Source organism: Ornithorhynchus anatinus, chromosome X1, assembly GCF_004115215.2.
Source record: "Ornithorhynchus anatinus isolate Pmale09 chromosome X1, mOrnAna1.pri.v4, whole genome shotgun sequence".
NCBI lineage: Eukaryota > Metazoa > Chordata > Mammalia > Monotremata > Ornithorhynchidae > Ornithorhynchus > Ornithorhynchus anatinus.
In genome coordinates, this window is record NC_041749.1 from 111,348,209 (window position 1) to 111,419,936 (window position 71,728).

Sequence of the window (71,728 nt, forward strand, 5' to 3'; positions counted from 1 at the left end):
ATGTAATTTAAAGATATGTACGTAAGTGCTGTGGGGTTGAGGGTGGGGCAATTATCAGATGTCCAAAGCTCTCAGATACAAGTGCATAGACAACGCAGAAGGGAGAAGGAGCCGGGGAAAAGAGGGCTAAACCGGGGAAGGCCTCTTGGAGGAGATGTGACCTTAATAATGCTTTGAAGGTGGGGAGAGCGGTGGTCTGGCATTTATGGAGGGGGAGGGAGTTCCAGACTAGTGGGAGGACATGGGGAAGGGATCAGTTACGTGATAGATGGGATCGGGGCACAGTGAGTAAGCTGGCAGTAGAGGAGTAGAGTATGTGGAATGGGCTGTAGTGGGAAATCAGTGAGTTAAGGAAAGATGGGTCATGCTGATTGAGTGCTTTAAAACCAATGGTAAGGAGTTGCTGAATCTACCCCAGTGCTTAGCACAGTACTTGAGACAGGGTACGGTATGACAAATCTAACGTGACTTTATGGACAGCGATCCTCATATTTGGTGAATTCCTCCAAGATTTACCATTTTCTGGGTAGCTTTGTCAAAGTGACTTATTCCCTTTTTCAAGAGTATGATTTCAGCATTACTTAGTTATGAGGGGGTGGGTGTGGAAGAACAGGTTGGATCAGAGTCCTGGCTGGGTTTTTGGAGGACATTTGCAGGGAAGGAGGAGAAAATGACACTCCTGCCCCTGGAAGGCCATCACCTCTTCACCATCAAAGAGGATAAAGAGGAGGAGGATGTAGCGAAGACAGTGGAGCCAAGTGCCCCCAGCCTGATGTGTCCAGCAGGCTGCACTCCTTCTGATGCTCTGAAATTTCACCCAGAAGCTTTCACTGATCATAGTGCTGTAGTCCAAAGCCTTGTCAAGTGCCAGGGACCAGTAGTGGTGGGACAGAGGACCTGGGGAGTGGATGGACCAGGCAGTGCCAGTGACAAACATGCCAGGAGAGTTGGGGGAGGAGAGGCAGGAGGGCCCGGGAAGGGAACCCAGGGCTGCCGGTTTCTCCCTGGCCTCCTTGCCAAATTATTTTGGGCTTGACTCCATATCACTCTTCCCAGAACATCCCTAAAACTCCCCCATGTGGGCTTTTTACAGGAAAGAGTGGCAAGAGAAATATTGATCGATCGATCGCATACATCGCCACCAAAATCCACACTATGTGTGTCTACCTTCAAAATTCCCACTCACCGAAAGGGAATACTGGGCTTTTAACCTTCTGCCCTGTACTTTTGGTTCTGTAATGGAATCTACCACTGCTAAGGTCCCACAGTGATTACCCCAAGATAATGATTATTCTCAGATTAACTTTGGATGACAGCTTCCACCGAGCAAGTTTTTGGGTCTGAAGATGCTCGTGCAGAATTCCCTCCATAAAACTTTCAAATTTTCCATCAGTGGCATTTATTGAACACTTTCTGTGTACAGAAATACCTTTACCAAGCTCTTGGGGGAGTTCAATAGAGTCGGTAGTCATGATCCCAGCTCTCAAGGATATTACAATCTAGCGGCAGCCACGATCCCTGTCCTCAAGGAGCATACAGTCAAGCTTGTTGTGGACACTGGAGGGAAATGTTCTGCTTATAGACACATCTCTTTCAGAGCAATCACCTGGCAATGACAGTCCTTGGTATTTCTTATTTGCCACCCTCCACCTACCAGCTCCTGCTCCTGGCTATTTTTGATCATTTTATGTTTCTGGCTTGCGGCTCGTCTTTTCATGAGACTTGGCCACCTTGACACATGTGCACAGGTGCTGAGGAAGGAGCTAAATAAATACGTAAGGAAATGCAAGGGAGGACTGGAAGGTTGATAAGAATTGGGGTGCTGCTAATCCATCTGATAAATAATGGTGATAATTTGTTGGGGAAGGCTTGTTGGAGAAGGAGAGAGTTTTCAGAAGAGGGGAAGGCTGAGATCTGGCGGATTTGGCCGGGAAGGAGTTCCTGGCCCTGGGGTCAACATGAGCATGGGGTAAGAGGAGAGCTGGGTAAGGTTAGGAGGTGAGCTTGACAGAAGTGAAAAGTGCTGTCAGGGGAGGAGGGATGAGCACAGATATTTAGGCTGGAGAGCCATAAAGTCTGTGGTAAAGCATCTTTAATTAGTTTCTCTCTAAGCTCATGGCCTAGAGGAAAGACCATGGGCTTGGGAGTCAGAGGACCTGGGTTGTGATGCCAGCTCCGCCACTTGTCTGCTGAGGGACTTTGGGCAAGTCACTTAACTTCTCTATGCCTCAGTTTCCTTATATGTAAAATGGGGATTACATCCTATTCCCTCCTACCTAGACTGTGAGGCCCCTGTGGGGCAAATGTGTCCAACCGGATAACCGTGAATCTGCCCCAGTGCTCGGAAACAGTGCAGGAAGAAATGTGAGACTACAAAGGACCAAAGAATAGAGGTCAAGGGCTTTGGTAAATTCAAATGGGCCACCTTCAGTCAGGTGCTCTTCCAGGGAAAGGATGGAGGAACTCCAATAACACCTCCTTCATTAATTCAATCGTATTTACTGTGAGCTTACTGTTTGCAGAGCACTGTACTAAGCGCTTGGAAAGTATAATTCAGCAATGAAGAGCGGCAATCCCTGTCCACACAGGGCTTACAGTCTAGAAGAGGGGAGACAGACGTCAAAATAAGTAAACAGGCATCGACATAAATACGTAGAATTATAGATATATACATAAGTGCTGTGGGGCGGGGATGGGGGGAAAAGCAAAGGAAGTGAGTCGAGGTGATGCAGAAGGGAGGGGGAGCTGAGGAAAAGGGGAGCTTAGTCTAGGAAGGCCTCTTGAAAGAGGTGAGCCTTCAGTAGGACTTTGAAGGGAGGAAGAGTGGATTGTTTGCAGATTTTAAGAGAGGGCTTTCCAGGTCAAAAGTAGGACGTGGGCTGGTGTTGACGGCAGGACAGGCAAAATCGAGGCTCAGTGAGAAGGTTAGCACCAGAGGAACTGAGTGTGCGGGCTGGGCTGTAGAAAGAGAGAAAAGAGGTGAGGTAAGAAGGGGCAAGGTGACAGAGAGCTTTGAAGCCAATAGTGAGGAGTTCTTGTTTGATATGGAAGTAAAAGAACTGTGCCCACTGTGGGGCTCGAACTCACAATGCTGAAGTTAAGAGTCTCAGGTGCTACTGACTGAATTAACCTCCTGATTGGCTGCTTGACTTTATCCTGCCTACATGCTCCAGCCATAGGAGAAGGAAGCTTTTTTCATCCTTGGCTTCGGGTAGGTGATATAATGCCAAGGCAAGGGTGAAGGCCATATTAACGCGGGGGAGCACGGTGACCTAGTCGATAGAGTATGGGCCTCAGAGTCAGAGGACCTGGCTTCTAATCCCAGCCCTGACAGTTGACTGCTGTTTGAACTTTGGCCAGTCACTTTGCTTCTCTGTGCCTCAGTTTCCTCATTTGTAAATAGGGATCAATGCCTGTTCTCCCTCCTACTTAGACTGTGACCCCATATGGGGTGGAGACCATGTCCTACCTGATTAGCTTGTAGAAAATGATAAAAGTAACAATAATCATCATCATCATCATCACGATTAGTGGTTTGACTTTATCCTGTCGCTTTATTGCTCAGGCAACAGAGGAAGGAAGCTTTTTCATCCTTGGCCTAGAGAGGGAGGCAGAGCTCCAAGGCTGGAGTTGACTGCTGGCTGCCTGCTCTGGAAAATTCATTTACTCCTCAGCTCGGTGAAGCAGCGTGCCCTAGTGGGAAAAGCACAGGCCCGAGAGTCAGAGGACCTGGGTTCTAATACCTGGTCTGCCTTTTGTCTGCTGTGTGACCTTGGGCAAGTCACTTCACTTCTCTACACCTCAGTTTCCTCATCTGTAAAATGGGGATTAAATCCTATTCCCTCCTAGCTAGACTGTGAGCCCCACGTGGAACAAATGTGTCCAACCTGATAACCGCGTATCTGCCCCAGTGCTCGGAACAGTGCTCGGTACACAGTAAGTGCTTAACAAATACAATTTTTTAAAAAAGCTCAGAATGCAGAAGCACCTGCTTGCTGGGTGTGGAGCCAAAGGTGGGCTCCCTGCTCCGCCACTTGTCTGCTGTGTGACATTGGGTAAGTCACTTCACTTCTCTGTGCCTCAGTTACTTCACCCATAAAATAGGGATGGAGACTGTGAGCCCCACGTGGGACTGGGACTGTGTCCAACCCGATCTGCTTGTACTCACCCCAGCACTTAGTACAGCGCCTGGCACATAGTAAGCGCTTAACACATACCACAATAGGTATTATTATTATTATGACAGATGCAAATGGGGAGGGCAGAACAACGGCTTGCAAGACACAGGGCAGCTGGCTGAGGTTGAAGGTCAGCCATGAGGGAAGAAAGAAAGCCTGAGGGCCGCCAGAAATCGTTCCAGTGAAATGTTCACAGACAGTCAGCCATTGTACTCTAATGTGCAAAAGAAAGAAATGGAGGGTGACTTTTGGAGCCTGTTGGAAGTGGTGTGAGGGGAAATGCCTCCTCTCAACTGCCACCATGACGGGAAGCTGTCCGCCCTGCCCCCGCCCCCTCCTGAGGAGGCGCTGCAGTGACCTTTGGGCGGGAAATGGCTGCCGGGAGGAGGGGCCGCTCCTAGCTTGCCGGAAAATTGGTGTTAAGGGAAGCTGGAACATGAAGGGATTGACTGGGATCACTCCTTTCCAGGCCGGCTGTCAAAAGGATTATCATTTTATGTCGTGTTTAGTGTAATCTATTAAAAAAAAAAGGAGTGTTAGGAAGCGACAAGGAACTTCAATAGTGACAGGAACTGTTTGCCAAACAGTTACTATGACTGGAAAGTTGGGGGCAATTTTCCTGATGAAACAAAATATCGACGTGAAAAAAAGGTTATAGTGAAAGGAAGGTGAATGACAAAATGCTTGAAAGTTGAAAATGCTGAAAATGAAACTAATTCTTCAGTCTCCAGGCCGCTTAATACTCGAAACATCCACAGGGATGTTTGTAAACTCCTCCCAAAGTATAAACATAAAAAGTCACTGAACTGAGAGGAGAATAGATTTTTAAAATATTTGAAAATAAAAACGATGAAAAGGAAACTCATTCTTAGGCTTCCAGTTCACTTAACACTCGAGCGACCCTCGGAGATATTTACAAAGTCCACACAAAATATCAACATTAAAAAAAAAAAACACTGTTCCAAGAGGAGAATAAATTTTTAAATGTTTAAAATTGAAAATGATGAAAAGGAAACTAATTCTTAAGCGTTCGGTTCATTTAACACTCAAGCCGTCCATGGGGAATTTATAAACTACACGCAAAATAGCAACACTAAAAGTCACAGTAATGAAATTAAAATTAAATTTTAAAATGTTTTAAAAAATGATGAAAGGGCAACTCTAATACTTAAACAACCAGGCCACACTCGAGGCATCCACTAGGATATTTCTATGCCAAACATTAAAGTAAGAAAATTAACCCATGCAACGAGAGGAGAATGAATAATAAAAATAATGAAGAATTGAAAAAAGAATAATTTCCAGTGAAAAATATAGGTTCCTATCATTAATTTCTCAGGCATTCTAGAAATTGTTTGCCTTCAGTATCCTTCAACTTTCAAGAGATGGTTATAGATATATGTTTTTATCCATACCTATTTAAATTAAGGGTAAATTATCATAATAAAAACATGTTGATATTTAAAGAGGACATGGCATATATATATTCTTGCATTGAAATGCATTTGAAATCCACTGTTTAAAGTGAACCACCTGTCTTTTGACAAGGGAAGGGGGTTGGGGAAGAGGTTGGGAGTGGAATGAGAACTAATTGGGAGCCAAGGTGGAAATGCATTCTTATGTAAAACGCATATGGTAAGTCTTTCATTTAAAAGGAAGTTATTTCCTTTGAAAGCCAAGCAGCTGCCCAGTACCTAGGCAACATTCTCCAGCTACTCTTTACTCATTCTCATTTTCTTCAGTTGCATGGTTTTTTTCTTTATTGGGCTCTTCCTCAGCCCCACAGCACTTATGTACATATCCACAATTAATTTCTTTGTATTAATGTTTGCCTTCCCATCTAGACGGTAAGCTCGTTGTGGGCAGGGGATGTGTCTCTCAACTCTTTTACACTGTACTCTCCCAAGCGCTTAGTGCAGTGCTCTACACAGAGTACTGCGTATCTGCCTCCTCACATCTAGAGAGCGAAGACCCAAACTGACCCCGTGTTTACCATGCACTGTGTCCAGTCCTCCAGACTTTAAGCTCATTGTGGACAGGGAATGTGTCTTCCAACTGTGTTGTACTACACTCTCCCAAGTGCTTAGTACAAGACTCAGCACACAGTTACCACTCAACAAATACTATTGATTGATTGAGCTTGTTCTTATGTCTGCTCAGTTCGTTTGAAAGAGCTGAAATGGGTAACAAGGATGGTAGAAGAAATCCTGGAAAAATTCAGCGAGGCCAATTCTGGAAATAGGGGGCAAAGCCGTGGGAAAGTGGGAGGCAGCAGCTCGTCCCCTGGCTTCCATAAGGGCATATCGTCATACTGAGCTGACCAACTTTGGCCCTGGTAGGCAAGACACCAGGTGGAACACTCAGATGACACAAGTCCAGCTGTCAAAATGCCAAACGAGCACATTGCCTGCTATTTGACTGTACACTCAATGTGGGCAGAGAATGTGTCTACCAACTCTGTTATATTATTCTCTCCCAAGCGCTTAGTAATAATAATAATGATGGTATTTGTTAAGCACTTACTATGTGCAAAGCACTGAACAGTGCTCTGCACACAGCACTCAATAAGTGATTGATTGATTGATTATTCCCGCCACCTACATGAAGGGACCCTTCCTGGGAGGGAAACCTGGGGTACATCTACTCACCTTATTGCAGATATCTGAGTGACAGTTTCACCCCTTCCCCAATCACCTGATCAACCTCGGCCCTGCCGGCCCCTCTTCTGCTAGGGCCAACCTGCAACACAGTTTGGACATAGCAAGCGGTCATCTGTGCATGGGGTCAAGAGGGGTGTGTTGACTGCCAGCTCCCACTGAGCATGGACTTTCCCAAGGGTTTGGACAGGATGCTGGAAGGGTGGCAGGGCATGTTTAGGACTGAAGGATGAGACTTTGGGTACTTGCCAGCTCCACCGCTTGCCAGCTGTGTGACTTTGGGCAAGTCACTTCACTTCTCTGTGCCTCAGTTACCTCTTCTGTAAAATGGGGATTAAAACTGTGAGCCCCATGTGGGACAACCTGATCACCTTGTATCCCCCAGCGCTTAGAACAGTGCTTTGCACACGGTTAGCGCTTAACAAATACCAACATTTATTATTATTATTACTATTAATAGACACATTCCCTGCCCACAAGGAGTTCGCCACTGGCTGCCCGAGGAAAGTCCCGTAGAACTGCACGCGGAGTCTCGGATGGAGATTCGAGTGTCCTGGCCCAGTGTGCTTTCCGCACACCGTATCAGGTTCTCCTTAGTCTGTATATTTAATGACTTAGTCTAGGATCTGATCTGTAATTACCGGGATCACCTTTTCTCCCCTTTAAAGACATCCTTCTCCAAGAAGCAGCGTGACCCAGTGGATGGAACCTACGCCTGGGAGCGTGGCCCGGGAGTTGGAAGGACCTGGGTTCTAATCCCGGCTCCACCACCTCCTCTGCTCCGTGACCTCGGGCAAGCCGCTTCACTTCACTGTGCCTCAGTTACCTCATCTGAAAAATGAAGACTATGATTAAAAATTAAGATTCAGACTGAGCCCCACCTCTGACGGGGATTGGGTCCAACTTGATAAGCTTGTATCTACCCCAGTTCTTAGCAGTAATAATAATAATTGTGGTAATCATGACCTGATTACTATGTGCCAGGCACCGAACTAAGCGCTGGGGCGGATACAAGTATATTGGGTTTGTACTGAGTCCCGGCCCCTCAAGGGTCTCACGGTCTTTAATCCCCATTTGACAGATGAGGTAACTGAGGCTCAGAGAAGTGAAGTGACTTGCAGCAGACAAGTGGCAAAGCTGGGATTGGAACCCAAGTCCTTCCGACTCCCAGGCCCGTGCTCTACCCACTAGGCCGCGGTGCTTCTCTAGTACAGAGCCTGGCACACAGAGAGTGATTAAGAGATACCATTAAAAAGAAAACTGTCATCAAAAACTGATCACAGCAGCGTGATCGAGAAGCAGCGTGGCTCAGTGGAAAGAGCACGGGCTTTGGAGTCAGGGCTCATGAGGGCTCATGAGTTCGAATCCCAGCTCCGCCACTTGTCGGCTGTGTGACTGTGGGCGAGTCACTTAACTTCTCTGTGCCTCAGTTCCCTCATCTGTAAAATGGGGATTAAGACTGTGAGCCCCACGTGGGACGACCTGATTCCCCTATGTCTACCCCAGCGCTTAGAACAGTGCTCGGCACATAGTAAGCGCTTAACAAATACCAACATTATTACTTGGTATTCACCCCACGCCCAGTCCCACAGCACTTATGAACATATCGGTAATTCATTATATCAATGTTTGTCTCCCCCTCTAGACTGTAAGCTTTTGTGGGCAGGGAATGTGTCTACCAACTCTGTGGTAGTGTACTCTCCCAAGTGCTTAGGACAGTGTTCTGCACATAATAAGCACTCAATAAATACGATTGATTGACTGACTGAGAGGCCATTTAGTTGCTTTTGTTCCAGGGCAGATTTCAGGCTCAGAGTTGTCCCAAGCTGGCTTGAGTCTGTGGAGTTCTGGTGGGCTGAGGGGTTGGGGAAAGGAGAGTCCCATGGTGAGGCCAGCAGGCCTGTGGCAGACTGAAGAGAAACAGTTATTAACAATTATTATTTTGATAATGATACTTATTATAATAATTATAATTGTAGTTATTAAAACCATAGTAGAGAAGTAGAGGCAAAAGTAGAGAAGCAGCGTGGAGTAGGGAAGCAGCATGGCTCAGTAGAAAGAGCACGGGCTGGGGACTCAGAGGTCATGGGTTCAAATCCCAGCTCTGCTGCTTGTCAGCTGTGTGACTTTGGGCCAGTCACTTAACTTCTCTGTGCCTCAGTTCCCTCAACTGTAAAATGGGGATGAAGACTGTGAGGCCCATATGGGACAACCTGATGACCTTGTATCCTCCCCAGCGCTTAGAACAGTGCTTGCACATAGTAAGTGTTTAACAAATGCCATTATTATTATTATTAATAAAAATAACAATTATTCCTAGGGTCCAATGGGAATAATTAGGAGAATGTTGCTTAGGAAGAAGGGAAAGAAAAATCCTTCCTGGAGATATTTGGGACAGTGGAAGTGAGAGCCCAGGGAGAGCACATAGGCCTGGGAGTCAGGATACCTGGGCTGTGACCTCAGCTGTGCCACTGGCTTTCAGTGTGAGCTTTGGCAGGTCACTTAACCACTACTGACTTCAGGTCCCTCATCAATAAATTGGGGGTGAGTTGCCTCAACTCCCTTTCTCTTATGTTGTGATCCCCATGTGGTAAAGAGTCTTGCTGGATCCTTGATGTGCTACCAGTCCCCTGGAACCAGCTTTGCTCTCCTTCCCAATGGAGATCCAGCTGACACCTGGACATGAAAGTAGAAAGCTGACAGCAGTTTACAGTATGCAGTTGGAGAGCATTAGATGTCAGATCCCACAGAGTGTGAGTTGCAGAGGTGATTGACCAAGGGATGGGGATGGTGGGATGAGAGGGCAGGCTATGTTGTAGACTGGAAATGAGCCTCTGAGCTGTTAGACAACTTCTGCATTTTGAAACTTTTCGCCAAGCTGAAAGTCAGTTCCCTCTTGTTGCCAGTGCTCAGTTAACCTCACTCTTTGTACCCCCTCCTTTAACATTCCCACCAGTGCCAAAGATTTTGGTGTCCTCACCACCTGTTTCCTGAAGATCTCCAGTTTATGCTCTAATCCCTCACTTTGGAACCAGCACTTGGGGCAAGGTTACCCCCCTTAGACCTAGACTTGGGGGGGTGGGCAATGAGGAGTCCTGGGGTTGATTGATTCATTCATTCAATAGTATTTATTGAGCCCTTACTATGTGCAGAGCACTGTACTAAGAGCTTGGAATGTACAATTCGGCAACCAATAGAGACAATCCCTGCCCACTGACAGGATTACAGTCTAATCGGGGAGGAGGTTGAGAGGCGGAGGGGTCCTCAGAAGGCTGATAAGGCAGTGGCTCCATGGGTGCAACTGAGAATCTCAGGCTTCCTGGTGTGCCCCCTTTGCCACTGGAGCTGGCCCTGCTGCTCTTTCCCTTTAGGGAGCCTCCTACGCACAGGCTACAAGGTGGAAAGGTGATATCAGTTCACAGTGTCCAGTTGGCAAGCATTAAATGCCTGATCCCTCTGAGCGAGAGTTGGAGAATCGAATGTCCAAGTGCTGGTTTTGGTGGGATGGAAGAAGGGCAGACTGTGGTGAAGATGGGCAGCCAAGGGTCTAGACTATCTTCTCTGACAGGGGACCTATTTCAGCCTTAAAGTAAAGGCCGGATTACTGCAGGGGCCCTTGCGACCCACGCCCCAGTTCCCGGGGTAAAGGGCTTTTCTGTAAGGTTCTGGGCCGCTGCTGCTATTGCCAGAGGGACTCAAAATGGCTACTGTCCTGGGCACAACACTTAGAGGGTGTGGGCAGGGGATGGGACTGCCAGCTACATACATCCAATCCACCCCTACTCAACGTATCCCAGAAAACACAGCCCTCCCAAGATACTTGGGCAATCCCTGATATTAAAGTAACTGGGGCCGTGGAGGAGGTGTGGAAGTGTGAGTTTATGGGTGTTTAATTTTTTCTGAATAGATATGAAGATGTGGACATCTGTGTACAAAGGGATATCAAGGGAGAAGGAGTTACAGTTTGGGTGGAAAGATGCTTCGGTGAAAAGAAGAAATCATAACATACCACATGTAATGTTCCCAGGCGGTGATGCTTATGATGTCATTGGTAACCCAAGTAACACTTGGGATGGCTAGGTGAAACCTGCAAGCCCCAGACCCCCTTTTTCCCAAATTTGGCCTTGTCCAGACTGGGTCTTGGCCAAAGTCCAAAACCTGGATGCCCACTGTCACTTTGCCACTTGTCTCTCTCTTGCTCCTCCCAGAACTCAGAGGCACACCTGCATCCACCAGTATCTCCCAAGGTGCAAATATCTTCTCCCTAGAATCCTGGACCTCAAAGGATGTGACAAGACTCTTTTCCTTTCACCTAGAACACGGGATCGAGGTAGTGAAGTGACACACTTCTGGCCTTGTTTCTCCAGCATGAACCCGAAGAAGCAAGAGCCTGGGTTCTGAGAAATGGGAGGTGAAAATGGGAGGGATGGGGATAAAGTGGGAGAGAATGGTCCTTTTTAAAGTATGGTGGAATCCTGAATGGTGGAGAGAGAAGGGGAGAGTTGCGTGTTTGAACAGGGTTGGGATCAGGGTCCAGATTGGGGGAATGGCGACGATGTTGCATAGCGATGGGGCAAATTTAGGGAGCATTTTGGGGGGTTTGGGGGGGGCAGGCTTCTTATGGTGACCCTTTTCAGCCTAGAGGCAACTCTGTATTGCTATTGTGGGAGCTTGACCACACCTGGACCTCAGGTTGAAAAGGTAATGGCAATCTTTCATGTCCGATTGGTGGCATTAGATGTCGAATCCCACTGAATGTGGGTTTTAGAAGGGAATGAGCAAATGCTTGTGTTGGTGGGATGGGAAGACAGGTTATGTGGAGACTGGAAAAGTAGAGGTCAAATAGTGATGGGACATATTTCAGCCCCAGAGTCAGGGCCAAAATACTGCATGGACTCATGGGGAGTAAGCCCCAGAACCAGTATTCAAGAGGGCTTGTAGGGAGCAGCATGGCCTAGTGGATAGAGTATGGGCCTGGGAATCAAAAGTACATGGGTTCTCATCCTGTCTCCGCCACTTGTCTGCTTTTTGACCTTGGGCAAATCGCTTCACTTCTCTGGGTCTCAGTTACCTCATCTGTAAAATGGCAATTAAGACTGGGAGCCCCATGCGGGACATGGACTGTGTCCAACCTGATTATCTTGTATCTACCCTAGTGCTTAGAACAGTGCCTGACATACAGTAAGCGCTATAAATAAAGCCCCAGCACTGCCATTATCTTACCCTTCGAAAGACGTCTTGCTAAAGCACCGCCATGGATGGTTGCCAGTACCATGCAGGCTTCCACCGCCACTTCCCTCCACCCACCTTCTCCCCAACCCCAGCTCCCACCCCCATAGCACTTATGTACATATACTCAATTGCTTCCTTTAGATATAATTCATTTTAATGTCTGTCTCCACCATTAGACTCCCCCTTGAGAGCAAGGATCATGTCAACCAACTCCATTGTACTCTTCCAAGTGCTTAATGCATGTTCTGTACACAATAAACGCTAAATAAATACCATTAAGTTACTGATCGATGCTACCACTGCCAAGAATGAAATACAATAGAAATAATGCACAAAGCCACATCCATTCATTTAAGTATTTGCCCCCCAGAAATTTACAGCCCCCTACATGGTTGGATGGCCCAGGGGTAGGCCCAGGCAGCAACATGAGCTGCATGCCAGAAATCCTGGAGGCCTGGATTGGGATGTAAGGATGGTGGGAATTGGTCTTAGAAGGCCTGTGGCTTCCTCCCGGTGGACTGTCAGCTGAGGTCTCTGCGCCGTTCCTCGGCATCTCTGCTCTGGAAATACCAGCGGATTGGGGGAGCACATGTGGGGCATCTACATATTTGCTCTTCCCTCTGGCCATTCTTGTGCCTTCCCTGTCCACTCAGCACTCAATCGGATCATCCCCTCCTACCTTACCTTGCTGGTTTCCTACTACAACCCAGCCCACACACTCCGCTCCTCTAATGCCAACCTACTCGCTGTACTTCAATTTGATCTATCTCGCCACTGATCCCTTGCCCACGTCTTCCCTCTGGCTTGGAACACCCTCCCCCTCACATATGACAGACCACTGCTCTCCCCACCTTCAAAGCCTTCCTCAACTCACATTTCCTCAAGATGCCTTCCCCATTAAACCCTCATTTCACCTACTCCCTTTCCCTTCTGTATTACCCTTGCAGTTGGATTCATACCCTTTAAGCACTTGATATTCACCCCACCCTCAACCCCACAGCATTTTCCACAACCCTGGGGTCATCCTTGACTCAGCTCCCTCATTCACCCCACCCATCCAATCCATCACCAAAACCTGCCGGTCTCACCTTCACAACATCGTCAAGATCCACCCTTTCCTCTCCATCCAAACTGCTACCTTGCTGGAACAATCTCTCATCATATTCCGACTGGATTACTGATGCAGTCCTTTCTGATCTCCCATCCTCCTGCCTCTCCCCGCTTCAGTCTATACTTCACTCTGCTGCCCGGATTATCTTTCTACAGAAACGCTCTGGGCATGTCACTCCCCTCCTCCAAAATCTCCAGTGGTTGCCTTCAAGCTTCGCATGAAGCAAAAACTCCTCGCTATTGACTTCAAAGCTCTCCATCACCTTACCCCTTCCTACCTCACCTCCCTTCTCTCCGTCTACAGCCCAACCAGAACACTCTGCTCCTCTGAGACCTCCTCACTATGTCTCGTTCTCGCCTGTCCCACCATCGACCCCTGGCCCACATCCTACCTCTGGCCTGGAATGCCCTCCCACCTCACATCCACCAAACTAGCTCTCTTCCCCTCTTCAAAGCTCTACTGAGAGCTCACCTCCTCCAGGAGGCCTTCCCAGATTGAGCCCTCCTTTTTCCTCTGCTCCTCCTCCCCTTCCCATTGCCCTTACTCCCTCCCTCTGCTCTACCCTCTTCCCTTCCCCGTAGCACTTGTGCATATTTGTACATATTTATTACTCTATTTTATTAATGATGTGTATATATCTATCATTCTATTTATCTATTTTGATGGTATTGATGCCTGTCTACTTGTTTTGTTTTGTTGTCTGTCTCCCCCTTCTAGACTGTTAGCCCGTTATTGGGTAGGGATTGTCACTATCTGTTGCCAAACTGTACTTTCCAAGCACTTAGTACAGTTCTCTGCACACAGTAAGCACTCAATAAATATGATTGAATGAATGAATGACCCATAATTTATTTTGATGTCTGTCTCCCGCTCTTGACAATGAGCTCCTCATGGGCAGAGAACATGTCTGCCAACTCTGTTATATTGTACTCTCCCCAGTACTTAGTACAGTGCTCTGCAAACGGTAAGCGCTCAAGAAATACCACTGATTGACCAATCAGCACAGCCTTCATTCTTAGAGCCTTCAAATCCAGACCTCCTTCTCTGACCTTTGAGCAGCACCCACTCTCACCAACCCCCCAGTCCAATCTGGGACTTGGTCCTCCCCCTGGACTCATTCACTTTTGTTCCTGCTGGAGCTATAGGAACATCTGGGTACTGACTGCCTGGGGGTGTATCTTGTTTCTCCTTTTAGCACGCAAGCTTCCTGAGGGCATGGCCCAGCACTGTTCTCTAATGGATCAGAAGCACCCAATAGAACACTCTTCCAATAATAATAATTATAGTACCAGGCACTCACTAATTACTAAGGAAAGACACAAGATAATAAGATCTAACAGCCCCTATCCCCTAAGGGGATCACAACCTCTAGTTGGCTCATTGAATTCTTCATGATTTTGTTTTTTAATGATATTTGTGCCTGGCACTAAGCGCTGGGGTAGATACAAGATAATCAGGTTGGACACGGTCCGTCACACACTGGGCTCACAGTCTTATTCCCCATTTTACAGGTGAGGTAACTGAGGCCCAGACAAGTGAAGTGACTTGTCTCAGGTCACCCAGCAGACAAGTGGCAGAGCTGGGATTAGAACCCAGGTTCTTCTGACTCCCAGGCCCAGCTCTATCCACTGGATCATGCTGTTTCTCATGCTGCTCCTCAAGGTGAAGATGATCAGTCAGTGGTATTTACTGAGTGTTTACTGTGTGCAGAGCACTGTTCAAAGAGCTTAGGAAAGTACAGTGTAACAGAGTTGGCAGACACGTTCCCTGCCCACAAGGAGCTCATAGTCTATAGGGGGAGACAGACATTAAAATAAATTAGGGATATGGACATAAGCACTGAGGGTCTGTGAGTGGGGTGAATAAAGGGTACAAATTCAAATACAAAGGTGATGCAGATGATGATGAGAGTGATAATGACTAAATTGATGAAGAGCCAATCAATCCCTAGTTCTTGTTGAGGATCTACTTTGTGCAGAGTATTACACTCAGCTCTGGAGAGAATACAATAGAATTGGTAGACATTATTCATGCCCTCAAGGAGTTTACAATCTAGCAAGGATACAAAACAAAAATACTACAGATAGAAGGAAATAATAGCATATATAAGATAAGTACATAAAAGCTTCAGAGAGTTGTGAGTACTCAAGTCCTTACATGGCACAAAAGTGTTGAAGGGGCAGTGGGATGGGGGCGCTATAAAGTGGGGAGACACGTAATTAATCGGGGAAGGCCTCCTGAAAGAGTTGTGATTCAGGAGGGGCTTTGAAAATGGGGAGAGAGGGTGGTGGTGTGGGCATGAAGGCAGGTGGGGTGGGCGGGGAGGGGGCTGAGCAAGAGGCTAGCGGTGAGAGAGAAGAGACTGAGACACAGTGAGTAGGTTGGTATTAGAGAAGCAAAGTGGGCCGGCTGTGAACGATGTTTTAGAAAAATGATCCGAGCAGCAGAGTCAAGTCTGGACTGGAAAGGGAAAAGACTTGGGGCAGGGAGGTCAGCGAGGAGGCCAATGCAGTACTCAAGCCAGGATATGACAAGTGCCTGAGCCAGTCTGATGGCTGTTTGGATGAAGAGGAAGGGGCAGATCCTGCTCTGATGCAGTTCCCAGACGTGACTAAGATTGTTTCCCTACTACTCCCTTAGGAGTACAAGGTCCGTTACGGGGGGGGATGTGAGGATCACCAGACCCCACTCCCCCTACTCCCAGTCTTTCAGCCAGCAGGAAGTAGCTTCCAGCCCAGCTCGGATTCCTGTGTGATTCCCATCATACTCACCTGCCCTCTTCCTGCCCCAGCAATGCCAGATTTTATCGGAATGAACCCTGCCCCCTATTCCGTGAAGAGAAGATTTTTACTTGCAGCCCTTGAGGGGAGGGAGATAGGAAAAAGTGTTTTGTGAGGATGTGCTTAGGGCTGGCCTCAGGATTGGGGCTACCTCAAGCACGATTTTGGGGGCCCTGCCTTCATATGACTAATGATGTTTATTCCCTCAGCTCTACATACGACATCAGTAGATTCTACACTGTAAGCTGATTGTGGGCAGGGAACGTGTCTACCAGCTCTGCTATATTGTACTAATCCAAGTGCTTACTACAGTGGTCTACACATACTAAGCACTCAATAAATATGATCAATCAATTAGTAGGCTGCACTGGCTTCCTTCATCCCCCCTCCCCATCTCCTGCTGTCCAGCTGCAGTCTTTCTCAATCAATTGAATTTATTGAGCACTTACTGTGTGCAGAGCACTGTACTAAGCACTTGGGAGAGTACAACGCTTTCCTATTCACAATGAACTTACAGTCTCCTAGGGCCCAGGCATCCTTCAGCTCCCAGCCTCCCGGAGACAGCCTGACTGGCTCTATGCCACTGCTGCTCATCCTCCGCAGCCCCACGGCATTACTCTTCCCCACTTGACTGCCAGTGCCCTTCAGGGCCTAAGCAAGTGGGAGAGGAGGGGGACTGAAGGGAAGAAAATTGATCTTGCATCTCCCTGGTATGTAAGAGTTATTCTCTGACGTTTTTATTTGGGGAGACAACGCAAGGGAGGATTTTAGGGACCAGAAGGGGGAGCAGAGGGTCGCTGCCAAAGAGAACTGAAACTTTCCTAAGATGGTGGCCACACATGGTGTCAGTGTCAGAGTGCATGACAGCTCCAGTGCCATCTTCGTGTTCCTCTATCGTTGCACATATGTGGTTGTCATTTTGCATAGGTCTGGTTCGGCTGCCAACTTGGCAATGTCCTGAGCAGATGCCCTCTTAGGAGGATCAAGAGGCACATGGCCATCCCTGCCCTGGGCTGTCCTGAGGCAACCCCTTACCCACTTACCATCTGAAGACAGTCCTGAATGCACTGGGGAAGGGTGGAGGGGAAGGTAGCTCCGTTCCTGGGACATGTTTGCTCACTCACAGAAACAACTGCTCTAGAAGAAGCAGCAGGCCCTAGTGGAAAGAGCATGGACCCGAGAGCCAAAGTTCTAATCCCAGCTCTGCCACTTACCTGCTATGTGAATCGTGGACAAGTCCTCTAACTTCTCTAGGCCTCAGTTGTCTCATCAGAAAATACTTGTTCTCTCTCCCCCTTGGACTGTGAACCCCATGTGCTACAGGAGCTGTGCCCAACCAAATTATCTTGTAACTATCCCAATCCTTGGTACAGTGTTTGGCATGTAGTAGGCACTTAAATACTATTATCATCATCATTTCCTGTTCCTGGCCTTGGTGCCATTAATTTATCTGGTTCTGGAAATGTCTCTTACAACTCAACACTCTAATCAGCCAGGAGACAGTGGAACCAAGCCCTTACCTCACATACTTCAAGTAAGCCCAAAGAAAACAATCATCTCCCACTGGGGGAGTTGATTGACCAGAATTTAGGCCACTTCCTCCTGTCAGTCAGTCAGTAGGATTTAATGAGCAACTACTGTATGCAGAACACTGTACTAAGAGCTTGGAAGAGAAAAATAGGAGTAGTAGACATGATCCCTGCCCTCAAGGAGTTTACATTCCCAGTTGGGAAAACAGACACTAAAATTAGATAGGAATACTTTCATATCAGTCATCTCATTTTTATCCTCATAACAGGGAGAAAGATATTTTCCCCCCTTATACAGAAAACAGACACAGATAGGGTAAGTTACTTACCCAAGGTCACATAGCAGGTCAGTAGCAGAAGTGGGACTAGAATCTGTGCCTCCTGACTCCCAGCTTCATGCTCTTTTCACTAACCCCTCTGGACTGTGAGCTCATTGTGGGCAGGGATTGTCTCTCTTTATTGCTGTATTGTACTTTCCCAAGCGCTTAGCACAGTGCCCTGCACACAGTAAGCGCTCAATAAATATGACTGAATTAATTGAACGAATGAATATAACGCAGTGCCTTGTTTCTATGGGAGCAATATAGAATGGAGGGCCACCATCTTCCCCTCTCCTGTCTGACAATTATGAAGGACAACATTTCCCAGAATCCTTGAAAAATTTGAATCTTCAAAGCAAAATGAGACCAGCCAATAAGAGCTAAGGAGGAGCTCTGCCAACCAGCCAGGCAAAATAAGGTCGCTCGCTCGCTCCCTCCTCAGTGTAGAAGGGCAGTCAGGTCTTTTTATATGGGGAACTGTGAGTTTAGGCCTGGGGGTCAGGAGCTACCACATCATCCAAGACTCTCCCCGGTTGGGGCTGTGTGAGAAAGGTCTAGGGGCCCCACACCCTCTCCTGTTGGCCAATCCTGCTGTCTAGGGTGGAGTAGAGAGGCTCACTTGGTCCTCCTGCACTGAAAGAGCTTGGGTTTCATGCTAAACCCTTCAAGTAGTCTAACTGGCAATCTGCTTGTGGGAGAATGAGGTCTGGCTGCAATTTGTAGGGCATGTGCATCATGGCCTAGTGAATAGAGCACAGGCCAGGGAATCAGGTTCTAATCCCAGATTTACCACGTCTGCTATGTGACCTTGGGCAAGTCACTTAACTTCTCTGGGCCTCGGTTACCTCATCTGTAAAATGAGTATTAAGAATGTGAGCCCCACGTGGAACGGGCTCTATGGCCAATCTACTGCAGCACTTAGAACAGTGATTGGGATATAGTAAGTGCTTAACAAGTACCACAATTATTCAGCGCATAGAACAGTGTTTGGCACATAGTAAGCATTTAACAAATACCATCATCATTGTCATTATTATTACTATGTGGTTCTGGGTCTGATTCTTCTCAGGCCAGGAGAAAAATAAAAAGAGAAAAGAGAAAAAATAGAGAGAAAAGAAGGAAACCTGGATAGCAGAGGCAGGAGGCAAACAGAGAAGCAGGAAGGGGAAGGAGTTGTAATAATAATAATAATAATGTTGGTATTTGTTAAGCGCTTACTATGTGCAGAGCACTGTTCTAAGCGCTGGGGTAGATACAGGGTAATTAGGTTGTCCCATGTGAGGCTCACAGTTAATCCCCATTTTCCAGATGTGGTAACTGAGGCACAGAGAAGTTAAGTGACTTGCCCACAGTCACACAGCTGACAAGTGGCAGAACTGGGATTCAAACCCATGACCTCTGACTCCCAAGTTGTAGAAAGATGAAAATGGGGTGTGAACAGAGATACCATGTGCAGAGCAGTGTACTGAGTGGTTGGGAGGGTACAGTACAATTGAGTTGGTAGGCATCATCACTGCCCTCAAGGAGCTGTTAGATTCAAATACCTAGATGGTTTCCAGGGGAAATGTAGCCAGGAGAAGTTGAAAAATTATTTTTTCATAAGATTCTAAAGTTATCAAGAAAAACTAATCAAATATGTCAAAAGTTGGAAGCTGGCTAGGGAATGAGGGGTTATTTGATGATTTGGTGATTGTCCACACACTTTGCTCCTCTAATGCTAACTTTCTCACTGTACCTCAGTCACTTTTATCTCTCCCCACCCTCTCCCCCACATCCTGCCTCTGACCTGGAATGACTTCCCTCCTCATATCTGAGAGACAATTACTCTCCCCCCTTTCAAAGCCTTACTGAAGGCACATCTCCTCCAAGAGGCCTTCCCTCACTAAGACCTTTCTGCTTCTCCCACTCCCTTTTGTGTCACCCTGACTTGCTCCCTTTATTCATCCCCACTCCCAGCCCCACAGCACTTATGTAGATATCTGTCATTTATATATTTATTTATATTTTAATGTCTGTCTCCCCCTCTAGACTGTTAGCTTGTTGTGGGCAGGGAATGTGTCTGTTTATTCTTATGTTGTACTCTCCCTAGTGCTTAGTACAGTGCTTTGCACACACTAAGCTCTCAATAAATATGATTGAATGAATGAATGAATGAATGAATGAATGAATGAATGAATGAATGAATGAATGAATGAATGAATGAAATCTAGGAGGAGAGCCTCCAGGTGTTGGGAAGGTTTTGTGTTGCCGGCCCTAACTCACTGCACCTGATTCAGTTTCCTCTGATGACCATGAAGCTTCCCTTTCCTGCTGACTCCACTGCAAGGATTGGAGATGGTACAGGGTAGGTCTTTGGGGTTTTGAGGGGGAAGGGGAAGAAGTGTGTGTCTCCCATGCCTCAAGGGTAATGGGGAGGTGGCTACCACAGGGCAAATTGTGTGGGGACTCTGTGTTGGGAACTGGTGTCTTTGAGCTGAGTGATACTCTGCTCTAGGTACCACAGCCTGGGATGAAATCTGGGTTTTTCTGCTTGTTTTATGGGGAACCATTTGATTCATTCATTCATTTGTATTTATTGAGTGCTTACTGTGTGCAGAGTGCTGTATTAAGTGCTTGGGAGAGTATAATATAACAAACAGATGACTTGGGGTTATGGGTTGAAGAGCCTAAAGACTCATGAGCTTAGTCAGGGAAAGGTCTCCTGGGGGAGGGAAAGGGTGTGTGTGTGTGTGTGTGTGTGTGTGTGTGTGTGTGAGAGATTGGGAAGTCTGCGAGGAAGGTGGGGTGATGTGGACCAGGAGTCGGTGGGGACAGGGGGGTGGTTAAGCCCATAACTGGAGCAGCCTGGGCTGCTGAGTAAGCAGAGGTCTGGGTAGCCATGGGTGAAATGTGAATGCTGGCATGGGGCAGGGTGGGAGGTCAGCTGGCACATGGCAGCTAAGGTTGGTGCTGAGAGCAGGGACAAACACAAGGACAAGCAGAGGCTTCATCAACCTCCTTGCTGACCTCTCTGCCTCTTGTCTCTCCCCACTCAGAGTCCTTACTTCCTCTGCCTGGGTCAGTTTTCTTAAAAAAAAAACAAACCATTCAGTCTATGTCTCTCCACTCCTCAAAAACCTCCAGTGATGATTGCCATCCACCTCTACATCAAACAGAAGTTCATTCTCTCCCTCTCTATCTCCCCTGCCCCCCCCCCCCACCCAACTTACTTATGCACCTCCATCTCATCTATCTCGCTGCTGACCCTTGCCCACATCCTCCCTCTGCCTTGGAACTCCTTTCCCCCTCCATATCCTATAGACCACCACTGTCGAAGCCCTACCAAAATCATATCTCCTCCAAGAGGCCTTCTCCAACTAAGCCCTCATTTCCCACACTACCTCTCACTTCTGGGTCACTTATGCAATTGGATCTGTAGCGTGGCTCAGTGGAAAGAGCATGGGCTTTGGAGTCAGAGGTCATGAGTTCAAATCCCAGATCTGCCACTTGTCAGCTGTGTGACCGTGGGCAAGTCACTTAACTTCTCTGTGCCTCAGTTACCTCATCTGTAAAATGGGGATTAAGACTGTGAGCCCCACGTGGGACAACCTGATTCCCCTGTGTCTACCCCAGTGCTTAGAACAGTGCTCGGCACATAGTAAGTGCTTAACAAATACCAACATTATTATTATTATTATTACCCTTTTAGCACTTGATGGACACCCCACCCTCAATCTCCTGGCACTTATGTACATATCCTTACACCTTGCCATTTCCCTTATCTATCTCCCTATGTAGGCTGTAAGTTCCTTGTGGGCAGGTACTGGGCCTAAGAACTCTGTTATATCATACTCTTCGAATCTCTTAATACAGTGCTCTGAACACAGTAAGCGCTCAATAAATCCATTGTTTGATCAGCAGGGAGCCTCCACCATAGCCCTTGCACGCCTGAACTGAGAGCTCTTTAGGAGACTCATTTGATTAGTACAAAAGCCCACCCGTTAGGAAATAATAATGTTGGTATTTGTTAAGCGCTTACTATGTGCAGAGCACTGTTCTAAGCCCTGGGGTAGATAGAGGGTAATCAGGTTGTCCCACCTGAGGATCACAGTTAATCCTCATTTGACAGACGAGGTAACTGAGGCACCGAGAAGTGAAGTGACTTGCCCACAGTCACGCAGCTGACAAGTGGCAGAGCCGGAATTCGAACCCATGACCTCTTACTCCCAAGCCCGTGCTCTTTTCACTGAGCCACGGGCTCATCAGAGCACTTTCAGCTCCTGTCATGTGTCCAAGTCCCCTACCCCCACCTCCCTTTCCCTTTATTTCAGATGGCTGTAAGACCCTTCATCTCATCTTCATCAGGGTTGCCCCAGAGGTGCCCAGTGTGTGCAAGGTCACCTCCCACTGGCCCAGAGAAGCCAATAGCCCTGGCTGGGCAGGTCCCAGGAGAAGATCAGGCCTGCTCGTGTCCCCAAAGGATACAGCAGGAGAGTTGGGGTTCGGGGAGGGTAGTGCCAGGACACCTTGGCACTGGAGCAATCCCCAGAACCCTTACACCAAAGAGATGACATCTCCTCTCAGGCACACCCCTCCAGAGCCCAAAACTGGGGCAAAATCTTTTTTCTCCCCAGAGGGAAGTGTCTGGGAAGGTGGGTCAGAGAGTGTGAGTTCAGTCTTTGCCTCTAATGAGAAGCAGGGGGAATTAGGGCTCCAAATCCCCAAGACGCAAAGCGCTCCTCTGCAAATAGTCCTGCTGGGAAACCCCTCTCAGCTCTGAGGCTGAGCCTGCTCCTCCGTGAGCCTGCCTTCCCCAGCCCTGCCTGGGTCCCCAGAGCCCTGAGTCTCCCATCCCCCTTCCCACACAGGCCGCTGTGGGGAGGAGATGAGGCATGGCCCAAGATCCGGATCCCTGGATGTAGAGACACCCCCTGCCCCCCAATACAGACCAGGCTGCTGAAGAAGAGCTGCCAAGCTGGAGACAGGCTCCTCAACTGTTTCTCCCAGGTAAAAGTTCCTGTTTGACCCCATTGCTCTGCGTAATAAAGACTGGAGGGAGGACTAGGGGTGACAAAGGTGGAAAGATCTTGTATTCTGGGTGTTTCTCTTGTTTTGCCTCCCTTTTCCCTTTCCTACATACCTCCTCGAATAGACTGTATTCATCTGCTGCCTCTACTTGTTCTCTTTCAAGTATCTTCTCTACTCTCTGGATCTGCTTCTTCCTCTTCACTCAAATGGCCACTACCCTGGTTCATGCTTTTGTCATTCAGTCCTTCATTCAATCGTATTTATTGAGCGCTTACTGTGTGCAGGACTCTGTACTAATTGCTTGGAAAGTACAATTCAGCAACAAATAGAGACAATCCCTACCCAACAATGGGCTCACAGTCTAGAAGGAGGTAGACAGACATTAAAACCAGTAAATAGGTATCAATAGCATCAATATAAATAAATAGAATTATAGATATATACACATAAATAGAATAATAAATATGGACATATATACACAAGTGCTGTGGGGCGGGGAAGGGGGTAGAGCAGAGGGAGGGAGTCAGGGCAATGGGGAGGGAAAGAGGAGCAGAGGAAAAGGGGGGCTCAGTCTGGGAAGGCCACCTGGAGGAGGTGAGCTCTCAGTAGGGCTTTGAAGGGGGAAAGTATGCTAGTTTGGCAGATGTGAGGAGGGAGGGCATTCCAGGCCAGAGGTAGGGCATGGCCAGGGGTCGACAGCGGGACAGGCGAGAATCTGACACAGTGAGAAGGTTAGCCCCAAAGGAGCAGAGTGTGTGGGCTGGGCTGTAGAAGGAAGAAGAGAGGTGAGGTAGGAAGGGGCAAGGTGATGGAGAGTTTTGAAGACAATAGTGAGGAGTTTTTCCTTGATACAGAGGTTGATAGGCAAACACTGGAGATTTTTGAGGAGGGGGGTGACATGCCCAAAGCGTTTCTTTAGAAAGATAATCGGGGCAACAGAGTGAAGTGTAGACTGAAGTGGGGAAAGACAGGAGGTTGGGTGATCAGAAAAGATGCTAATGCAGTAATCCAGTCAGGATAGGATGAGTGACTGTACTAACGTGACAGCGGTTTGGATGGAGAGGAAAGGGTGGATCTTGGCGATGTTGTGAAGGTGAGACTGACAGGTTTTGGTGATGGATTGGATATGTAGGGTGAAAGAAAGAGCAGAGTCAAGGATGACACCAAGTTTGCGGGTTTGTGAGACAGGAAGGTTGGTAGTGCCATCCATAGTGACGGGAAAGTCAAGGAGAGGAGAGGGTTTGGGTGGGAAGATAAGAAACTCAATCCTGGACATGTTGAGTTTTAGGTGGCGGGACGACATCCAGGTGGAGATGTCCTGAAGGCAGGAGGAGATGCGAGCCTGGAGGGAGGGAGAGAGAACAGGGGAGGAGATGTAGACTTGGGCATCATCCCTATAGAGGTGATAGTTGAAGCCGTGGGAGCAAATGAGTTCACCAAGGGAGTGAATATGGATGAAGAACAGAAGGGAACCAAGAACTGACCCTTGAGGAACCTTTAGTGTTAGGGGATGGGAGGGGGACTAAGCCCTTGGGAGAGTACAAAATAACAATAAACAGACATATTTCCTGCCCATAAAGAGCTGCCTAGACTACTCAATCAGTCTTAGCACAGTACACTGCACAGACTAGCATTCAATAGATACCACGTATTGATTGATTATACTTTGCTGTTTCCCCTATCTAATTTATTTTAATGTCAGTCTCCCTCAGACTGTAAGCTCCTTCTGACCATCGATCATGTCCACCGATTTTACTGTATTGTGCTCTCCCAAGTACTTATTACAGTGCTCTGCACGCAGTCAGCATTCAATAGGTACCATTGGATGACTGATTGATGCGCTCTGTCAGCATGGAGGAGAGAACAAACCTAATGCTTTTGCCGAAAAGGGGGAGAGGAGAAGGAGCTGACTCAAATAATGGTGGTCTTTGTAAGTGCTTATGTGTTATGCACTATACCAAGTGCTGGGGTAGATACAAGTTAATCACACTGGACACAGTCCCAATCCCACATGGGGCTCACATTCTAAGTAGGAGGAAGAACAGGTGTTGAAGCCAGGTACTACTTTAGTGGTACATGACTTTTATTGTCACTGACCCTGAGGTATTCGGCTCTGCCACTTGTCAGCTGTGTGACTGTGAGCAAGTCACTTAACTTCTCTGTGCCACAGTTACCTTATCTGTAAAATGGGGATTAAGACTGTGAGCCTCATGTGGGACAACCCGATTACCCTGTCTCTACCCCAGCACTTAGAACAGTGCTCTGCTTAACAAGTTTACAACAAGTTGTAAGCGCTTAACAAATTCCAACATTATTATTATTATTCATTCAATTCAGTCATATTTATTGAGTGCTTACTGTGTGCCGAGTCCTGTACTAAGCACCTGGGAGAGTACAGTATAGCAATAAACAGGCACATTCCCTGCCCACAACGAGCTTAGAGTCCAGAGGTACGAGTAGAGGGAGGTGAAACACACTGGGCTGAGTCCAGGGCTCTGCGCATAGTAAACATCAATAAATATGATCGTTTGGGTGAAATCCTGGGTGAGCGCCCTCCCCAGTACACGTGGGGCAGCTCACCTGCTGGGCAGGCTCCCTTCCAAGCCCGTGCCCAGGTGTAGGGTCCAGAGGGCAGAGTCCCCAACTGGACGGCAGCATCCAACTGCCAGCCTCGCAATTCCAGAAGGGGGATTGGGCCGAAGGAAAATGTTATGACCTCCTCTTCTTCCCCTGCCCTGTCTCTCCCTCCGCAGAAGCCCCGGCCCCATGGCCAGGGAGAACCAAAGCAGCCTCTCTGAATTCCTCCTCCTGGGACTGTCCGACCGGGCGGAGCAGCGGCAGCTTCTCTTCGTGTCGTTCCTCTGCATGTACCTGCTCGGGGTCCTGGGGAACCTGCTCATCGTGCTGGCTATCGGCTCTGACCCGCACCTGCACACCCCCATGTACTTCCTCCTCAGCAACCTGTCCGCGGTCGACGCCTGCTTCCTGTCCACCACCGTCCCCAAGATGCTGTGCAATATCCAGACCCACAGTCGGTCCGTATCCTTCTCCGGATGCCTGGCCCAGATGTACTTCTTCATGCTGTTCGTGATTCTGGACAACTTCCTTCTCACCGGGATGGCGTACGACCGGTTCGTGGCCATCTGCCACCCCCTGCACTATTCCGCCATCATGAACCCACGTGTCTGTGCCTTGCTGGTCGGGGTGCCTTGGATCGTTGTGAGTCTCATTTCCCTCTTACACACCTTACTGGTGTTTCATTTGTCCTTCTGTTCCAACAATGAGATCTTTCACTTCTTCTGTGAAATTAGCCATATCTTAAAGCTGTCCTGTTCAGACACCCTCCCCAACGAAATCCTGCTCTACTTCTTTGTGGTGGTGCTGGCTGCGGTCCCCTTCATCGGGATCCTTGTCTCTTACTCACGCATCATCTCCACCATATTGAAAATCCCGTCTGTAGGGGGGAGGTGGAAAGCTTTCTCCACCTGTGGCTCTCACCTGTCAGTGGTGTTTCTGTTCTATGGCACAGGGCTTGGGGTCTACTTCAGCCCCGGGTCTTCCCAAGGGTCCCGGAGGGGCTCGACAGCATCTGTGATGTACACGGTGGTTACCCCCATGCTGAACCCCTTCATCTACAGCCTGAGGAACAAGGACATGAAAAGGGCTCTGATGAAGCTCTGCCACAGGAAAACTCTCGCCTCCCAGAAGTTGTAACTGCTGGTCCTGAACCTTGGAGGCCTCAGAGTGTGGCAAACCCAACAGTAGGTCATAGAACTGTTACCCAGAATGGGCTTCCTATGATCAGTTTCTCTCACAGCCATCATCATCAGTGCCTGTCGCATAGTAAGCCATAAAAAAACCATAAATAATTAATCATCGTCATCAGCACGGGACTGCTATCAAATGCTCTGAGGTACAGGCCGCGGGGGCTTGGGAACATGGAAACAATCTGCTGGCCCCGAGATTCAAAGGGGGGGGGGGGTGCAGTGTCCTGCCTGAAGTGTGTCAGTTGAAGTGCAAGGACTCCTCTGTGGACCTTCCTTGGTCAAAGAATTTGGGCAAATGTACCAGCATTCCTTGCGGGGGCAGGGGGAGCGCGGGCTGCCAGACCCTAGGCTCTGGGAAGGGTCTGGTGGAAAATCAGAAGACCATAAGCTCATGTGTGCTGCCATTCATGGGCACAGACCCCACAGCCCAGTGGAAGAGGGTGTTTGGTGGGCCCATGCCCTCCTGGATGCCCATCCTCATGGTTAGGGATGAACCAACCAAAGCAACTCCCTTTCTCTTCTATATCCCTCATTTCCCCTTTGGTACCCAGTATGGACTGCTCTTCCATCAATTTATCCAAGTTCTCTTTTCAACATCTGATACTTTGGGCTGCACAACATCCTCCGGTAATGAATTCCACACTCTTACCATCCACTGTTTGCTTTTGTTTCGTACCCCCAACACCTTCAAGCTTTAATGGGTGCCCCTCATCCTGGTTGCATGAGATTTGGCAAACAACAATTTCGTGTTCATCCTGACATGCATTTGTAAATGTCAATCACGTTCTCTCCCTCCCTACATCTTTCCAGACAGAAGCCTAAGTCATTCCTCAGTCAGAAGCTTCCTCGTCCTGGTTCTCCTTTTCAGTCCTTTCTCTCTCTGTTCCATCTTTCCCGTGATGCAGCGACCAAGTGGGGATGAGCTACGATTATACACAGGGACTGAACTGTGCCCTTCGGTTTGGTTTCTATGCATTTGGTTGGGGGTTTTTTATCAGCTGTTGCAACTAGAAGAACAATAAGCAATGACTCTGAGTTCCTTTTTCTGAGCCATGACTGATAGCTCAGAACCCATCACATGTATTTGGAGTTTAGATTATTTTTCCCCAGACGTATCATGCTGCAGTTGTTCATTCTGAAGCTCACCGGCCCCTTTTCAGCCCCTTCACACCTCTTGGTAGTTGCCGCAGTTTTACCCCATTGGCATAGCAATTCACCACCCAGAAGAGCTTAATGTTATTTGCAAACTGGGAGATTTATTTTTAATGGAATTTGTTAAGCGCTGACTACGTGCCAGGCACTGTACTAAGTGCTGGGGTAGATACAAGCAAATCGGGTTGGACACAGTCCATGTCCCACATGGGGTTCACAGTCTCATTTTACAGATGAGGTAACTGAGGCCCAGAGAAGTGAAGTGACTTGCACAGTGTCACACAGCAGACAAGTGGTGGAGCCGGGATTAGGACCCAGGTCCTTCTGACTCCAAGGCCCGTGCTCTATCCACTAGGCCATGCTGCTTCTCAGATTTCACTGCACACTCCCTCTCCCTAATCATTTATGAAGATGCTGAACAAAATTGGTCCTAGTACAGATCCGTGAGAACCCTATTGTTTACCCTCATCCATCCCCAAAATTCCCTTTCCCCCTACCCTTTGTTTTTGATCTTTTAGGCCTTTTTATATCTATGACAAACTATTCCTCCAGTCCCAAGGTTACTGAGTTTGGGGGGTTTTTTTAGACTGTTTTGTGTGGAAACTTGTCAAAGACCTGTCATAATACAAATCCACCTAGGACATTTACGACATGGAGGATGAATTCCTGAAAAACTCATATAAAGTCCTCACTGTGTCCAATCCCGCAAACATGAGCACAACTGTTTCTTATTCTTTTTCTCCTATCTGTAGTCTATTTGAATGTCTGCCTCCCTCTGTAGACTGTAAGCTCCTTGTGGACAGCGATCATATCTACCACCTCTGTTGTATAGTACTTTCCCAAGAAGTAAGCCCTCAAGAAACAGCTTTGATTGAGTCATTAATTCGACACGATAATATCCAGCTCATGCTATTGGAAGGTCGTTCCCTGTTCTTTAGCCATGTTTTAGCTAAAACACATGGTGAAATTATGCTTTCTGGCAGAGCTGAGTGTATATTATGTCTGTTGGTTCCCTCCTATCCAGTTACTGATTGACCCTTTCAAGGAATATTAATTAATGAGGTACCATTTTCATGCGCAGCAGCGTGGCTCAGTGGAAAGAACACGGGCTTGGGAGTCAGAGATCATGGGTTTTAATCCCGGCTCCACCGCTTGTCAGCTGTGTGACCTTGGGCAAGTCACTTAACCGCTCTGTGCCTCAGTTACCTCATCTGTAAAATGGGGATGAAGACTGTGAGCCCCACATGGGACAACCTGATTATCTTGTATCTACCCCAGTGCTTAGAACAGTCCTTGGCACATAGTAAGCGCTTAGCAAATGCCAACGTTATCATTTATTATTATTATTATGAACAGAAGAAACCTGACTGCCTTTCTCCCACCAGGGGGTGGTGTTGTAAGGGTTCACGGATCCTAGATATAATTATTGTGTAGATACTTTATAGAATTGACACTGTCCAGTTTGTCATTCCCAGGATCACCTCTTCAACTCCCTTGTCAATCAATCAATCAATCAATGATATTTATTGAGCATTTAACAGTGTGCAGAGCTCTGTACTAAGTGCCTAGGAGAGTACAATGCAACTGAGTTTGTAGCAAGATCCCTGCCCTCAAAGAGAAGCAGCATGGCCTAGTGGAAAGAGCCCAGGGCCTGAGAATCGGAGGATCTGTGTCCTAATCCCAGCTTCGCCTCTTGCCTCTTGGGTGGTCTTGGGCAAGTGACTTAACTTCTCTGTGCCTCCATTTCCTCATTTGTACAATGGGAATTCAATGCCTGATCTCCCTCCTACTTAGACGGTGAAGCTCCACGTGGGACAGGAACTGTGCCCAACCTAATTTAATTGTATCTACCCTAGTGCTTAGTACAGTGCCTGGTACATAGAATGTACTTAACAAATATGGCAGCCATCTTGCCTCATGGGAACTCCGTCACCCTGCCCCAGGAAGACACACGGGTGGGCAAGACTGTAAGTGCATCTTAAGTCTTAAGACTGGGAATGTGTCTGCTTATTGTTACATTTTACTATCCCAAGTGTTTAGTACAGTGCTCTGTACACAGTAAGCGCTCAGTAGATTCGATTGAATGAATTATTATCATCATCATCATTAAGGAGCTTACAGTCTAGGCGGGGAGACAGACAATAAAAAAATACAGTTGAGGAAGCAGCAAGGATAATTGTTGTGGGCGTAGGGGTTGATGGGGAACAAAGTGCTTAGGGAATACAGATTCAAGCAGATAGACGACACAGGTAAGAGGGCGAATATGGTGGGGAAATGAGAGGTTATTCAGAAAGGCTTCTTGGATGAGATATGATTTTAGTATGACTGTGAGATCCTTGTAGGCAGGGAATGTCACTGTTTCTTGTTGTATTGCACTTTCCCAAGCACTTAGTTCAGTGCTCTGCACACAGTAAGTGCTTAATAAATACGACTGAATGAATAGGACTTTGAAGATGAGGAGTGTGGTGGGTCTGTCAGAGATGGAGGGGCAAGGAGTTCCAGGTAAAATGGAGGGCGTGAACAAGAGGTCGGCAGTAAGAGAGATGAGATCGATGTACTTTAAGTAAGTCCGTGTTAAAGAAGTGTTCATGTTAAAGAAGTGAAGTGTGTGACCTGGGCTATAGTGGGAGGTAATCGAGGTTGGTAGCAGGAGGAGAACTGATTGAGTGCCTTAAAGCTGATGGTGAGGAGTTTCTGTTTGAGGTGGAATGGAATGGGCAACCACTGGAGGTTTTTGAAGAATGGGGAGACCTGGCAGAATGATGTTTCAGAGAAATGATTCGGGCAGCAGAGTGAAGTATGGACTGGAGGCTGGAAGCAGGGAAGTCAGCGAGGAGGTGGAATATGGGGTGGGACGCTAGCACTAGGGGAAAGTATGAGCGGGATCACCCTAAAACTGTGGAGATGCAGTCACAAGCTTAAAGGATGAAAGAGAGAGAAGTCCAGAAGTTGGGGAAGGCAAGGCAATAAAGAAATATAAACGATTTCCCTGGGCGAGAGTAGCCTTGTGTAAACCTCTACCACTGTAATCAATTCTTTTGCACAGGTTGTTGGTCCTGAAGACAATTACCATCATCGTCTCTTCGGCATGTAATTTACGAGTGTGAATCAGCTCTATAACTCAACGTAATGAATGTGTGTCGACTCATAAACAATTAGCACAAATTATGCGTGCACCTAGAGACTGATGAACATGACACATTCCCAGAACTTGATTAGCATGATTCATGCACCCACCCATAACTCAATCAACGAGATGTCTAATCACATCCTTAACTCAATTAGCATGATTTATGCATACATCTGTATCTCAATTAGTAGATTTGGGTGCACATCCATATCTTGATCAGCATGATCTATGTGTGGATCTATATCTCATTTGTCAAAATTTACCTCAATTAGTATAATTTATGCTCACACCCACAGAAATTATAGATTGCCCATTTTCTCCAAGAAATCTTCAGCCTGAAAGAAAAATTCAAAATGGCGTCCTTCAGCTCTTCTCTCTCTGGAAAAAGGTGGGTGGAGGAGAGACTGGCCCTGGATCCAGGATGCATTATTTACATATTGAAATCCACAGGTAATACCAAAGATCACCCCAATTCCTGGTCGGGCCATGTCTGACAGCAGTCCCAGAGTAGAGTCCTGCTTGGGCACAATAATTTGTTTCAGAACTTGCAAGTCACCCACTCAGGGAGCTCATCTTCTCGATTTCCTACTACAGCCCAGCATGTTCATTTCACTCTTCTAACACCAACCTACTCACTGTACCTCAGTCTCGTCTATCTCGCCTCCAACCCTATGCCCATGTCCTTCCTCTGGCCTGGAACTCCCTCTCCCTTCATATCTGACAGACCATCTCTCTCCCCACCTTCAAAGCTGCATTAAAATCACATCTCCTCCAAGAGGCCTTCCTTGACTAAGCCTTCATTTCCCCGTCTCCCTCTCCCTTCTGCATCACCTTTGCAATTGGACTGCAATTCGCTCCACCCTCAGTCCCACGGCACTTATATACATAACCATAATTTTTTTTAATATCTGACTCCCCACTCTAGACTGTAAGCTCTGGGAACGTATCTACCAACTCTGTTATATTGTACTCTCCCAAGGGCTTAGCCCGGTTCTCTGTACACCGTAAGTGCTCGATAAATATGATTGATCGATGGCTGCAGCTACCACCTCTATGTAGATGGCTCCATATGTACCTCACCAGCTCCACCCTCTCACCTAATCTACATCCCCACGTCTCCTCTTACATCCAGGATATCTCTGCTTGAATGTCCTGCTGGCACCTCAAACTCAACATGTTGAAAACTCATCTTCTCTCCTAAAACCCACTCCTCCACTGAAGTTTCCCCTCTCTATCAAAAGCACCACTCTAGGTGTTTGAAGAGAGAGTGATAGAATCTTACTGGAGATTGAGAAAGGTAGTAGATTGATCGCAAGCCCTGTTCAATCAATCATTATCAATCACTGGTACTTATTGAGAGTTTACTGTATGCAGAGCCCTGTACTAGACATTTGGGAAAGCACAATAGATAAGACATGATCCCTACCATCCAGGAGCTTAAAGTCTAGCTGGAGACAGACATCAAAATGAAATTACGGGTAGAAGACATAACCTAGTAAAAGGATATGTACACAAGTGCTGTAGGATTTGGAGTAAGGTGAGTACCGAAGTGTTTATGAGGTAGAGACACAGGTGCATAGGTGAAGCAGAAGGAGGGGAGGATAGGGTGGGGAGATGAGAGGTTAGTTGGGGTAGGTTTTCTGGAAGAGATATGATTTTAGTAGGCTTTGAAGATGGGGAGAGTGGCAGTCTGTCAGATAATAATAATTATGGTATTTGTTAAGCGTTTACTATGTGCCAGGCACTGTACTAAGCAACAGGGTGGATACAAGCAAATCGGGTTGAACACAGTCCCTGTCTCATGTGGGGCTCACAATCTCAATCCCCATTTTACAAATGAGGTAACTGAGGCCCAGAGAAGTGAAGTGACTTGCCCAAGGTCACAACGCAGACAAGTGGATTAGAAACCATGACCTTCTGACTCCCAGGCCCGTGCTCGATCCACTGTGCTGCTTTCGAAGGCGGAGGGAGTTCTGGCCAGGAGAGAGGGCGTGAACAAGAGGTCAATGGCCAGAGGGATGAGAGTGAGGTACGGTGAGTAGATTGATGATATTAGAGAAGCGAAATGTGGGGCCTCAGTTGTAGTGGGAGATGAGCAAGAATGTAGTGGGGGGAGAGTTGTTTGACAGTCTTGAAGCCAATGATGAGGAGTTTCTGATGGATGGGCAGTCATTGGAGAAATTTGAGGTGTGGGAAGATCTAAGAAGGAGCAAGAGCAATGGCCTAGAAGTCAGAGGGACCTGGGTTCCAGTCCCAGGTTCACCACTTGTCTGCTTGTGACCTTGGACAAGTCACTTAACTTCTCTATGCCCCAGTTGCCTCATCTGTAAAATGGGGATTAAGACTTTGAGCCCCGTGTGGAACAAGGACTGTGTTCAATAGGATTCATTTGTATTTACCCCAGTGCTTAGAACCCTGCTTGGCACATACTACGTGCTTAACAAGTACCAGTACTATTATTATGTGTGCAGAACAATTTTTTAGAAGCCCTGGATCACCTGCACAGTCTGTCTCCTTTGCTCTTATGCACGAACCACAGGGCGTTGCTGATGGAAATCTAAATATCCAGTTGACTTCATCCATTTCAAGTTTATCCTTGTATAATGTAACTCTGCCCTCTCCTCTGCCCGGCAAAATTATTTCTCTACCCTTATTGACACCCATGCCCATCTCCCTCACCAGTTGTTCCAGGCAACTTAACTCCCTCCTCAGGCCCCCTACCCCCCTTCCCACCCCCATCCCTTCCCTCCAATGACCTGGCCACATACTTTGTTAAGAAAATTGACACTGAGTCAATTAAAAAATTGAATGAGTTTGCAAGACCATCCTGGGAAGGAGGTAAGTGTTATCACCCTCAGTTATCTGAGGAGGGAAGAGGCACAGGCATACAGTGGGTTCTGAAGCTCGGAGTCTCTGACTCCCATCCTCAGCTCTGAACCTCCTAATTCCAGAGTTTAGGGCTTGAGGATGAGATTCTCCAACACAGGGAGATATAAAATCAAGTTTCCCAGAATCAAAGATATCAAGAATATAAATTTTACTGGGATATCAACAGTCCCAGAGGCAAAGAATTGTCAGGAGATTGGTCCACCCCCTTCACTTCCCCACCTTCCACACTCACAGCTCTTCTCATGGGAATTGACCACATAGGGATACAGTAAAGTTTGGCAAGTACTTTAACTAGGTCTTTGGGAATTTTATGTCCCAAAAGCCTCTCAGTATTCCCTGGGTGATCTCGTCCATCTCGCTGTCGACCCCTTTCCCACATCCTCCCTCCCCCTCCATAATCCACTAGACCACCACTCTTTCCACCTTCAAAGCATTATTAAGGTCACATCTCCTCCAAGACAATGAAGACTGATCTTTTCCCTGGCTCGCTCTCCCTTCTGTGTCATCTATGCCTTTAGATCTGTGACCTTTAGTCATTTGAGAGTCATCCCACCCTCACTATTGGCTTCAAAGCGCTCCATCACCTTGGCCCCTCTTACCTCGCCTCCCTTCTCTCCTTCTACAGCCCGGCCCGCACACTCTGCTCCTCTGCCACTAACCTCCTCACTGTGTCTCGTTCTCACCTGTCCCGCCGTCGACCCCGGCCCATGCCCTACCTCTGGCCTGGAATGCCCTCCCTCCTCATATCCGCCAAACTAGCTCACTTAGCCCCTTCAAAGCCCTCCTGAAAGCTCGCCTCCTCCAGGAGGCCTTCCCATACTGAGCCCCCTTTTCCTCTGCTCCTCCTCCCCTCCCCATCGCCTCAACTCCCTCCCTCTTCTCTATCCCCCTCCCCGCCCCACAGAACTTGTGTATATATACAGATATATTATTCTATTTATTTTATTGATGTGTATATACCTATAATTCTATTTATTTATATTGACGCTATTGATGCCTGTCTACTTGTTTTGTATTGTTGTCTGTCTCCCCCCTTCTAGACTACGAGCCCGTTGTTGGGTAGGGTTTGTCTCTGTTGCCGAATTGTATTTTCCAAGCACTTAGTACAGTGCTCTGCACACAGTAAGTGCTCAATAAATACAATTGAATGAATGAGCCCCATGCCATTTATGTCCCTATTTTTAAATTATATGTTATAAATTAGTTATTCATATTGATATTCATATTCATACTCCTCCTTAGACTGGAAGATCGTTATGGGCAGGGGACGTGTCTTCTAATTCTCCTGTTTTATACTCTCCCAAGCACTTAATACAGTGCTCTGCACATAGTAAGTGCTCAATGATTACCATTGATTGATTGGAATAAAACAAACGGAAGCAAACATTTCTTTACATTTCTGGGAAGCAGAACGGCTCAGTAGAAAGGGCCTGGGCTTCGGAGTCAGAGGTCATGAGTTCGACTCCCAGCTCTGCCACTTGTCAGCTGTGTGACTGTGGGCAAGTCACAACTTCTCTGTGCCTCAGTTGCCTCATCTGTAAAATGGGGATTAACTGTGAGCCTCACGTGGGACAACCTGATGACCCTGTATCTACCCCAGCGCTTAGAACAGTGCTCTGCACATAGGAAGCACTTAACAAATACCAACATTATTATTTACAGTGAATGGTAAGTATATGAAATCTGTTACCAGCAAAAACTGTGTAAGCAGAAAATTTGAGCAGAGAAAAGGACAGGTTTGGGCAAATTCATGGATGAGAAATCTATAAAGTGTTACTATATGGGAAATTGGGATGTAGAAAGGAAGCAGTGTTGCCTAGTGGATAGAGCAAAGGCCTGGGAGTCAGAAGGACCTGTGTTCTAATACCAGTTCCACCGCTTGTCTGCTGTGTGACCGCGGGCAAATCAGTTCACTTCTCTGTGCCTCAGTTACCCTTTTTATAAAATGGGGATTAAGACTGCGAGTCCCATGCGGGACAAGGACTATGTCCAATTTGATTTTCTTGTATCAACTCCGGTGTTTAGACCAGTGCCTGGCACATAGTAAGAACTTAAATTCCAATAAAAAAAATTAAAGATGTTAGATGGTAATCCCTAAAAATTAGGCTCTGTGTCAAGGAAGGCTACCATCTCCTGAATTCCAATGCTACTGTTGGAAACAAAATACTGGCCTGTACTGGATGGTCTATTGGTCTGATCACAAAAAGGTATTGTATGGATTGTGTACAAAAAAAAAATTGGTGTTTCTGGGCGCAGTGAAAATCACGGGGATGGTGATCACTGAAAATTCCACTCCTGAAGATCTCTGTGGTTGTCTTGAGTTTGGACAACAAGACTGGAGGTAGAAGTCAGAGTTTCTGCATGGGGATTGTTTCGCAGCTGAAGAGTTTCCTCAGGGCCCCTTTCATGTCTTTATTCCTCAGGCTGTAGATGAAGGGGTTCAGCATGGGGGTGACCACCGTGTATAACACAGAGGCTAGCAAATCCTCATGCTTGGATTGGATAGATGAAGGTTGGAAGTGCACCCCCATGCCAGCCCCATAAAACAGAGTGACCACGGTGAGGTGGGAGCCACAGGTGGAGAAGACTTTCTGCTTCCCCTCTGCAGATGGGATTTTCAGCACAGCGGAGACGATGCGGATGTAGGAGACAACGATGCACATCGCAGGAGCCGAACCGAGCAGCACAGTTACAGTGAAAATCAAAACCTCGTTGGTGCTGATGTCAGAGCAGGAAAGCTTGAGCAGGGGGGTGAGATCACAATAGAAGTGAGGGATTTCGTTGTCTCCACAGAAAGAGAGCCGAGCCGTCATGACAGTGTGCAACAGGGCATGGAGAAAGGTGATAAACCAGGACCCGGCCACCAGGAAGACGCAGAGCTGCGGGTTTACGGTAGTGGTGTAATATAAAGGATGGCAGATGGCCACATACCGGTCAAAAGCCATGGCCGTTAAGAGGAAACTGTCCATAAAGGCAAAAAAAATTAAAAAGTAAGCTTGCGTCAGGCAGCCAGTGTAGGAGATGGTTTTCTTCCGGGTCTGGATGTTGAGCAGCATCTTGGGGAGGGTGGTGGTCGTGAGGCAGAGGTCCACAAAAGATAGTTTGCTCAGGAAGAAGTACATGGGTGTGTGAAGGTGAGAGTCGAATCCAATGGCCAGGATGATAAGCAGATTTCCTAGCACTGCGATGAGGTACATGAAGAAAAATAGCCCAAAGATGAATGGCTGCTGCTGTGGATCATCAGAAAATCCCAGGAGGATGAATTCAGAAATCATTGTTTGGTTTCCCTTTGCCAGGTGTCTCATATCTGCTGGGAGAAAAATACGGAGAAAAAGAGTGAAAAACATCTAACCCGAGATGGATCGTGTGTACGCTGGGCAAAGTGCTTTTTATGAAAACTAATTTTCAGTAGAATATTCCACTTTAGGCCCCAGATATGCAAAGTTACATATATCCCAATCTAACTTTAGGAGGATTGTACTGGGCGGACAGATTGGGAATCAGGAGTTTCACCTCTTCTTGTTGTGTTGGAAAGCAGGTCTTCTTATGCAGAATGCAAAATCACCTTCAATCACTTTCCTATAATGCGGTAGTTGTGTTCTTAAAGAACTTTGCAGTAAGGCAAAATTACATTAATAATAATAATGTTGGTATTTGTTAAGTGCTTACTATGTGCCGAGCACTGTTCTAAGCGCTGGGGTAGACATAGGGGAATCAGGTTGTCCCACGTGGGGCTCACAGTCTTAATCCCCATTTTACAGATGAGGGAACTGAGGCACAGAGAAGTTAAGTGACTTGCCCACAGCCACACAGCCGACAAGTGGCAGAGCTGGGATTCGAACTCATGAGCCCTGACTCCAAAGCCTGTGCTCTTTCCACTGAGCCACGCTGCTTCTCCATTATTGTACTCAAGTCATGCAGACACCCTGAGCAACCATTTCTTCAAACTAGCTTATGTTCATTCAATAGTATTTATTGAGCGCTTACTATGTGCACAGCACTGTACTAAGCACTTAGAATGTACAAATCGGTAACAGATAGAGACAGTCCCTGCCCTTTGACGGGCTTAAAGTCTGCAGATAATAATAATAATAGCTATTTGTTAAGCACTTACTGTGTGCCAGGAATTGTACTAAGCTCTGGGGTGGATACAAGCAAATGGGGTTGGATACAGACCCTGTCCCATGTGGGGCTCACAGTCTCAAACCCCATTTTACAGATGAGGTAACTGAGGAACAGAGAAGTAAAATGACTTGCCCAAGGTCAAACAGCAGACAAGTGGTGAAGTTGGTATTAGAACACATGACCTTCTGACTCCCAGGCCCATGCTCTGTCCACTACACTATGCATGCTGTGGAAAGAACATTCCCTAATTCTTCAGTGATGTCCTCTTCAAATCATGTAATTAAAACTCATGTTATGGCAGAAGTAAATGTCAGTTGTATCCACAAAGTCAGTCAATCACACCATGAATCAGTGGTATTTACTGAGCACTTACTCTGTGCAAAGCACACCACAATTTACCCAGATCTACCACTTGTCTGCTATGTAACCTCAGGCAAGTCATTTCACTTCTCTGTGCCTCCATTTCTTCATCTGTAAAATGGGGATCAAATCCCTGTTTTCCCTCCTACTTAGATTGTCAGCCCCATGTGGGACAGGGATTGTGTCTGAGGTTATTATCTTGTATCTACCCCAGCAGTTAGTACAGTGCTTAGTGTGCAGTAAGTGCTTAACAAACGCCACAATTATTATTATTGTTGCTGTTATTCTTACTGTTATTGTTATAAGTGCATGGGAGAGTACAATGGCAGACAGAATCCCTGCTCTCAAGGAGCTTACAGCCTAGCAAGGGAGACAGATGTTTAAATAAATTACAGGTCGGAGAAGCAACCGAATGAATGTAAGGATACGTACCTAAGTGCTGTGGGGGTGGAGAAGGCACCTAAGTGCTTAAGGAGTGAGTCAAAGTACGTAGTAGAGACAGTAGGAAGGGAAAATACCTGAAAACCCACCCAATACAAACATACTCTAACATTTCACAAGGTCACACGCATGAAATTCACATTCCATCCACACAGTGATCCACACAATGAATTCTTTATGCACCATATTCAGCTCTGCTATACTTCTTCCTCCCCCAGTCCTTGCCAATACTAGCCCATCCGGGCCTCACTGGGAAAAATGATGCTGGTATTTATTAAACACTTACTGTGCCAGAGTACTGTGCTAAGAACTGGAGTAGATGAAAGATAAGCTAGGCACAGTCCCCGTCCCACACAGGGCTCATAATCTAAGTAAGAAGTACATGAGATCCTCTGAGGTTATACTGATTAGAGCCTCTTCTGCTGGGATGGGCTCAAGTGGCCTGATGATACGTTGACCTGAACCTAGACTTTTGGTCAACTGAGATGAATTTTTATTACTGGAAATACAATTAAGGTTTTTCCCATGGTAACTCCATTATTTGAGATGATTTGTCACCACCTGCCCTCCACCTCTCTGCAATGCAGCAGCCAACTCGCTCACTCATTCCATCGCTGGTATTTATTGAGCCTATACTGTGCGCAGAGCACTGTACCAAATGCTTGGGAGAGTACGTTCCACTAGTTGGTAATCAATCATATTTATTGAGCACTTACTGTGAGCAGAGGACAGTGCTAAGCTCTTGGGAGAGTACAACAAATTTAGTAGACATTTTCTCTGTTCCCAACAAGCTTACAATCTAGAGGGGAGGAGCCAGGCTTGGGAGTCAGAGGCCATGGGTTCTAATTCCGGCTCTGCCTCCTGTCAGCTGTGTGACTTTGGGCAAGTCACCTCACTTCTCTGTGCCTCAGTTACCTCATCTGTAAAATGGGGATGAAGACTGTGAGCCCCACCTGGGACAACCTGATTACCTTTGTATCCACCCCAGCGCTTAGAACAGTGCTTGGCATATAGTAAGTGCTTAACAAATACCATTATTATTATTATATTAATGTAAATAATAAATTATGGCTAGGTACACAAGTGCTGTGGGGCTAAGGGAGGGGTGAATAAAGGGAGCAAATCCCAGTGCAAGGTTGATGCAAAAGGGGGTGGGAGAAGAGGAAATGAGGGCTTAGTCAGGGAAGGCGTCTTAGAGGAGACGTGCCTTCGATAAGGCTTTGAAGGTGGGGAGAGTAATTATCTGTCGGATATGAATAGGGAGGGTGTTCCAGGCCAGAGGTAGGATATGGATGAGAGGTTGGCAGTGAGATAGAGATCAAGGTACAGTGAGTAGGTTGGCATTAGAGGAACATGGTGTGAGGGCTGGATTGTAGTAGGAGAGCAGTGAGGTGAGGTAGGAGGGGGCAAGGTGATCGAGTGCTTTAAAGTCAATGGTAAGGAGTTTTTGTCTGATGCGGAGGTGGATGGACAACCCCTGGAGGTTCTGGAGGAGTGGGGAAACGTGGACTGAGCATTTTTAGAGAAAAATGGTCTGGGCAGCAGAATGAAGTATGGATTAGAGTAGGGAGAGAGAGAGGAGGCAGGAAGGTCAGCAAGGAGGCTGATACAGTATTCAAGGCTGGATAGGATAAATGCTTGGATTTATGTGGTAGCAATTTGGATGGAGAGGAAAGGGTGGATTTTAGCTATGTTGTGAAGATTGAACCAACAGGATTTAGTGACATTGAATATGTGGGTTGAATGAGAGAGATGAATCGAGATTAACGCCAGGGTTACAGGCTCTTAAGACAGAGAGGATGGTGGTGCTGTCCACATTGATGGGAAAATCAGGGGGAGGACAGTGATTGGGTGGGAAGATAAGGATTTCTGTTTTGGACACGTTAAGTTTGAGGAATCAGTGGGACAGCCAAGTAGAGGTGCTTGAAGGCAGGAGGAAATGTGAGACTGCAGAGAGGGAGAATGATCAGGGCTGGAGATGTAGTTTTGAGAATCATCTGCAAAGAGGTGGTAGTTGAAGCCATGGGAGTGAATGAGTTCTCCGAGGGAGTGGGTGTTGATGGAGAATAGAAGGGGACCCAGAGCTGAACCTTAAGGGACTCCCACAGTAAGACAGTAGGAGGCAGAGGAGGAACCCGTGAACAAGACTGAGAATGAGCAGCCAAAGAGATAGGCGGAGATCCAGGAGAGCAGTGTCCGTGAAGCCTAGGTTGGATAATGTTTCCGGGCGAAGGAGGCAGTCAACCATATCGAAGGCAACTGAGGGGTTGAGGAGGATTATGATGGAGTAGAGGCTGTTAGATATGGCAAGAAGATCATTGGTGAGCTTTGAGTGGGCAGTTTCTGTGGAGCGAAGGAGACAAAAGCCAGATCGGAGGGAGTTAAGGAGAGAATTGGAGAAGAGGAACTGGAGACAGCACATGTAGGTGTCTCGCTCAAGGAGTTTGGAGAAGAATGGTAGGAGGGAGATGGGGCAATAACTGGTGGGAGCCATGGGAGTTGGTAGTAATAATAATAATAATGATGATAGTGTTTGTTAAGTGCTTCCTATGTGCCAAGCACTCTTCTAAGCGCTGGGGAAGATACAAGGTAATCAGGTTCATTCATTCATTCAATAGTATTTATTGAGCGCTTACTATGTGCAGAGCACTGTACTAAGCGCTTGGGATGAACAAGCCGGCAACAGATAGAGACAGTCCCTGCCGTTTGACGGGCTTACAGTCTAATCGGGGGAGATGGACAGACAAGAACAATGGCAATAAATAGGTTGTCCCACGTGGGGTTCACAGACTTAATCCCCATTTAACAGATGAGGTAACTGAGGCCCAGAGAAATTAAGTGACTTGCCCAAAGTCACACTGTGGCGGAACGGGATTAGAACCCTCTGACTCCCAAACCTGTGCTCTTGCCATTAGGCCATGCTGCTTCTCTGGTAGACACCAAGCCTGCTCTCAAGGAGCTTCCAATGTAGTCAGAGAGGCAGAAGTTAAACTAAATTACAGATGAGAGAGGGAGAGGAAAACATCATTAAATTGCTCTTCACCAAATGTAACCTCACTCTGACCGACACTGTGTCTTTGGGTTGGGCCTGAAATAAAGTTTTCAGCAGAAGATAATCAAATGGGTTATTGAAGGAAGTGATGGGTTCTATCCCTTCAGGTCCTTTCAAACAAGATAAATGTTCATCTGTCTGTGACGGTCTAGCTGCCAGGAGGCAGGGGGATGTCTTAGATGAAGTTTCAGAGTGCCTTAGGGGGCCTAGGAATCCATGAAATAAAATTCATTTCCCTCCAGTCAGTCAGGATCTACAGTGTGATCTTGGGACTGCCCCCTGTACTGGATGCACTGATAATCTTCCTGGGTTTCTGATTGTCACAGAACTTTAAACCTCCTCTGAGTCACCTGCTTTCTCTGCTCAAACATCAGAATGTGGGCAGCTTTCTAGCTTACCTTTCAACTCAATCAGTGGAATATATTGAGAGTTATTATGTGCAGAACGCTGGACTATGTGCTTGGCAAAGTTCAGTACCATAGAGTTGGTAGGCACGATCCCTGCCCTCAAGGAGCTTACAGACTAGAGGGGAAAACTTTCCTCCTTCTCCTCCACATTTGGAATGCTCTCTGCCATGAAACATCCTCTCTCACCATAACCCGGTTTCCTGCTCCACCACTTGTCAGCTGTGTGACTTTGGGCAAGTCACTTAACTTCTCTGTGCCCAATTTACCTCATCTGTAAAATGGGAATTAAGACTGTGAGCCCCAAGAGGGACAACCTGATTACCTTGGATCCCTTGTATCCTTGTGCTTGGCACATAGTAAGCACTTAACAAATACCATTATTATTATTATTCTCCACCACATCCACAGTTAATAGCAGCTTCTCTCACAACTTTCCTTGCTGAGTCACTCCAAGGGATTTCCACCCCGGTTCTGGCCTCAGAGAGGAATCACTCCTGAAGGCACCTTCTTCTGGGAGGCAAATACTTGTTGTTTAATAACCACGACGAAGCTACCCGGATGGTTAGGGTACATACTTCCCAGCAGGTTGGAACAAGAAGCCATTTCTCCTGAAATACAGCTGGGGATATTTCCCAAAGAAGAGGGAATTAGACTTGGCTAGTTTGGTAGTGAATAACTGGCTGGTTATATTTCATGATTGGTTTATTATAGAACTTCTTCTCTAAGGAAATGAAGGCAGTTTTCAAAGAATCAACACCAACCATGGGTCTCTCAGACCCTGGGGAACCTGGGAGGATACAATGCGCTAAAGAAAATTAGCAATTAAAATTCCTATTGCCTGCCAATACTCTTGCCTTCCCCTCCCCAAAAATCTTAATAATGGAAAATAAAAATATTACAAAAAAATGCTACAGGAGAGCTAGACCATGTTGTAGATAGACGTCAGGGAGACAAGAAAGGAAAGTGACAGGGACTGTCACCCTTTTCAGCACCTTAGTACTTCAAAGACTCTCAGAAGGCTCCATTAAAAGGCAAAGGGAGAGGGGGGAAGCATAGGGCTGGTTAGCCAGTGACTGCTTAATCAATCCTTCAATTATTCAATAAGATTAATTAAGTGTTTACAGTAAGCGAAACACTAGACCGAGGCCAGAGACAGGTACACGGACATCGAGGTAGACAGGGTGAGAGTGGAGAGGGCAGAAAGATAGGAGAAGGGTGTGGGGAGGGTAGGAAACTGTCTAAAAAAGCAAATCGATAGAAGCAACGGTAAATATTTGCTGACCAAGAGAGGGATCCAAAAGCAGTAGAAAAGAAAGAAGACTGAATCTTTTAACCCATTCTCCCTGTACTGCCAAGAATCCGAAGGGCACTGTTTTGCCACCATCAAAGAGACTGTGGTCCTTGGGGACAGAGATAACCTAGTTCATGACAAACCACAGATCATCCAAAACCCTCTTTTTAGCTGATTATTTCTAGCTCTGTCCCAATCCCACTCTGTTTTGCTTTCCCTGCCCTCCCTTGGGGGGGGGGGCATGGTCAATGAAATGGCCAAAGGGAGAAGGTGAAAAACAAGAGTCCTTACATACATGGACCTGAGGCCGGCCTGTTCGCATCTTGGGGCACCTGGATGGCTGTTTGAAAAAGTGCTCAGCTGGCTGAACTTGAATACTACAATCTACTTCCATCCTGAGGAGCAGCATGACCTAGTGGAAAGAGTGTGGCCTGAGAGTCAGAGGATGTGGATTCTAATCCTAGCACTGCCACTTGCCTGCTGCGTGACCTTGGGCAAGGTACTCGCTTCTCTAGGCCTCAGTTTTCTCACCTGTAAAGTGCAGTTTCAATGCCTGTTCTCCCTCCTATTAATCAATCAATCATATTTGTTGAAAGCCTGCTGTGTGCAGAGCACTTTGCTGGGTGCTTGGGGGAGTTGGCAGACACATTCCCTGCCCACATGGAGTTTATAGTCTAGAGGACGAGCTTACGGTCTAGAGTCCGTAGACTGTGAGCCCCATGTGGGACAGGAACTGTGTCTGATCCTATTACTTTGTATCTACCACAGCGCTTACAGCAGTGTTTGACGCGTAGTAAGTGCTCACCAAATACCCTAAGAGTAAGAACAAGAGAAAATTGATTATTCACGGGGCTCAGTGTGTGGAGTGGGTCTTGTTTCCCTCGGAATTGGCAGTTGACTTTCTATTGTCCAGTGCTGGTTCTATCCCAGCTGCTATCAAGCAGAGGACTGGGGCAGGAATATGAGGGAGAAAGTATATACAGAGAGATCGGCTCAGCCTGGAGTAGACTTTGCTCGGAGGAAGCCCTCATTGTGTGTCCCCTCTGCTCTCACGCAGCACTTACCTTCCAGAGTTGCTGAGCTCAAACACCATCACCTGCTCTTCTGCCTCCCGAAATTTCACTTGAAGGAAGGGGCTGAAGAGAGAAGACCCTTCCATGAATTAACCAATGGGGAAATAGGGACTGAAGGAACTTGGGGTGGGGCGAGGGGGCTGATGTAACTGGGCAGCAAGAACATGTTTTTTCACTCTCCAAGCAGGAGAGACAGTTTGGAGTTTCCATGGGGAATGCATACAGTTTCTCTTGGATACAGGGACGCTATCCCCCAAAGTCCTTGTTATGGTACTTGTTAAGCACTTACTATGTGCCGAAGTGCCAGATTTGTTAGAGACTAATCTGAGTAATGGTCCAAACCGTATTCCCTGTCCTGTGGGGTAACTTACTTGGAGAAAAGGTGCATACAAGCCCAAGGACTTTTAATAATTCTGTTTCTGCAGTCATTGATGTCCACGTCGGATCATGGTCCAATTACTTTGACTGTGAGCCCCCCGTGGGACAGGAACTGTGTCCTACCTGATAAGCTTGTATCTACCCTAGTGCTTAGAACAGTGCTTGGCACATTGTAAGCACTTAACAAATATAATAATAATAATAGTCCCTTTAACTTTGGAGCACCCAAAAAACTGGAATGATCTCAACTCTGAACTCAGTACAAATTTTGAGACAGCAGTCAGAGTCAGAAAATAATGGAGCTAGAAGAAGCCTAAGGAGTCACCTAGCATGTAAATACCCAAATCATCCAGGATGGATGGAATTCTAGAGATCCCATAACCTCTTTCAGGGGCCTGCTTCAATGTTTAGTCCCTTAAGGAAATTCTCCCTTTGCGATAAATGAACTCTCGTCTATTACAAAGTCTATTTCTTCTTGGTCAGTGCACTTTCTTGTCTTGTCTTATGCCACCGAGTCATGTCCAACCCGTAGCAACACCACGGACACATCTCTCCCAGAACACCCCACCTCCATCTGCAGTCATTCTGTAGTGTTAACCACAGAGTTTTCTTGGTAAAAATACAGAAGTGGTTTCCTCCTTCCGCTCAGTCAACTTGAGTCTCATTGGCACATATGCACATTGTGCACATTGGAAAACTAATGCATCTGGGAAATAATAATAATTATGGTATTTGTTATGTGTTTACTATGTGCCAGGCACTGTACTAAATGCTGGGGTGAATACAAGCATATGGGTTTAGACACAGTCCCTGTCCCACCTGGGGCTCACAGTCTCAATCCCCATTTTACAGATGAGGGAACTTAGGCCCAGAGGAGTGAAGTGACTTGGCCAAGGTCACACTGGGATCAGAACTCATGACCTTTTGATTCCCAGGCCCGTACTCTATCCACTACGCCATGCAGCTTCTCCAACCACACGATGATTGACCTTGAGTTATTTGTCATACACTTGGATCTGTGACCTTTGGGTGCTTGCTATTCGCCCCACCTGCAACCCCACAGCACTTATGTACATATCTTTAAATTAAATATTACAAATTATTTATTCATATTAATGTCTGTCTCCTCCTCTAGACTGTAAGCTTGTTATGGGCAGGGAACGTGTCTGCTAATCCTGTTATATTGTACTCTCCCAAGAGCTTAGTACAGTGCTCTGCACATAGAAAGTACTCAATAAATACCATTAATTGATAGATTGATTGATCAATTCAGGAAAGAGATCTTGGAACATGGCTTAGAGAAGCAGTGTGTCTTGGTGGCTAGAGCATGGGGCCTGGGAATAAGAAGGACCTGGGTTCTCATCCCTGTTCCACCACTTCTGCTGTGTGACCTTGGACAAGTCACTTAACTTCTCTGTGCCTCAGTTCCCTCATCTGTAAAATGGGGATTAAGACTGTGAGCCCCATGTGGGACAACCTGATTCCCCTGTGCTTAGAACAGTGCTCTGCACATAGTAAGCGCTTAACAAATACCCCCAAAAAAACCATAAAAAAAGAACTTGACAATAACTATAAACTATAAACAGTAAGCTCTTTTCCCCCCCTTCAAAGCCCTCCTGAGAGCTCACTTCCTCCAGGAGGCCTTCCCCAACTGAGTCCCCCTTTTCCTCTGCTCCTCCTCCCCTCCCCATTGCCCCGACTCCCTCCCTCTGCTCTACCCCCTTCCCTGCCTCACAGCATTGGTGTATAGTAGTACATATTCATTATTCTATTAATTTTATTAATGACGTGTATAGAGCTATAATTCTATATATCTATTTTGGTGCTATTGATGTCTACTTGTTTTGTTTTGTTGTCTGTCTCCCCCTTCTAGACTGTGAGCCCGTTGTTGGGTAGGGATTGTCTCTGTTGCCGAATTGTACTTTCCAAGCACTTAGTACAGTGCTCTGCAAACAGTAAGCGCTCATTAAATACGATTGAATGAATAAATGAACTACATCTTGCACAAACATAACAGCTATTTATAGCTCTAATGGAATCATGGAAATCAGAGGTCACTGAAAATCCACCCCCAAAATCCTAGGTGGCTCTGCTTGTCGTCAAAACACCAAATCCCAGGAACAGAACTCAGAGTTTTAGAGCAAAGACTGTTTTCCTAAGAAGAGTTTTCTCAGGGCCCCCTTCATGTCCTCGTTTCTCAGGCTATAGATGAGCGGGTTCAACATGGGAGTGACCACCGTGTACATCACAGATGCTACTAAGTCCTCGTACTTGGAGTGGGAGGATGTGGGATGGAAATGCACCCCCAGGCCAGCACCATAGAACAGCGTGACCACAGTGAAGTGAGAACTGCAGGTGGAGAAGGCTCTCCTCTTGCTCCTGGCAGAGGGAAGCTTCAGCAGAGCAGAGACGATGCAGGCGTAGGAAGCAAGGATACACATTGGAGGAGCTATTCCTAGCAGTCCAGCTACCGTGAAAATCACCACCTCATTAGTGGTGGTGTCAGAGCAGGAAAGCTCGAGCAGGGCGGTGAGATCACAATAGAAGTGAGGGATTTTGTTGTCTCCACAGAAAGAGAGCTGAGCGGTCAGGACAGTGTGCAACAGGGCATGGAGAAAAGTGATAAACCAGGCCCCGGCCACCAGGAAGACACAGAGCTGGGGGCTCATGATCAGAGAGTAATGTAAAGGGTGGCAGATGGCCTCGTAGCGGTCATACGCCATTACCGTCAGGAGGAAACTGTCCATCAGTCCAAGAAAAATGAAGAAGTACATCTGGCTCAGGCAGCCGGCGTAAGAGATGGTTTTCTTCCGGGTCTGGATGTTGAACAGCATCTTGGGGACCGTGGTGGTCGTGAGGCAGAGATCGACGAAGGACAGGTGGCTCAGGAAGAAATACATGGGGGTGTGCAGATGCGAGACAGATCTGATGGTCAGGATGATGAGCAGATTTCCTAACAACCCAGTCAAGTACATCCACAGGAACAGCCCGAAGGTGAACTGTTGCTGCTCCGAATTGCCAGAAAATCCTAAAAGGAGGAACTCAGAGCTAGTGTGGTTTCCCCTTTCCATCTGTCTCAGATATCTGCTGGGAGAAAAATGCGGCAAAAATGTGGGCATTTGAAATAAAATCAACTAAAGAGAGATCAGTTGTAACTTCACCAGAAAAGCGTATTTTTGAAGGTGATTTTCCATATAATAATAATAATTGTGGTATTTGTTAAGCGCTTACTACGTGCCAAGCACTGTTCTAAGCACTGGGGTAGATACAGGGTAATTAGGTTGTCCCACGTGGGGCTCACAGTCTTAATCCCCATTTTACATTCAATAGTATTTATTGAGCGCTTACTATGTGCCTCTGCACTGTACTAAGCGCTTGGAATGAACAAGTCGGCAACAGATAATGATGATGTTGGTATTTGTTAAGTGGCGTGGCTCAGTGGAAAGAGCATGGGCTTTGGAGTCAGGGCTCATGAGTTCGAATCCCAGCTCTGCCACTTGTCGGCTGTGTGACTGTGGGCAAGTCACTTAACTTCTCTGTGCCTCAGTTCCCTCATCTGTAAAATGGGGATTAAGACTGTGAGCCCCACGTGGGACAACCTGATTCCCCTATGTCTACCCCAGCGCTTAGAACAGTGCTCGGCACATAGTAAGCGCTTAACAAATACCAACATTATTATTATTATTATTAAGCGCTTACTATGTGCCGAACACTGTTCTAAGCGCTGTGGTAGACACAGGGGAATCAGGTTGTCCCACGTGGGGCTCACAGTCTTAATCCCCATTTTACAGATGAGGTAACTGAGGCACAGAGAAGTTAAGTGACTTGCCCAAAGTCACACAGCTGACAAGTGGCCGAGCTGGAATTCGAACCCATGAACTCTGACTCCAAAGCCCGTGCTCTTTCCATTGAGCCACACATAGAGACAGTCCCTGCCGTTTGACGGGCTTACAGTCTAATCGGAGGAGACAGACAGACAAGAACAATGGCAATAAATAGAGTCAGGGGAAGAACATCTCGTAAAAACAATGGCAACTAAATAGAATCGAGGCGATGTACATTTCATTAACAAAATAAATAGGGTAATGAAAATATATACAGTTGAGCAGATGAGTACAGTGCTGAGGGGATGGGAAGGGAGAGGGGGAGGAGCAGAGGGAAATGGGGGGAAAAGAGGGTTAAACTGCGGAGAGGTGAAGTGGGGGCGGTAGAGGGAGTAGAGGGAGAAGGGGAGCTCGGTCTGGGAAAGCCTCTTGGAGGAGGTGAGTTTTAAGTAGGGTTTTGAAGAGGGGAAGAGAATTAGTTTGGCGGAGGTGAGGAGGGAGGGCATTCCAGGACCGCGGGAGGACGTGGCCCTGGGGTCGATGGCGGGATAGGCGAGACCGAGGGACGGTGAGGAGGTGGGCGGCGGAGGAGCGGAGCGTGCGGGGTGGGCAGTAGAAAGAGAGAAGGGAGGAGAGGTAGGAAGGGGCAAGGTGATGGAGAGCCTTGAAGCCTAGAGTGAGGAGTTTTTGTTTGGAGTGGAGGTCGATAGGCAACCCCTGGAGGTGTTTAAGAAGGGGAGTGACATGCCCAGATAGTTTCTGCAGGAAGATGAGCTGGGCAGCGGAGTGAAGAATAGACTGGAGCGGGGCGAGAGAGGAGGAAGGGAGATCAGAGAGAAGGCTGACACAGTAGTCTAGCCGGGATATAACAAGAGCCTGTAGCAGTAAGGTAGCTGTTTGGGTGGAGAGGAAAGGGCGGATCTTGGCGATATTGTAAAGGTGAAACCTGCAGGTCTTGGTAATGGATAGGATGTGTGGGGTGAACGAGAGAGACGAGTCAAAGATGACACCGAGATTGCGGGCATGAGAGACAGGAAGGATGGTCGTGCCATCCACGGTGATAGAGAAGTCTGGGAGAGGACCGGGCTTGGGAGGGAAGATGAGGAGCTCAGTCTTGCTCTTGTTGAGTTTTAGGTGGCGGGCCAACATCCAGGTGGAGACATCCTGGAGGCAGGAGGAGATGCGAGCCTCATTTAAAATGAGAAACCTCATTTTACAGATGAGGTAATTGAGGCCTAGAGAAGTGAAGTGACTTGCCCAAAGTCACACAGCTGACAAGTGGTGGAGCCGGGATTAGAACACACATATGAAATTCTATATGGACCCTGAATATCCATGCAAAAAATAGCAAACAATAATGAGGAAGCTGGCTTCTTTCAGCCCAAGAACAATTCCTCAAACCTGACACATTACTAATCATCTCAAATTGGACATTGAATTGGAACATTCACCTGACTAATTTGAACTGGTCAGTAGTTCCATTACTGAATAAATTGCTCATCGACAGGAGGAGAGGAGGCAAAATGGGATCCTGTCCAAAAATTGTCCACCCTCTGGGAATGAGGATAGAGAGATGATAAAAGAAGCCTCCAGAGGGAATCCCTATTGATTGGGGTCCATCTTCGCTGTTCATTATTCACTTTTCATCCTACTCCGCCTAAGCACAGCAAACTCATAATCAATTAATCAATCGATCAATCAATCATATTATTGAGCACTTGCTATGTGCTTGGAAAAGTACAGTATAAAAGAGTTGGTAGACATGTTCCCTACCACAAGGAGCTCAGAGCCTAGAAGGGGAGACAGACATATCAATGTAAATAAATTACGGATATGTACGTAAGTGCTGTGAGACTGAGGAAGGGGTGGATAAAGGGTGTAAAACCAAGAGTGGGAGAAGAGAAAATGAGGGCTTAGTGGATGTGACCCATCTCCTCAAAAAACTCCACTGATTCCCCATCCACTTCCATATCAAACCAAAACTCCTCACCCTTGGCTCCATCGCCTTGCCCTCTCCTATCTCACCTCGTTTCTCTCCTTCTACAATCCAGCCCACACACTTCGCTCCTCTAGTGCTAACCTTCTCACTGTGCCTCAATCTCACCTGTCTCTCCGCCGACCCCTTGCCCACGTCCTGCCTCTGGTCTGGAACGCCCTCCCTCCTCAAAACTGACAATTACTCCTCCCCCTTCAAAGCGTTATTGAAGGCACATCTCCTCCAAGAAGCCTTCCCAGACTGAGCCCACTTTTCCTCATCTCCCTCTCTGTGTCACCCTGACTTGCTCCCTTTGCTCTTCCCCTCTCCCAGCTCCACTGCACTAATGTACATATCTGTAATTTATTTGTATTGGTGTCTGTCTCCCCCCAGACCCCCCTAGACTGTAAGCTCGTTGTGGGCAGGGAATGTCACTGTTCATTGTTGTATTGTACTTTCCCAAGTGTTTAGTACAGTGCTCTGCACACAGTAAGTGCTCAATAAATAGGAAGGAAGGAAGGAAGGAAGGAAGGAAGGAAGGAAGGAAGGAAGGAAGGAAGGAAGGAAGGAAGGAAGGAAGGAAGGAAGGAAGGAAGGAAGGAAGGAAGGAAGGAAGGAAGGAAGGAAGGAAGGAAGGAAGGAAGGAAGGAAGGAAGGAAGGAAGGGAGATGAGGCTTTGAAATGCCACAGTGATAAGGCTGATTAACATTTCTGAAAATGTGGACAATTGAAATTTGTCAATGATTCCGATCTTTGACTTAGAGACTTATGATGATTCCAATGAGTGCAATTTAATTTTAGATAGTCTCTCCTTTCTTAATATCCCTGAATGCTCATCTGAGCATCAATCTTCCCTCCCCTTCCCTCTTTCTCTGCTTCTCTCCTCCCCCTACCCCGCCTCCACCCTTAGCGATTCCAACTCCAGATACACTAGTCCCACCCCGACCGGCATTTAGGTGCTGTGACTGAGCCTGTAGATATTATTTTTAAAATGTTTTCAATTAAGTGTGGCCCAGTGCAAAGAGCACGGGGCCTCTGAGTCAAAGGACCTGGGTTCTAATCCCAGCTCTGCCACCAGCCTGCTGTGTGACCTTGGGTACGTCACGTCACATCTTTGGGCCTCAGTTTCTTCATCTGTAAAATCTGTAAAAGCTCCAGCTCTCATGGCTACAACTTTAATACTGCTCTACTGGTAAGAACAAAAAAAAATAGTCTTTCCACTATCATCTATGGTCATCTGACTCATATGTGAATGTTGTCTTGGTGCTGGGCTCCTGGACCAGAGAGGGAGATGAAGAATTTGGAGATCATTCAGAAGGGAACCCAAAGATAATGATAGAATAATCACAGTGAAAGGACTGGGATTATTCACACTGCAGACTAGCAGGATGTCTGCGGAGCAACCTAGGATGATCTTTAAGAAGAAGGAAGTTTAATATACAGATGCCTGACAACAGCTGCTCTCCATCTCCACTCATGCAAGAGCAAAAGGAAATGTATTTAAGCTGCAACTTGAAGGATTTCTGCTGTATGTAGGGAAGAATTCCCTGTCAAATTGGTTGCCAAAGGTCCTTACAAACAGGGTACAAATATGACTATTGGAGATGGTTTAGCTGCTCTTCTGCCAGGAGGCAGGGGGTGGATTAGATGAAGTATCGGAGTCCCTTGCAGAGCGGGGAGTTGATTAAAAATGTTCATTCCCTAACAATAGTAACTATTATAGTATGTGGTAAGCCCTTACTATATGCCAAGCATTGTACTCAGCACTGGGGTAGATACAAGATAACCAGGTTGGACACAGTCCCTATCCCACATGGGACTCACAGTGACATTCATTCAATAGTATTTATTGAGCGCTTACTATGTGCAGAGCACTGTACTAAGCGCTTGGAATGAACAAAATAAATAGGGTAAAGAAAATATATACAGTTGAGCAGACGAGTACAGTGCTGAGGGGATGGGAAGGGAGAGGGGGAGGAGCAGAGGGAGATGGGGGGAAAAGAGGGTTAAGCTGCGGAGAGGTGAAGGGGGGGGGTGGTAGAGGGAGTAGAGGGAGAAGGGGAGCTCAGTCTGGGAAGGCCTCTTGGAGGAGGTGAGCTTTAAGTAGGGTGTTAAGTAGGGTGTTAAGTGACAGGGACTCATGGTTTAATCTTCATTTTACTCAAGCACTAAAAAGTTAAGTGACTTGCCCAAGGTCACACCACAGACAGGTGGAAGAGCCCAGATTAGAAGCCAGGTCCTCTGACTCCCAGGCCCACGTTCTTTCCACTACACCATGCTGTTTTTCTCCTTCCCTCCACTCAGCCTCTACACTGTGACCCCAGGACTCCCTCAGTGTATTGGATACATTTATAATCTTCCAACATTTGTGAGTTCGCAGTTCCTGAAGGTTACAGATGGTCCCAGAACTTTAAACCTCCTCTGAGTCACCTGTTTCCTCTGCTCAAGCATCAGAATGTGGGCAATTGTCTAGCTTTCCTTTCAACTCAATCCATCAATCAATGACATTTATTGAGCGCTTATTGTGTGCTCTGGACTGAGCGCTTGGGAGAGTCCAATACAATAGGTTTGGTAGACATGATCGCTGCCCACAAGGAGTTTACAGATGGAAGGGGGAAACTTTCCCCTTTCTCCTCCACATTTGGAAAGCTCTGCCATGAAACATCTTCACTCACCATTACCTGGTTCCCGTCTCCATCGCATCCATGGTGAATAGCAGTTTCTTGCTCTACTTTCTTTGTTGAGTCACCCCAAGGGATTTCCACTGGGTTCTGGGCTAAGAGAAGAGCCACTCCTATCTGACAGTTACCTAGAGGAGCCAAATATCTCTTGTTTTAATAACCACAGTGAAACCACCCAGGTGGTTAGGGCATTAAGCAGAAGAAAACAATCTCTGCAGAGATGTTGCAGGTTACCATTTCGTACCAAAGAAGGGGTTAGAATTCACTGGTTTGGTAATGAATCATTAGTTTTCATTTATAATAATAATAATGTTGGTATTTGTTCAGCGCTTACTATGTGCAGAGCACTTTTCTAAGTGTTGGGGTGGATACAGGGTAATCAGATTGTCCCACGTGGGGCTCACATTTTTTAATCCCCATTTTTACAGATGAGGTCACTGAGGCCCAGAGAAGTTAAGTGACTTGCCAAAGGTCACACAGCAGATAAGTGGTGGAGTCGGGATTAGAACCCACGACCTCTGCCTTCCAAGCCCGGGCTCTTTGCACTAAGCCACTCTGCTTCTCTATCTTACTCTGAATTGTTTTACTGTAGTGTCTCTCTTCCAAGGAACTGAAGGTACCATGCAATTCATCAACCGATGGTATTTACTGAGCGCTGACTGCGTACAGAGCACATGGGTAAGTACAGTTCAACAGAATTGGGAGATACGTTCCCTGCCCACAAGGAGCTTACGGGCTAGAGGGGGAGACAGATATTAATAGAAATAAATACATTATGGCTATGTACATAAGTGCCGTGGGGCTGAGGGTGGGGTGAATATCAAGTGCTCGAAGGGTACAGATCCAAGAGCAAACATGCACTTTATGGACTCTCAGATATCCTGACACTGTAATCCTTTGTAGGGCCAAATCATTGGTCCTGACACAAAATTCTCTGTCATCTGTAATAAGATGACAGATGTATGTGTGACCTTTGAGCATTTGATATTTGCCCCACCCTCAGCCTCACAGCACTCATGTACATATCTATAAATTATTTATTATTCACTGATATTAATTTCTGTCTCCCCCCTCAGACTGTAAACTTGTTGTGGGCTTGTTGTGTGTCTACCTATTCTGTTGTATCGTACTCTCCCAAGCCCTTAGTACAGTGCTCTGCACACAGTAAGTGCTCAATAAATACCAGTGATGATGATGATGATGATGAAGAAGAAGATGTGTCAAAAATAATCCTTCAGGCAGGAGCTACCAGCAGAGCGGGTAATCTCTGCTTCTCCCTAATGATCGCCTCTTTCTCCTCCACATTTGGAAGGCTCTGCCATGAAACATCTTCACTCACCATTACCTGGTTTCCTTCTCCACTGTATCCATGGTGAATAGCAGTTTCTTGCTCTACTTTCTTTGTTGAGTCACTCTAAGGGATTTCCACTGGGTTCTGGGCTAAAAGAAGAGCCACACCTGTCTGACAATTACCTAGGGAAGCCAAAAATCTCTTGCTAAATAACCACAGTGAAACCACCCAAGTGGTTAGGGTTGCCTATAAAATGAAGATACAGAGGAGAGGTCACCCCTCCTGGCACCCCAGTACTGGGTCTTTCCATCCAGCCCCCATCAGTACAGTGCTGAATTATGGGGTCAGGTTCACTCCAAGGGAGAGAACACTTGAGAACCTCAATCTTACAATCGGTCGTATTTATTGAGTGCTTACTGTGTGCAGAGCACTGTACTAAATGCTTGGGAGAGTACAATACAATAGAGTTGGTAGACACATTCCCTGCCCACAACGAGCTCAGTCTAGAGGGGGAGACAGACATTAATAGAAATAAAAAAATTATGGATATGTACATAAGTGCTGTGGTGCTGGGAGTGGGGAAGAGTGAATAAAGGGAGCAAATATGGGTTAACACCTAAAAGAATGGGAGAAGAGGAAATGAGGGCTTAGTCAGGGAAGACCTCCTGGAGGAGATGTGCCTTCAGGAAGGCTTTGAAGATGGGGAGAGTAATTCTCTGTCAGATATGAAGAGGGAGGACATTCCAGGTTCAGGTTCATACTGGCCAGGATCCAACAGGCATGGTAGAGCCAACAACAGATTGTCTGTAGTCCTAGGGTAGAGATGGACAAACTGAGGCCGAATTCAGCCCCCCAACTGATTCACTCCCGTTCATCAACTGATGGGTGGAAACGGCTGTTCTTTCCTCCTCAGCAACTATTAAACGCCTGAGTCTGCCACAGATGCAGTCAGCAGCTCACATTCACATTCAATAGTATTTATTGAGTGCTTACTATGTGCACAGCACTGTACTAAGTGCTTGAAATGTATAATTCAGCAATAGATAGAGACAATCCCTGCCCAGTGATGGGCTCACAGTCTAAACAACTGTGAGCAGCTCCCACAGTCCCCTCGGCAGTGGCGGGATAGGAGTTACTTAGACTGTGAGCCCCGTGTGGGAAAGGGACTGTGTCCAACCCGATTAACTTGTATCTATCCCAGGACTTAGAACAGTGCTTGACACAAAATACAGTGACGATAATAATAGTAACTCATAGCACTTGCAGCGGGCTCGGGGGCAATTATGAGCTACACTGGGTTGAAGTAATGATAATAATAATGATAATTATGGTATTTGTTAAGCACTTACTATGTGCCAAGCAGCGTATTAAGTGTTGGGTAGATACAAGATCATCAGGTTGGACACAATCCCTGCCCCATCTGGGGCTTCCAGTCTAAGTAGCAGAAGTGGAATTTCATCCCCATTTGGTGCATAAGGAAACTGAGGCACTGAAAAGTTAAGTGATTTTCCCAATGTCACACAACAGACAAGTGGCAAAACTGGGATTAGAACCTAATCTAGACTGTGAGCCCGTTGTTGGGTAGGGATTGTCTCTGTTGCCCAATTGTACTTTCCAAGTGCTTAGTACAGCGCTCTGCACACAGTAAGCACTCAATAAATACGATTGAATGAATGAATGAACCCAGGTCCTCTGACTAATAGTAATAATAATAATAATTATGGTATTTGTTAAGCGCTTACTATGTGCCAAGCACTGTTCTAAGCACTAGAGTAGGCCAGGCTGCTTCCCTACAGCATCTTCTGACCCTTTAACCCTCCCTTCCCAACCTTCCCCATCCTGTTCTGGGAAGTTTTGTGTACAACCTTCAACAAATTCCTTCCATCAAGCAAGTAGCAGTCTAGCCAAAATAATGGCCCACCCCATCCTGGGAGGATAGGGATAACTTAGATCATGAAAATCCACAGATGCTCTTAAATCCTCCCTGCTGGGATTCAATCAGTCAATCAATGACATTTTTGAGTGCTTACTGTACGCTGAGCACTGTACTAGATGCTTGGGAGAGTACAATAAAAGTAGAGTTGGTAGACACAATCCCTGCCCTCAAGGAGCTCTCCTCGCAAGAAACAGCGTGGCTCAGTGGAAAGAGCCCGGGCTTGGGAGTCAGAGGTCGTGGGTTCGAATCCCAGTTCTGCCACTTGTCAGCTGTGTGACCATGGGCAAGTCACTTAACTTCTCTGGGCCTCAGTTACCTCATCTGTAAAATGGGGATGAAGACCGTGAGCCCTATGTGGGACAACCTGATTACCTTGTATCTACCCCAGCGCTTAGATCAGTGCTTGGCACATAGAAAGCGCTTAACAAATACCAACATTATTATTACTATTATTGGGAGTCAGAGGTTGTGGGTTCTAATCCCGGCTCTGCCACTTACCAACTTTGTGACTTTGGGCAAGTGACTTCACTTCTCTGTGCCTCACTTACCTCAACTGTAAAACGGGGATTAAGACGGTGAGCCCCACGTGGGACAACCTGATTACCTTGTATCTCCCCCAGTGCTTAGAACAGTGCTCAGCACATAGTAAGTGCTTAACGAATACCATCATTATTATTATTAATGATAATAATTATCAAAAATTATAAATTCTCAAGGAGAATATAAAATATAAATTATCAGGGAGAAAGTCAGGAAAGGAAATTACTGAAAGGGGAATTCAGTTGAAGTTCTTCTGGTACTTGAACCCACTTCAAATTGGATCCTTGCAAATCTACCTGGGTCTCCAAAGGGACCATGTGTGTCTTTTGTGCCTTTAAACATTAATGCTGGATCAGAACAGGAAAGAAGGAGTTGGTGACCAGCTAGCTCGACTAAACAGTGGTTTATCCTCACAATTATACATTCTAGACCATGAGCTCATTGTGGGCAGGGAACATGTCCATCATCTCTGATGTATTGCCCTCTCCCAAGCAGTTAGCACAGTGCTCTGCCCACAGTGAGCCCTCAATAAGCTCCACTGATTGGTTCTTCTTCCAACCCAGGTATGCAGGTTTGACCCCTCGCATGTCTGCACTCCCTTTAGTGACAGTCCCCGCCCCTCACAACCCGACCACACCTCCTTTTGCTTTCTCTGCTCTCCCTCTAAGAAGAGAATCAATGGACAGTAGTGGTGTTTATTAAGTGCTTATTGTGCAGAGCACTGAACTAAGCACTGGGAAAGAATACTCAGGTGGAAAATAAATGGCCAAAGGCAGGGAACCCAGGGAGAAGGAGAAGCACAAGAAGGAATTGATTGTTAATGGAGTTCAGTGTGCTGTGAGGGTCTTAGTTCCCTCTAAAATGCCAGGTTTTTAATAATAATAATAATATTGGTATTTGTTAAGCGCTTACTATGTGCCAAGCACTGTTCTAAGCGCTGGGGAGGATACAGAGTGATCAGGTTGTCCCACGTGGGGTTCACAGTCTTCATCCCCATTTTACAGATGAGGGAACTGAGGCCCCCAAGAAGTGAAGTGACTTGCCCAAGGTCACACAGCTGACAAGTGGCAGAGCCGGGATTAGAACCAGTGACCTCTGACTCCCAAGCCTGTGCTCTTTCCACTAAGCCACGGTGTTTTTGCCTGTCCAGAGGACAAAACCAGACTTGAGAGAACCAAGTGAACCATAACCCCCTCTAGACTGTAAACTCGCTGATGGCAGGGAATGTATCTAACAACTCTGCTGTGTCATACTCTCCGAAGTGCTTAGTACAGGGCTCTATACCCAATAAGTGCTCAGTAAATACCACTGATGATGAAAACCCACTCTACCCTCCGATTTCCAATGCTCCCTCTCTCCTGGCTCTTGTCCACAACAGGACTGGAAGAAATAGCACACCCTGCATTTGGCTTGGTTGAGAAACATCTCCCAGAGCATGTGTTTCACTACCCTTAAGCAGAACTTACCCTCCAGGTCTGCCCATCTCAAAAACCGTCAACCAGGAGGACGTGGATCTTCCACTGCCAGAAATATCACTAGAAGGGACTTAACCCAGGAGGTCCATGACTGAAGTAACCACTGGGGAAATAATCAGAAGTCACAGAAGACGTGGAACAAGTCTCAGCTGGGCAGCCGGAACTCTCTCTGGGCAGGAGAGAGCCATTTGGAGGTCCCACGGGGAATATTTATAGAGTTGCTGTTGGACTCTGGGATATAATCTCTCAAGCCCCTTGTTAGAAGTAACTGTAATGGTCTAAACGACACTTCCTGGCCCTCTGGGTTCAGTTCTTTGGGGAAAAGGTGACTATCTTCTCCTAATGAGGCTGTTTCTGGAATTATCGATCTCCATGTCAGTTGTCGGTCCTCATTAACTCGGACTGGAGAGAGTTGCTGTGATTTCATGCTGTGGTCATCTCACCATTATTTATTTATTTGTTAAGCACCTACTACGTGCCAAGCACTATGCTAAGCACTGGAGTAAATTCACGACAATCAGGTTGGACACAGTCCCCATCCCACATAGGGCTCATAGCCTAAGGAGGAGGGAGAAAGGACATTGAATCCCCATTTTACAGATGAGGTCACTAAGGCATAGAGAAGTGAAGTGACTTCCCCAAGATCACACATCAGGCAAGCGGCAGAGGCAGAATTAGAACCCAGGACCTAATTACCGGGTTCAGAGACAGTCAGGTCCTCGGACTCCCAGGCCCGTGCATCTTCCAATGGCCATGCTGCTTCTTCCTCTGCTCTGAATTCAGTGTAAATTTTGAGGCAGAGGCACAGAGTCAGAGAAGCCCCCCCACCCAGAACACATGCTGCCCTCCCACCAAGTCATGTAGAGCTCCTGACCTGGCTTCCCATAGCCAGGCAGAGGGAAACTGAGGTAGCAGAATTACTGTTACACATTCTGGAACTCCGGGAAGGCCGGGGCCGGGGCCGGCCCGAGGCTGTGATGTCTGCTTGACTCTGGACAGCCCTGCCTGTGTGAGGAGAAATCTCAAACTCTGCTCCTGTAGCCACAATATTCTGCAGCTCTTTTCCTATTTATTGTTGCCCTTAGATTCTTATGCTGTTTTACCTTGCTTTATCTTAGAGAAGCAGCATGGCTTAGCGGCAAGAGCATGGGCTTGGGAGCCAGAGGACGTGGGTTCTGATTCCGAACCCATCACATATCTGATGTGTGACCTTGGGCAAGCCACTTAACTTCTCTGTGCCTCAGTTACCTCATCCGAAAAATGGGGATTAAGATTGTGTGCCCCATGTGGGACAACCTGATTACCTTGTATCTACCCCAGCTCTTAGAACAGTACTTGGCACATAGGAAGTGCTTAACAAGTACCATAATAATAATAATAATAATCTTGCTGTACTGTATTCAATCTTTTCTCATGTGCCTATTGTCAACCTCCCTGGCCCCTGTTCTAGACTGTGACCGCTCTTGAGATCCAGAGACCATGTTTTGCTCATCCTTTATTGTACAATTTATTGTATTGTATTGTAGAGAAGCAGCGTGGCTCAGTGGAAAGAGCCTGGGCTTCGGAGTCAGAGGTCATGGGTTCGACTCCCAGCTCTGCCACTTGTCAGCTGTGTGACTGTGGGTAAGTCACTTAACTTCTCTGTGCCTCAGTTGCCTCATCTGTAAAATGGGGATTAACTGTGAGCCTCACGTGAGATAACCTGATGACCCTGTATCTACCCCAGCGCTTAGAACAGTGCTCTGCACATAGTAAGCACTTAACAAATGCCAACATTATTATTATTACTTTCATTCAGTCGTATTTATTGAGCACTTACTGTGTGCAGAACACTGTACTAAGTGCTTGGGAAAGTACAATATAACAATAAACAGACACATTCCCTAACCACAGTGAGCTTACATTCTCTCCCATGGGACTCAGTACAGTGTTTTGCACACAGCAGGCACTCAATAAATAGCACTGAATGAATGAATGACAATGAGTGTCTCTTCTTCTATTAAAACATCTCCAGGGTTGGGATCTGCAGTACTTTCAGTTACTTGCCACAGAATTTTTTCACAGCCAAGAAGTTCTTTCTTTTGACCAGACAATGTCTCTCCATTCTTGCAATTTAGGCCTGTTTCCCCTTGTTCGGGAAAACCGTCCTGAAAAACCGGTAGGCATCTTTATCAAAAAACCTTTCCTCTATTTGAAGTCACCCTTTAGCTTTCTTTTCTCTTGACTAAGCTCCCCGATTTCTTTACCCTTTCCTTACTGGTCCTGAGGAGAGGTTCAGCTAAATGTATGTATTAATCTATAGACTTACCGAGCTCTTATTCTGTGCAGAGCACTGAACTAAAAGCTTGGGAGAGTACAATAGAGTTAGTAGACACAATCCCTGCCCTAGAGAAATTTATAATCTAAAGGATTCATAGTAACATAGTATCATGGTATCCATATAGAGTAGGTCCAAATTGGTTGTGTGTATGCAAAACACCTCCTCATTATCAACCACTACCGTCCACCTATCCTCTCAGGGTTGCATCTGGAGAATTTCCAGTACTCTACCAGTCTCGACTACGGGAGGGAGAGTCAAGCAGAGGCATACCCAATCCATTCCTAGCCTGGGCAGTGGCTAACGAGCAGAAGGCAATCTGTTACAAGTCAAATCTCACCTGTGCTGGGCAGCAGCGGCACGGGAGAGGGTCAAAGGTGGAGACTTAAGTTTACTGCGCGGAAGGAGGCAGCGGTAAACCACTTTCTTATTTTACCAAGAAAAGTCTCCGGATCCACTATCAGAACGATTGCAGGTGGAGGTGGGGCGTTCTGGGAGAGATGTGTCCATGGGGTCGTTATGGGTCGGAGGTGACTTGGCATAAGACAAGACAAGACTGTCCACCTCCCAGATGAGGGAAAAATATCATTAGTGCAGCTGAAGTTTATAAACAATGGCATTTTGTTGGTTATATCATTGGTGGATGGTGGGACCTTTTTTAATGGCATTTGTTAAGCACTTAGGATGTGTCAGTGTTAGTTCTGTTACTAAGCGCTTTGGTAGATACAAGCTAATCAGGTTGGACATAGTCCATTTCCCCTGTGGGGCTCACATTCTTAATCCCTATTTTACAGATGAGGTAACTGAGGCACAGAGAAGTGAAGTGACTTGCCCAAGGTCTCACAGCAGACTTGAAAGATGAGTGGATTACTGCAGCAATGAAAGGTACCGAATGCTGGATTAACCATCATCTGATGTACTCCTAACTCATGTTAGCAAGAGTAGTTGTAGTGGTACATACTGAATGCCCACTGTGAATTAAAAGACCGGGAATACAAAACAAGCAAATGACAAATACTCTGCCCTCAAAGGGTTTGCACTCTAATGAGGTGACAGATCTAAAAGTATTTGTCAGAAGCTTATAAAAGTATGTACAAGTACAACCAAGGTTTTGAAAAATGGCATCCAAACCACCAAGATAGTTTAATAGCAAGTTCCTAAAGAGTAAAGCTCTCCCAAGACCCTCTCAGGGTCGCATTTGGAGAGTTTCCAGTACTCTACCAGTCTCGACTACAGGAGGGAGGATCAAGCAGAGGCCTACCCATTCCATTCATAGCTTGGCCAGTGGCTAGGAGTGGAAGGCAATCTGCTACAAGTCAAGACTCCCCTGTGTTGGGCAGCAGTGGCATGGGAGAGAGTCGAGGGCGGAGACTCAATTTTACTGCGTGGATGGAGGCAATGGTAAATCAATTCCGTATTTTTCCCATGAAAACTCTATGGATCCACTACCAGAACACAACTGCAGGTGGAGAAGGGGCGTTCTGGGGGAGATGTGTCCATGGCGTCGCTATGGGTCAGAGATGACTTGACAGCATAAGACAAGACAAAAAATGAAGACGTCTGCTCTGGGACTTATTTGTTTTTTAAGACCTTTTTGTTTTTTTCATCCTCTAGGCCATTCCTTTTGCTCATTTCTCAGTTCAAATTTCTGTTGATCACCTCAAGAAACCCTCCCTTTTCCTGGGTTCATAACAGTAGCTGGCATGCTGTACAGTCCAGGTTCCCTTTACTCCCCACTAAGGTTTCAGATCTCAGATCTTGAGACAATCTCCCCATTTTTGTCATTTGTTCCCTAGGAATGTGCTTATGTTATGGCAGCTCGAGAGAATGTGGTCTAGTGGATAGAGCAGGGTCCTGGGAATCAGAAGGACCTGGGTCCTAGTGCCCATTCCACCACTGCTCTGTGACCATGGGTGTCACTTCACTTTTTCTGTGCCTCAGTTCCCTCATCTGTAAAATAGGGATTAAGGCCGTGAGCCCCATGGGGGACATGGACTGTGTCCATCTGATTGTCTTGCATCCACCCCAGTGCTTAGTACAATGCCTGGCACAAAGTAAATACTTAACAAATACCATAAAAACTTTTTTTTAAACTCAGTATCTCCAGGACATCTGGACTGTATATACATTTGCACAATCAGGGACCCGAGTACCCACATTCACATACACACAAACACACACACAAATTAGAACTCTAGATAGTTAAGGTTTCTATATCCCTTCCTTGTGGGACCAAAAATAGGATAGATTAATCCATTCATTCTGGGAGTACGGGAAAAGAGTCCAGTCCCTCTAGACTGTAAACTTGTTGTGTCTACCAACTCTCTAATATTGTACTCTCCCACATGCTTAGTACAATGTTCTGCACATGGCAAGCCCTTAATAAATATGATTGATTGATTGATTGAAAAGGTTTCCCCCTTCAGAACAGGGTACGGAGGCTTCTCATACTCTCAGAACCTGAAGGGAGATGGTTCTCCCCATCACCATGAGTGAGAGAAGTGAGCAGTTGCTACGTTTGGTGGGTCACTTAATTAGATGCCTTAATAATAATATTACTAATATCTGATAAGCCCTGACTATGTGCCAAGCACTGCATTAAGCCCTGGGGTAGATACAAGATCATCGGGTCCCACAAGGAGCTCACAGTCTAAGTAGGAGGGAGAACAGGTGTTAAATTCCCATTTTGCAGATGAGGTCCAGAGAAGTAAAGTGACTTGCCCAAGGTCACACAGCAGGTAAGCGGCAGAGGTAGGACACAGGAACCGCAAGTACAGGGCAAGCTTCACAGTAAGCATTTAATCAACAAGATTGATCGATGGATTGATGTGCCATGAACCAAGAGCCCTATTGACCCACCCCACCCCATGTACCCTGATGATGTCACGTGGTGTGTACCACCATGTGACATCATCACATTGTGTTACCCACCCCCCTCCCACAGGATAGCAGGGAGCTTTCTCTGGGGTCACTGGCTCCAGCAGCAGCAGCAGTGCTGCTGGCTTCCGGCTGGGCCCTGAGAAGATGGGGTGAGCCAGATTCCAGGCCCGGCAGGATGGAGAACGGGGATGACATTGTTTTTTGAATGGTATTCATTCAATAGTATTTATTGAGCGCTTACTATGTGCAGAGCACTGTACTAAACGCTTGGAATATACAATTTGACAACAGATAGAGACAATCCCTGCCCATTGACGGGCTTACAGTCTAATCTATTCGGTAAGCGCTTACTACGTGCCAGGTACTGTACTAAGCACTGGGGTAGATACAGGTTAATCGGGTTGGGCACCGTCCCTGTCCCAAATAGGGCTCCCAGTCTTAACCCCCATTTTACAGAGGAGGTAACTGAGGCACTGAGAAGTGAAGTGACTTGCCCAAAGCCACGCAGCAGACAAGTGGTAGAGCCGAGATTAGAACCCAGGTCCATCTGACTCGCAGGCCTGGGCTCTATCCAATAGGCAGCACCGCTTCTCTAAGTGGCCCAGTGACAGTGGGGCCGGGGAGCTGAATCGCACTCCCCTCCCCACTGCTCTGCAACCTCCCCAGCCCCGGCCCCAGAATCATCCGGGGAAGAGGATCTCCTGGACTTCAGGTGCAAAACTGAGTCCCCTGGACTTCCTGCTCCTCCTCAGAGTACCACCTGGTGCCCTGCTTCGGTCAGGGAAAAAAGGGATGGCAACTGTTCGAAAGTTGGTCACTGGGGTAAGGCCCGATAAAGAGCTCTGGGCATCAGGAGGTGTTTTGTGCCCACCTCTTACCAGGACCCCAGCTCTCTTCACCTCCTGCTCTCCTGCTCCTACTGATCCTTCCCTTCACGGCTATCCACCCGCCTGGCACAGAGCCATGTAATCTCCCACACCCCCAAATGGATCTCACAGAGCCCCAAATTTAAAAAAGAAAATTAAAACAAACAAACCTTGCTTTAGAGACTTTTATTTCAGGGGAAAGATGATGAGGGATAGGTGCTCCTCACCCATGCTGAGAAGTAGCGTGGCTCAGTGGAAAGAGCATGGGCTTAGGAGTCAGAGGGCGTGGGTTCTAATCCTGGCTCCGCCACCTGTCAGCTGTGTGACCTTGGGCAAGTCACTTAACTTCTCGGTCCCTCAGTTACCTCATCTGTAAAATGGGGATTAAGACTGTGAGCCTCACGAGGACAATCTGATTACCCTGTATCTACCCCAGCCCTTAGAACAGTGCTCGGCACATGGTAAGCACTTAACAAATACCAACATTATTATTATATTATTATTTATGGCCATCATCATCATCATCAATGGTATATCTTGAGTGCTTACTATGGGCAGACCACTGTACTAAGTGCTTGGGAGAGTCCCATACAAACAGAGTTGGCAGACCCGTTTCCTGCCTGCAACATGGTTTCCTGCCTGCAACATGGTTACTAGAGGGAGAGACAGGCATTAATGTAAGTAAATAATTTGTAATATAGAATTTACAGTCATGCACATAGGTGCTGTGGAGTTGAGGGTGGGGTGAATGTCAAATACCCAAAGGTCACAGATCCAAGTGCAATTATCACTGAAAAATGTGACAAAGAAGTCTGTTTTGCATGCACAATATCGGGGAGGTGAGTTTCGGGGACTCTGTGCATACCTGGCCGCCATCTTGATGAGTTAGTTGGATCGGGGGCCATCTTGAATGTGCTAAATGCTGGCCACCTTGAGTGTTTCAGAAGACACACTTCACCCTTGCCATCTGCTGCCCTGTGGCCACCCATTATCTTGTTTACCATCTGAAGCCAGCCCTGCCTCTGTAAGAAGGTTCTGCTGTCAGTGGGGTAACTCCCAGCTATAAGGATGACATAAGCAAAGACTAGGATAAGACTCTGGGAGGAGGGCTGAGCCAAAAAAGAGAAGATTATTTACAGACCTAATAGAAGAAGCCAAGAAGCCAGAAGTCCCTGAAAATCCCCTTCTGCGGTCCTTTGGGGATATATTTTTGGACACAGACACCAAATCCCAGGAACAGAGTTTTGGAACAAAGACTGTTTTCCTGAGAAGAGTTCCTCGGAGCCCCCTTCATGTCCTCGTTTCTCAGGCTGTTAATAATAATAGTGAGTAATTATGCTACTTGTTAAGCACTTACTATGTGCCAAGCACTGTTCCAAGCGCTGGAGTAGATACGAGTTAATCAAGTTGGACAGAGTCCCTGTCCCACATCGGGCTCACACTCTTAATCCCCATTTTTTACAGGAGGTAACTAAGACACAGAGAAGTTAAGTGATTTGCCCAAGGTCACACAGCAGACAAGTGGTGGAGTCAAGATTAGAACATGTGACCTTATGACTCCCAGGCCCATGCTCTATCCACTGCACCGTGCTGCTTCCCAACCACTAAACCATGCTGTAGATGAGCGGGTTCAGCATGAGGGTGACCATTGTGTACGTGATGCTATTAAATGCTTGTGGTTGGAATGGGTGGATGTGGGGTGAAAATGTACCTCCAGGCCACCACCATAAAACAGCTTGACCACAATCCGATCTCTCCTTCAGCAGAGCAGAGATCATGCAGATAATAATAATAATTATACTACTTGTTAAGTGCTTACTACGTGTCAAGCACTGTTGTAAGTGCTCAGGTAGATATTGCTGTGTTGTACTTTCCAAGTGCTTAGTACAGTGCTCTGCACACAGTAAGCGCTCAATAAATACGATTGAATGAATGAAAGAATAAATACAAGCTAATCAGGTTGGACCCGCCCCCTGTCCCACATGGGGCTCACACTCTTAATCCCCATTTTACAGGTGAGGTAAATGAAGCCCAGAGAAGTTAAGCGACTCGCCCAAGGTCACACAGCAGACATGTGGCAGAGCCTGGATGTAGGAAACAGGGATGCAGATTGGGGGAGTCATTCCTACCAACCCAGCTACAATGAAAATCACCACTTCATTGACACCGGTGCTAGAACAAGAGATCTTGATTAAGAGAGTGAGATCACAACAGCAGAAAGGGGTCTCACTGTCTCCACAGAAAGAAAGTCGAGCGGTCACGACAGTGTGTAAATGGGGCATGGAAAAAAGTGGTAAACCAGGCTCCGGCCACCAGGAAGACACAGAGCTGGGGGTTCATGATCAGAGAGTATCATAAAAGGGGGCAGATGACCTCATAGCGGTCCTATGCCATTGCTGTAGGGAGGAAACCGTCCATCAGTCCATGAAGACGTACATCTGGACTTACAGCCGGCATAGGAGATGGTTTTCTTCTGGGTCTGGATGTTGAGCGGCATCTTGGGGACCGTGGAGGTCGTGAGGCAGAGATCGACAGAGATCGACAAAGGACAGGTGGCTCGGGAATTAATACATGGGGGTGCGCAGATGCGAGTCAGATCTGACGGTCAGGATGATGAGCAGATTTCCTAGCAACCCAATCAAGCATATCCACAGAACAGTCAGAAGAACGACCCCTGCAGCTGCTGCCTCTGAAAAGCCTGATAGACCCAGGAGAACAAGTTCAGAAACAGCACTTTCATTTTTCTTTTCCATGGGGCTTCACATATCTGCCGGAAGACACGTTCAAGGAAGATGTGAAAATGAACATCAGAAACAGCTTTCCAGAGAAATTTTCAGTTGGTAAGCAATCAATCAATGGTATTTATTGAACACTTTGTGCAGAGCACTGTAATAATAATAATGTTGGATTTGTTAAGTGCTTACAATGTGAAGAGCATTGTTCTAAGCACTGGGGTAGATACAAGGTAATCTGTTTGTCCCATATGAGGCTCACAGTCTTAATCCCCATTTTACAGATGAGGTAACTGAGGCACAGAGAAGTTAAACGACTTGCCCACATTCACACAGTTGACAGGTGGCAGAGCCAGGATTCGAACCCAAGACCACTGACTCCCAAGCCCGGGCTCTTTCCACCAAGCCACACTGCTGTACTAAGTGCTTGAGAAAATACAACACAGCAGAGTTGGTCGGCACGATCCCCGCACCCAGGGAGCTTCCAGTCTACGAGGAGTTCGTAAAATTCTCATTCATAATTTTCTTAGGCAACTGTCCTATTCGTTTAGAAATGTTCTGCAAATGAAAAACAAATATCTAATTATCAGGTAGGTGAAGGCGGTGCTATGCTAGGCAAATGAGCATAAAACTAAGATTCAACATTAGAAAACAGGTCAACTTTCCCCCTTACAGTTCACGTATCATTCTGAGTGTGGCAAGGAAGAGCACCTCAATCTGAACCTCTTCCCCCTTCCTTCCTTTTTCAATCAATTTATCAATCAGTCATTTATTGAGCACTTACTGTGTACAGAGCATTGTACTAAGCCCTTGGGAGAGTACAGCACAACAGAGTTGGTAAACACGTTCCCTGCCCACAATGAGCTTACAGTTTAGAGGGGGAGACAGACATTAACATAAATAAAGAAATTACGGATAGGCACATCAGTGCCGTGGGGCTGAGGGAGGGGTGAGGGAGCAAGTCCAAGTACGAGGGCGACACAGAAGGGCGTGGGAGAAGAGGAAATGAGGGCTTAATCAGGAAAGTCCTCTTGGAGGAGATGTGCCTTCCTTCCTTCCTCCCTCCACCAGGCTGACTCATCCACATCAGAAGCCTTGATCTTGGGTGGGGAAGGGGAAGCTAACAAATCCACCTGGAAATGATCATAGCCGTTGGTCCTACAGAGTGGAGCCAATACCATAAGGAACAGATATCTCTCCTGCTAGGTACAGTGCCATTGATTGAACTTGAGCCAATGCTGAATCCTGCTATCAACCGATCAATTAATCAGTGGTATTTATTGAGCACTTACTATATCCAGAGCACAGTACTAAGCTCTTGGGAGAGTACAATATTACAGAGTCAGTGGACGTGTTCCCTGCCCACGAAGACCTTACATATAATATGTCCATTAGGCCAAATCCTAAAGCGTCTGATCTTGTGGGCTGGTCAGCAATTGTTTTGGGGGAAAAAAATGAAAAAACTTACAATTTTCCTATTAATAATAAAAACCGTCTATACAGTTTTCATCGATGGCACCCTAAAATTTATAACAGAGGAACCGTCAGCAAGGTTACGGATTATGGCAGAAGATAGGACATTCTGGAAAGAATATATCCATAGACTCGCTACGAATCAGAAACTACTACGGCATTTGATGATAATAATAATAATGATGATATAACAACAAAGTAGATAAGGCATTCATTCAATCGTATTTATTGAGTGCTTACTATGTGCAAAGCACTGTATCAGAACAGGCATCAGGATATCGTTTCCCCCGTTAGCCTTATTTAAATCCCATCTCCGCCAAGAGGCCTTCCCTGACTTCAGTCCTCATTTCCTCTATTCCCTCTCCCTTCTGTCTCACCCATGCACTTGGATTTGCACCCTTAATCAGCCCACCCTCAGCCCCACAGCACTTACGTACGTCTCTGTAGTTTATATGAATATCTGTCTCCCTGCTCTAGACTGTAAACTCCCTGTGGGCAGGAATCATGTCTGCCACAGAGTTGGTAGACATATTCCCTGCCCAGAGTAAGCTTAGAGTCCAGCGAGGGAGGCAAACATCAATATAAATACATTCCGGATATGGGCATAAATTCTGTGGGCCTGAGGGTGGAGTGAGGTGACACAGAAGGGAGTGGGAGAAGAGGAAATGAGAGCTTAGTCGGGGAAGGCCTCAATCAATCAGTGGTCTTTATTGAGTGCTTACTATGTGCAGAGCACTGTACTAAGTTCTTGGGACAGTACAATACACAGAATTAGTAGGCATGTTCCCTACCCATAACGAGTTTTCAGTCTAGAGGGGGAGACGGACATGAATATGAACGAGTACCTTATAATATGTAATTTAAAGATGTGTACATAAGTGCTGTGGGGTTGGGGGTGGGGCGAATGTCAAGTGTCCAAAGGTCACAGATCCAAGTGCATAGATGATGCAGGAGGGACCCACCTATTCGATCTGTCACCTCTTGAGGAGAAGGGCTTTTAAAAAGACCAGTGAAGCTATCCCGGGTGAAGCTCTTGGATTATTTTGCTCTGTTCAGAATTGCCCGGCATTGTCTCTATCAGCAACATCTGATCGCTGACTCTTAATCATCTGAGGTCAGATCAGACAGGAGTACCCAGATCCCAGAAATCCTCAGATAATCAAAATCCTTTGTTAATCCCATAGTTTCCACCCCCATCTCACCACATCTTTCTTTCACTTCCCCTGCCCTCCTTCCAGGAGAGGAGACAGTGATCAGTGAAATGGCCGAAGAGCAGAGAGCTTGAGGAAGGAGGAGCCGAGAGCCAGAATAGCCCACACCCAGAGCCCTCGACTACTGAGGAATCAAATTCACCATGTCCTATTCCCCTCCTCTTGAAGTGCTAAAGTGGGGTGTTAATAATAATAATGATGACGATGGTATTTGTTAAGCATTTACTATGTGCCAGGCACTGTACTAAGCACTGGGATGGATACAAGCAAATGGGGTTGGACCTAGTCCCTGTGCCACATGGGGCTCATAATCTCAATCCCCATTACAGATGAGGTAACTGAGGCCCAGAGAAGTGAAGTGACTTGCCCAAGGTCGCACAACAGACAAGTGACGGAGCCGGGATTAGAACCCATGACTTTCTTACTCCCAGGCAGGCCTGTGCTCCATCCACTACACCATGGTGCTTCTCTAACCAAAAGGAGATACCAAACTGGAAAAATTCGTTCCAAATTGGCTTCGTTTGGCAGAGGGAAATCCTCTCTCTATCTTGACTGTTGACCATAATAGAATTGAGGCAGGAATGTTGACCCAGTTTGTGCTGGGATGGGTTCATTAAGGAGTTCTCCCTCAACACTTACCCTCCTAGTCTATGCTGATCTCGGGCATCACCACCAAGAAGGCTTATTCTTCTATCTCCTCTGGTAGACAAGTCACCAAAGGAAGAGCAGGAAGAGCGTGAAGACACCCCCGCCACAAACACACGCTCCACCCCAGTAATCTGGTCAGGAAGGAGAATCAGGAGCTTGCCGGTAAATTACTCTGGGCAGCGAGAACATACTTCTACGTTTGCCAGCCAGGAGAAACTACGAGGCACCTTGTGGTTTCCGTTGGACTCTGGGACATTATCCCCCCAGCTCCTTAATAGAGAGAACTATGAATAATGGTCCAAATTCACGCCCTCCCCCCCTTGGCGTGGCTCACTTGGCAAAAGGTACGTGAGTTCAGTGGAAACCTTTTTCTCCTGATGATTCTGTCCCTGGGATCCCTGCTGTCTATATCTGATCAAGCGCTTTGCATTCAGTAAGCGCTCAATAAATACGATTGAATGAATGAATGGATGGATGATCTCATACCCCGTGACAGAACCTGCTGCTGGGATTTCAACCCCTTGCTAAAGCTGTCCTGCTCAGCTATAATGGGTAGTCTTAGGAAAGGATGTGGGGCAGTTGTAAGTATATCTCTGAAGCTGCTGATGAGTGTGGTTTGTGTTAAGCGCTTACTATGTGCCAGGGGACTGTACTAAGCGATGGGGTAGATACAAGCACTGGGATGAGTGGCGGTTGGTGAACCCTCCTCTAAATCTCATCTACTCATCTCATTTATTTGAAGTAATTAAAGAGTAGTCCTGTTCAGAGGCAGGGGGTAGACCAGGTGACCTCCTTAGGTCCCATCCAGTATGATGAGTAGGTTTATTTTTATATTTCCATCACATAATGATTTCAGTGTTACTAGAAAGGGTAGTTTTCAGGGACTTGTCACATACCATCTGGACTACTGCATCAGCTTCCGCATTAGCCTCCCTACCTCCAGCTTCTTCCCACTCCAATCCTTACTTCACTCTGCTGCCAGATCATTTTTTTTAAAAAA

At 46.8% G+C, this 71,728-nt stretch overlaps 3 protein-coding genes and 1 non-coding gene across 4 annotated transcripts; 2 read left to right on the forward strand and 2 right to left on the reverse strand.

The window, feature by feature from the left end:
- The first annotated feature begins 22,662 nt into the window (after positions 1-22,662).
- LOC100074377 (olfactory receptor 7G3) lies at positions 22,663-26,687 on the forward strand. The gene is made up of 2 exons (XM_029049710.2): positions 22,663-22,793; positions 25,568-26,687. Exon 2 carries the CDS (start codon positions 25,581-25,583, stop codon positions 26,526-26,528), a length of 948 nt encoding a protein of 315 aa, XP_028905543.1. The 5' UTR covers positions 22,663-22,793; positions 25,568-25,580; the 3' UTR covers positions 26,529-26,687.
- Positions 26,688-36,100: 9,413 nt separating this feature from the next.
- LOC100681910 (olfactory receptor 24-like) lies at positions 36,101-37,042 on the reverse strand. Its single transcript, XM_029051142.1, has one exon. The coding sequence runs from the start codon at positions 37,025-37,027 to the stop codon at positions 36,101-36,103; it is 927 nt and encodes a 308-aa protein (XP_028906975.1). The 5' UTR covers positions 37,028-37,042.
- A 9,972-nt stretch (positions 37,043-47,014) lies between these two features.
- Positions 47,015-47,950, reverse strand: LOC114806548 (olfactory receptor 1G1-like). The gene has a single exon (XM_029051578.1). The coding sequence runs from the start codon at positions 47,948-47,950 to the stop codon at positions 47,015-47,017; it is 936 nt and encodes a 311-aa protein (XP_028907411.1).
- A 14,148-nt stretch (positions 47,951-62,098) lies between these two features.
- LOC114807032 lies at positions 62,099-62,235 on the forward strand. Its single transcript, XR_003755085.1, has one exon. It is a non-coding gene; the product is annotated as a small nucleolar RNA SNORA7 (small nucleolar RNA).
- Positions 62,236-71,728: the final 9,493 nt, after the last annotated feature.

Excerpts from the sequence above, each read along its gene's own strand:
- LOC100074377 (XM_029049710.2), top strand. The coding sequence starts at position 25,581 with ATGGCCAGGGAGAACCAAAGCAGCCTCTCTGAATTCCTCCTCCTGGGA.
- LOC100681910 (XM_029051142.1), bottom strand. The coding sequence starts at position 37,027 with ATGATTTCTGAATTCATCCTCCTGGGATTTTCTGATGATCCACAGCAG.
- LOC114806548 (XM_029051578.1), bottom strand. The coding sequence starts at position 47,950 with ATGGAAAGGGGAAACCACACTAGCTCTGAGTTCCTCCTTTTAGGATTT.